Raw genomic sequence first — 72,089 nt, forward strand, 5'->3', positions numbered from 1 at the left:
AAAATAAACAGAAAATCCCCACTTCCATATTAAATGGAAAAGAGCATATCCAGCACAGCCTAGAATAAGGAGAAACATCTGAGACAAAGGCCTGAGTGGCATAGAAGCCTTAAAAAGAATTTAGGTTAAAATTATGCTTTTTGAATCAAGTCTGCAGCAATTTAGAGAAGTGTTGTTCAACTGTTTGAAACTTATAAAGATGGATTAGCTGGTGGGAGTTTGATGGATAGAAATATTTAATATAATGCATATATCAAAGCTCATCCAGTTCTGCTGAGTTCTCTAATTGGTTTCCAGGGGACTTGGATTAAGCCCCAGTTTGGTAATAAAAAGACTATGCAAAAGAATAACCAAAATAAGAAGTCTCCAAATCTGCTAGGGATATTTCATAAAGGATAAATACACTTCATCAGCAAGGCAAGCCAAATATTATCCTTTTTACCATGGGCTATTTGTACTCCTAGAATTTTTTCCCCCTTAACTCACCTTCAGAGCTGCCACTCTCCCCTTCCAAGATCATTAATGGCAGCCTAGAGCTTCACTGCTTTGCCCTCTCCTTTTCCAGCTGAAGTCAGTGTCTGCCTTGCAGCTGACTGCAACAGCACCAACTATTAACCTTTCTGACTTTCTTTGGAAGATGAAAGAATGAAAAGAACTACACACAGCAGATGCTAATCACATTCTTTAATCCCCACATCCTGTCAACTAAGTACTCCTTCTAACATGTATGTATGTTTTCACAAGCATAGTCCCTTCCCTCACCTTGATGATTCTCTCATCTCCTCTCACAATCATAATGCTCAGGCAAGACTATTCTAATTTAACAGTCTTTCACAGACTGAATCTAAAGTACAGAGTCTAAAGATTTCCCCAGGTCTTCATAAGTCTGTGGCAGCAAGAGGTCACTGATTCTGCATTTGCCAGCTACTTCCCAAGCTGCTGTGCTGCTCATCCTTCCCCACATTTATTTTCAACAGAATACATACAAACACGAGCAAGGCAGAAGATATTTGTGCCAGCTAAGTAGGAAGGCTGAAGAAGAAAGCAGAAACAGGCTAAAGACAAAAGTAAGTGGAGATCTAAAGGCCTGAATACAGTTTCTGCTTATAAAGAGCACATGAAGCAGGGATGCCTTTCTTTTCAAAGTATAAATATATTACCTTATATAATAAGGTCATTTTTTTTTTCCAAAAGTTATTTGACCATAGCTGTAATTTTGATGGCAGTAGATTTCACATCCAGATGTGCTGAGGAGATGTTTCTTCCTTGAGTGGTTTAATTATCCTCCAGGCAAGTGTTGACAGTAACCGTGCATGGCTGAGCTGAATCCAGCCAGTGGCACAGTATGGTTGACATAGCACTGCTGCAGGGAAGCAGTGTCACCAGCAGTGACAGTCACTACGGCTCCAGAAGGGAGGAATCTGTGGGAGAAACAAGGACAAGGAGACAGAAATAAATGCAAAGGGAACTAGAAAATGCACAGCAGTAGCATTAGTCAGAAGAACTATGTATCTCCTGAAAAATAAAAGTTTAAAGAAAGTCTCTGATGTAACTGGAAAATATTTGCACGAGTGGAAAATCTGGAAGAATGGCATATAAGAAAGGGAGAAAGTTACTGTGTGGGCTTGTCAAGGTACCTACAGACACAGCAGATATTTTAGCATCACTGAACTGGAAAAGTGCAGGGATCAGGGCAGAGTAAGGGGTGAGGTGTGTCCTTCCTTCCCATGAAAGAGATCCCCTACCCACTGTGCCCTACAGAAATGAGTCACACACTGTCCCTGCTTCAAACCTGCACCATGACATGGCCAGAACCATCCTCATCACTCCAAACACCATCAGCAGTTTACCACGGGGGTGCTGTCAATCAACCTGAGCCAAAGAATCCCCTCCCGGTGACACATCAGGATGAATCACACCACACTAATTAATTCCCAGAAACCAATGAACCCTGGAATCATAAATCAAGAACAGTAACTTCAAAGTCTCTCAACTAATTCTGGCATTTTCTGGGACTCATGACGTTTACCAGCACAATTTCATTATTGCTTTTGCATTTCTTGGCAGTTAATTTTCTTTATTTTGCTTCTAAAAATCTATATAACTTAACATATAAAAGAGATGCCCACTGAGAAAACTGTCATATGTATCAAAAGATTAAGCAACCAAGCTACACTTTCACAAAAAGGAGAAAAATATGGTTAATAATCCAGGTACCTACTGCTTTTGCAACAGCTTCATTTCAGGCCAACACTGTCTCCACCAGGCAGCACCTCTGTCATGGAGAAGAACCTGGTATGAAATCTGGAGGGGACCCCGGCTTTCTGTGGATCCTAAAAGCCACAGTGACAAAGTGCAGAGGAATGGGTAAAAGAGGATGTGTGGGTGCCTATCTGGTTCTAAAACCAACATTAAAATTAAGAGAGCTTGCAGTGAGTGTCTGCCACCACAGGGCTATGATCAACAGCAACATAGAATACATAGAACAGCTTTTCTTCACAGATTTCCTTGAATTACCTGTCTGCTCTTCATAGATGTTGTCACCTTTCTTCTAGGAAGAGACACACGAAAGGAACGGATGTAATTTGTAATTGAAAGTAATTGATGTAATTTCTGTCTCTTGTCCCAGTAGCACAACTTACATCTTATTAAAAACACCTCAGCTAAGGATTTTCTAGGAATATTTCTGATCTAACTGCAGGTATTAACACATTTTAAAAGATTGCTATTTGCCTGCTAATTATAGATACAATTTCCCACATGAGCTGTACCATAACTCATCAGGAACAGCAGTTTTTACACTTAACAGTAGCAATCACTGTGGTTCAGCAGCTGTAATTATGCACAGTTGGTTGAAAGAGCTTTATAACTAAACAGTTACAATACCTGAAGGACTTAATTGAGGGTTACTGCTCATTATTAACAGTCATCTACAAAATTAGTGATGATTTAACTACCATTTGTCACAGCCACTAAGAGCAATCCCCAGGACAAATGACAAAATCTTAGTTCTCAGGAATGAATAAATACCTGCCCTTTTCCCAGCTATTTCCATTACTTCACTAGGACTCCATAAAGAGATTATGAGTATCTGTGTGTCACTTTACCCAGCTGCCATCTCTCTTTCTTCCCCAAGCAGACCTGAATTCCTACTCTGTTTCCACACACACTTGCTTATTTCTGCATTTCCTGTCTTTTCAGTTGTCTTCCCTCTATCCTCAACACCTGCATAAACCACCATATTTTTGTACATCAGTCCTATCTACTGTCTTAGGTTCTGAAAGGAGCATGCAATTATTCCTGATCCTGAAGGCTTGGACTCACAGGACAGACCCTTTGGATGAAGAAACACCTTTTACCATCTGATGCACACAGAAGTAATGGTGGTGGTTAAAGCAATGCAGTATCAGAGCAGCTAAAGGCCCACAGAACTCCCAAGCACAGCCAGCCAATGCCAGGTTCTCACAAATCCAACAGGAACTAACAAACTACAGGCACCCTTGTGGCTTTCAGACATTCAAGTGGAAGTCCTCTTCCATAAATCTTGCTGGTTGCAGCTGCCTATACACAAATATCACCTGTTTAATATTATTTCTAGTCCTAACCATTGGTCTCTTGCATCAATCGCATCACCTTCAAATGTTTTTAATGGAGCCTTGCCTTGGAGTTGTGCAGCAGCTGAAGGATGTGAGACACTCCCAAGGCAGCTGCCAGAACTGCACACTTCAGAGCAGCTCTGGGAGCTGCATTTCAGTGCCTGCTGGAAAGGCTGAATGCAGACTGGAACAATCTGCATTGCTGCAAAAGACATGTCCTCACTCACTGCAGATTCCTGTGCTGGCACTGTACAGGAGTAGCTCATGACACGCTTTTGGGAATGATTATAGCCTTTACTGACATACTGCTTTTTGGGTGTTTGTTTTTTAAGCCAGATAGACAAATGATATGAAAGTGAAAATTCTACTAATTAATGAAAAAGCCTATGTGGACTCTACTCTGTCCCTCTTATGAAAATACAGTCCCTTCATCTCCTTCCTTAGGTACATCAAAATAAATGTAACTATGAGAGGGAAACTTATGTCGAGATATTGCAAAAAACCCATTTTCAATAGAAAAAATAAGCTACTCAATACCTCTTTCCTCAAAAGAAACCGCTGCTCTCTAGTGGAAGATGATGGTATGACCTAATTCCATTAGAAGGAATGTTACACAATTTTCATTTTAACAGTCAAAAGAAATCTGGATTCATTTTCACAAGCACTGAAACACAAAAGTAGCAAGACTTGTTTGTTTTCCATGCCTCTTTTGGATTGGTCTGTGAGATTTTTTTACTCATTCTTCAAGATAAACTTGCTATGCATTTACATCAGAACCATAACCACATCCAAATAACCTGCCAAGTACTGGTGCATTAAAATATTAACATATCTTTTAATTTGGTGCCTTTCAGTTTTTCTGTTCTTAGACAATATAATAATGAGCCAATTGCTTCTGTTTTTTTGAACATATTGAATTACCAACAGACTTTCCTAGGTCTGAATTCAAAGCTTAGCCAACCACTTTGAAAGCGGCACAGAATAATTTAGGCAAATATGCAAAAACTATAAAAAACTGTATCCTGTTTGCTATGGGTTTCTGAAGACATTGCTGTCTACAGGCACAGTGATACAAAACTGAGGCATTCCTATTGCAGTAATTCCTTCAACATCTACTGAAACAGTGAGAAATGCTCAGACATCAAGGAGTCTTTGTCCTGAAACAACCCATTTTTTTCTACTTGTAGTTATTTATAAAACACAGCATTCATATGCTTTCCTTTGCTTTTGTTCTTTAAGCAAGATAAGCAAAAAAGGTAACGGCCCTCTATACTGAATTTCTTCAAGTTATGGACCAAGGCAGCACAGCTCTGGATTTACTTCCAACTTGCCATAGTCATAACAGAAAACCTATTTAGCACACACAGCTGTTTTCTTCTCTCTCTGCAGATAAGAGATGTGTGTTAAGTAGTTTCCTGATAAACACACCAACAAAGTGCTTCATTTATTAAAAAGTCTAAATTTGTTTTAAAACAAATGGAAAAAAAGAAAGCAGGATATGGATATTCAAAACCAAAATTATTTCTTGAAAATTTACACTTAACTAATTTCAATTAGCACATTAATGGAAAAGAGAAGAAAACGTAAAAATAGTATTTATTTTTTAAAAATTAAACCCAAACTAAGGTTAAAAATTTTATTCAAAATGCAAATTTTATTATTCCAAAGTTCCATTTCTTGACTGATAAAACTGATGCTTAAAAAAGCTGCTTATGAGTAAAATCCAACAGCTAATTTGTTTACTGACTGTGCAGAGAGCTCAAACAATAATTACTAATTCAGAGTGCTCTTGTAAACAATCTATTTTTGGTTGGAACACTCATGAGGCTCAGAGCATGCTCTAAGGACAAGACATAGTGGCTTCATGCAAGATAGGTTTTATATTACTTATTCATTTATGTTATAAACACCTGAGATTTAAGCTTAATAATTCTCTACTGTCTAACTAACTACACAAAGAAATGGAGGTTAGCTCATCCATAAATTAAGCAAATAGAATATACCCATAAATAAACACAAGGGTCACACCTTCTTTACCTCTGCCTCTTTTTATTGTCATATTTAAGACAATGATAAAAGATGTAATTTCAGTCTTAATTTTAAAATATACAAGAGAGTAAACCCAGCATTTAAGTAGCTCATTTTTCTATATTTACAAAAAACCAAACCAAAAATCCCCCCAAACCAACCAAACCCAAAAATCAAAACCAACCAAATAAAAAACCCAACCAATTAAAAATTGGAAAAAGGAAAGATGTGGTTATTTGTTCCAGTACAAACTCCACCCATTTAGACCTTGAAAAGAAACTTTATTCACAAAAATGTCAAGCACTATCAGTAGAATTTCCCCTGAGAAATCCCCTGATACTTAACCACAGGAAAGGTTTATGGGCTTTCTCTCCATGAAGCCTTTACCCATGTTAAATTTACATCTTGACAAAGAAATAGACAAATGAGTAAGTGGCAATCTCACTGAGATCACAAAGAAAACTTGAATTTATTCTGAAATTTCTATTCCTAAAACAGAGATAGCAAAATATATGTAACTTTTAGAGCAGATAATAAATGCACTGCATTCTCCATTTTCACCCTGCCAAAATCAAGACAAACGTAGATCTTAGCATCACACCAAAACCACAAAATAATTTGAGAATAGCTGTGTTGGATTTCATATGAGATCTTGTCTGCATGGAGGATGAATTAAAAAACAGACACAGTGGCACCTGAAGACTTAAACCAATAGATTTACAGTCTCTGAATGTAGCCTTACACTTTTGGTGGACATAAAGACAAACTGCAGCAAAACTTGTTCATTTTCAAATGCTAGATACTCAGCAGCCTGCTTTTTCTTCATGAGGGGACAACTTCAACTTTTTTCTTTACTTATTTCTCTTCAACTTTGACCCATGTCATGAGCACACTGAGTATCCAAACACTGCTGAGAGAACACTACTATACTTTCCCTCCATAGGACCACAATAAATTTAAACATACTACACTGAAATTATTTGAGATCTTATTCATTCTGATGACTGCTTCAGTGGACTACAACTAAAAATACTTCCAAATTATTTCATGGCAATGCATAAAAAGAGCATCTGCTCAGTTTCAACTCTATATAATAAAACTAAAGTAGGTTGCTCAATGATCCTGCTCAATTAGGAAACCTTCCCAAAACTAGGACTGCTCTAAATTACTGATTCCAGCAGTTAAGACAGTTGCTGTCATATGAAAAACTATCTATAACTTGCAATATTCTTACAACAGTCTTCTCAGAATTTACTAGCATCCATAAAGTACAGCTTCTTGTAGATATGGTCCCAAAACAGAATCCTGGGGAGGACAATAATTTACTGGATAATAACTTGGGATAAAGAAAAACTCATTAAAGCTACCAAAAGCAAAGAAAAGGATTTCAAACACTTTGAACAGTGCTCCTGAACTCACGATGAATTAATCACAGGCTAAGTTCCAGCTTTCTGAAGTTTCTGTTCTTAAAAGCTGTAGACTGACCTCTGCAGCTCCTGCTGAAAATTTCCAAAAGCATTCTGGGCAAGCTCACAGAACTCTCCTGCAAATCTCATTTTGTTTTTTAACAAAATCTGAATATACATTAAATAAATATTGAGTTAATAACAGCTTGTAGCCACTGTGGGTAACCACAAACGCTAACACTGTCACATGAAAATGTCATCAGGTGAAAACCACTTTAAATTTGTTTCCACTCTCTGGTGCACTCTCTCTTTCAGGGTCAGTACTAACCACAGGTGGTGAACATTTGGGCAATTCTTTTGATATAATTTCACTTACCAATTCCCTATGAGACACACAGAACCAATAATACACTTAATTTAAATAATGTTTGCTGACTATTTCTTGGTTTGCTATCTTGCTTTCTGTCCAAGTGCTATGTAATAATGGGAATATGAAATTCATTATGATCAAATATCAGAGGCCGCCTGGGAGGGGTTGACTCTTTGTCCGCTTTGTGTAACAGTTTAAAGAGACCTGTTCCAATATTCATTGGAATTCCCATGATGATGCACTCAGAAACACCTAGGAAAAAAACAAAACAAACACAGTGAACATTTGAACAGTAAGGATTTACAAAACTACTTTCATTTGCCCATTCTGTTTTGTGTTACCTACAAAACAGAATGGGCAAATGGTTGAACTTCACAGGTAAGGACCAAGGCCTCTTCACTGGACAAAGTAAAATGTCATGGTCATCAGACCAGTACATTACTTAAGATATATGTTACTTAACAGTGTTAAATTCTACAGGAAAAACTCAACCTAACCTGAACAGCTTCCCCAGTAATGAAAGCCCTTCAGAAGGTTTTTAGAGAAGACAGGTCCCATGCAGTACTCCTAGCAGAAGATGCAAGGCAAACTTACTTCACGTTCATTCTCTGACTCAGTGCTAAGGCTTCAGTCAAACTTGGCAGGGTTCCCTTGAAACCTCCCCAAGTTCCAGTGAGAAAGGCACAGAACCACTTGAGCTGTAACACTCCTGGCATTTTCACCACTCAAGAAGTGCTTGTTTTGAAGTGAAAGATTGAGTCTGCCCCAACGATTTTTGATGGTTATAACCTTTCCACTGCAACGTGCTGACACATTTATATTCCAGATCTACCAATGTGCATGACTTTTCTAAAGAACATTCCACACTCAAAGCAAGCTCTCAGATATCAGTGTTTCTCTCTCAGCATGCTATTATGATCTAAATGACATTTTTGTGTGTTCTCAGGAGTATAACTCAATTGTCCTTCACAAAAATGTTTAAGAAGGTAACAATAAATAGCTGTACATTTGAATACAGAGAGGATGAAATAAACTGGCTTAAAATTCTGACTTGATTCACAATTTGAATGTATACAAATGAGGATTCAGAAAATACTGTGCACAGAGCACTGTTTGAAACTGGCTACACTAAGATCACCAAGATATACACACAGGTATATCTACTTAACTTTTGCATAACACATGCATGTTTCTTTATTTTGTTAGTATCAGAAACTCCCAATTCAGCTCCAGGACAGTAAGTATTGCATAAACAGATTTTGCAAAGAGTGAAACCTGCTTTACTTCTTTTCTCCATTTAACCTATTAGACTTTTTAAAAATTCAGTCCCAACATACATGTAGCTTAAAGGAGAACAATATCTGAAAAGAATGGGGGCAAAGGCATTACAAAAACCCAAAATTATTTCAGTTCCAAATATCTGAGCACATGGCAAAAATACAAAAGAAAGAGACAAACAGAATACCAGAACTCATTGACTGGGTTTTCTGTTTGCTGTATGTATGTGGGCATGCATGCACTTGAGCATATGTAGCCATATATTTTCAAAATTTAGCAGATTCTTTCATGAACTCACTAAGATGATTCAGTGGCTGCTAATGTACTTAAATTTAAAACTCAGGAACAGATACATTTAAAAAGAAATTTCTGACAACAAGTATCTTGTCTGCTGTTAATGAAGTGAATACTGATAAACAAGACTTCTGATTAAAAAACCAAAGACCGACAATATTAATCTATTTTGATTAGAACTAAATGAAGATGTGAAAAACTTGGCCCTTCTACTTATTTCTAGGGACAAGTGCTAAATGACCTAAGCAATCAGGTAAGAGTATAATCTTCAGCTAGGCTGAGATGTACCTGTCCCCCTACTTAGCAGGAATGAAAATGAAATCTAAATACTGAGTGAGGTACTAGATGCATTCAACAGCTCTAGGTATTGAAGATAAACAAACTTTCACAATTGGAAAACCAGAAGTATTGATAGTGAGACAAATTTCCTGGTATTTCACTGAGATCTAGGGTGAGAAATAAAACCAAATTACTCAAAGTCTACTTCAAGAAACATCCAGCAAATATCCAACTGACTTGAAGATCTCAGTCTGAGATGAGAGGTACAGAAACACAAAAAACTTCCAGGACATGTAGAATGAATTAGCCTCAAGCCTGAACTTAGCCTGAAGTTTTTGACATACCAACTGAACAGGAAGCTTAACAAAGACAGAACTCCAATGCTTTGAAGAGGTTTTACAGATGCTGGGTAAGGACCACAAACTGTAACAGACTTTGCAATACCTACCACAAACAGAATCCTTCTGTCCAAAGTAGGCAGCATCAAAGAGATGGTCTGCAGTCTTTTCAAAAGAAGCCAGCATCAACACACTTTCCTTCATTTTTGCCAGTCCAAACCTGGTAATGCCCAGAACTTCACCCTTGATTGATGGAAAAACCCAAAGAGTAAGCCTGAGTAAATAAATAAATATACTATCTACAATACAGTATTGTCATAATACACTGATTCACAGTTGAACATCCTGAAGGTTAATAGTTTGGTAGTAATGAATATTTATATAAAACAAAAATCATACTTCATATACAATAGAAGCTGGTATAAATGGCTAATAGCTCTTGAATAGATCTTGAGTATTGAACACATTGAAAGAAACGTGGCCATGAAAAAAAACTCCACCATTATAAACTGGCTGCTGAGCTACAAACTTCAGTGGGGTCTGAGAGCACTATGCTGAATCTACTGCCTATTATCTACAGATAAATCTGACTTCAGCTGCCAGGAGACCACAGAAGATGCTAAATCTTCATTTTTTCACTCTCCAGAAAAAAAGGTAATTAGCTTTCTAAACTAACTTGACTTGTTTGTTTCTTACTTCTTAGAAACATCCTGATTATATCAGATTGCACATTGAAGCCTAAGTCAGAAGTTCAGGCAAAAGAATGCATGGTAGGAGCCTACCAAGTTTAAAACATGGCACTCTGATGCCCTTTTCTACTGCTGTGCTGCAGCTTCACAGGGTCACAGCCCTGGGGACTGCTGCTGCTCAGTACAAAAAGCTCTGCAGTTTGGGAACAAATCAGAACTCCATCCATTTCATCCAAATTAAACCCTTGCACTCTGGCAGGCAAATTGCAAAATCTTACTTCACTAAGTGTACTCAACTCTAAAAGCCATATTGGATGTGAAAGAAAAAAATCAATCAGTAAAGTGCAGATGATTTTGTACTAACACGTTGAATAAGACTGTTCATGTCAGCTGATTCTATGTGTAATGTCTGTATACTTTGCCTCACATATGGTGCAGCTGTTACAAACCACTCCTCGTGGGGCTTTCTGCACAGCAAGCCTTAAACTGCATGCATGGCTACCCAAACAGTTGTTTTTCACACCATCATGTTTAGGATTCTTATTTTCAATTATGAAATTATCATTCCCTACTCATTATATCAATTTGTTTCCAGTCAAAATACATCCACCCTCTCCCAAAGAACTAGAGTAATTAAGCATTTTGTGTAAAACACAAATAACAGTATTAGGTCAGCTCAAGTTTGAATTCTTTAAGCCCAGAATTAATTTTCATCTCCTGTGCTCACCCACCCTTCTCAAACATGATAAAATTAATTTGTTTAAACAGGGCAATGTAACATTTAGAAAAACCATAGTACAAACCTTGTAAGTCATTAGATCAGACAATAACATGACATGTCGCCTGTCAATGCTCATGCCATGGTTCACCATCGTGTACTGAATCTCATTGATAATGGTTGTCCGAGCAGCTTCAATTCCCAGAGTTTTCTCTACCTACACAAGAGATTGTTACATGATTGGTCCATGTTACACACATGAAGAACCACGTGTTTGGAGCAAGTACATTCCTGGAATAAATACCATCTGATAGCATACTGATATTCCATTTCTATGGCTACTCTTTTAAACTTCTCCATTTGAAAAATATTTATAGAAACAGCTTCTTTGTGGTGAACAGTGCTGCCACTGAATTATTCTCTTGTGTTAATGCATTCTGACATGTATTAGTAGAATCAGGCTTCATTCCATTACAAGTGCTGCATCTGAGCACAAGCAAACACTTGTAATAAAGATGCTACAGGGAAAACCCCACAGCACTCATTTAGACATTACCTCATAAGTGTTGTTAGAGGATGTTTTTGTTCCTTTCACTCCATGAGTAGCCATAACAGCTCGTAGATTATCACCTTCAACCAGAAGCTTGTATTTCTCCTTTCCACTTTGTTCATCAACGTGAATGACAGCTCGGGAAACCTCTGGTATGCCTTGCACTACAACCTTCAGAAAACAAAAAAGCCCTCGTAACTTTGATGTATGCAGTAACACAGTACATAAGGGTAACACTTAGCAGCATTCAAACCCATTGAGAAGGTCTCACTCAGAACACATATGAGTAAGATTTCTTGCTCTTAAATACACTAGTGCAAAACTGACACACTGTAGTACAAACCTTACTCACTAGCTACATTTTATATTGTATGTCAGACATGCCCACACTCTGGTTTGTGTGTCTGAATGGTGGCAGACCCATACAAACCAAAGGGCAAATTGCTAACAATAAAGGTTCCCTTATCTCTGTTTTTAAAATCCAGAGTAGCAAGTCTCTTCACAGTAAGCTGAAAAAATGACAGATAGTGTCATGTGGTTCAATTTGAGATACAGCTGAAAGCAGATGTAACTATTTCATACAACTGCTGCACTTGGAATGCTTCAATAAATGTTGTAAGGAAAATATCAAAGCTTCCATTTTACTTACAAATATTAGTAAAGGATGGCTGAGTTTCAACAGCAAGGCAGTACCATCACAACCTAAGAGTTACTGACCCAGCCTATCATCACTGTCAATACTGACAAGAACTATTTCATCTTGCCACCATGTAAAATTATTACTACTGATTACCTCCCACAAAAGCATGAGACAGCCTTGGCTTTTACCTTTGGTAGGTCTTCCTTGAGGGACTGCAAGACATAATACATGGAACTCTTGCTATTTTCACGAGGGGTCACACACACAACTGCTTCTCCATGCACAGCAACATCCCCAGGCTTCACTCTGAGCTTGGAGACGCAAATCGAGTAGCGCACAGTCTCGGCATTCACCTGTGCCAAAAGGCAGCCAGCAGACATCAGGGTTATCACAGCAAGTATCAACGTGCTCAAATAAATGGAGGCATCTTTCAACAGATCATAAAAAGGAAAAATGTAGGGAAAAAAATCCTCAAATAGTCGCTTCTAAATTAGTCTTATAAATCACATGAAATAGTATCCTATGCTGAGGGTACCAGCCTGTACATTAACCAATGGACAGAAATGGCACCCCTGTGTTTAGCAAAACACCAATGTATGTTCTCTCACTTCCAAATAAAGGGGAAATTATCGACTTTGCAAGGAAAAAATACCAGAGACCCTTCCAGATTAAATGTAGCCACACAACATCTATCATTCACTTCCTTTTTTTTAGCTTCCCCTGGTGTGATTACTGACTCAGGATTAGGACACCCTTTGTGAATCCAAGGGTATAATCTGTGTAAGAACTGAACAACTCACCTCTAATCTCAGCAGCCTAATGCGCTCTAAAGACAGCTTCACTAGGATGAAACAGTCATCTGGAAGAAACACTTCCTCAATATATTCAGAAATCTTTAAGAGACAAGGACAAAACAATTAGCATGAATAAATGGCTAAAAGTGCCATTGGCAATTGCATTGCAATTGGCTAAGGCATACATTTAAAGCATTAGCAATAATACAATTTTCTTACCTCTCCTAACAAAGTTTTCTCAATTCTTCCTTTAACCAGACGGGCAAAATCAGGATCATCATCTTTGTCCAACTGTGCTGTTATAATAGGGGTGCTACAAGAATAAACAAACACACATGAAAACCCAGGGAGGAAATTGCTCAGCTAGAATAGAGATGGCAACTTGAATTCCAGCCTGCCTTATGGAATTTCTCTCTTATCTAGAGTAGTATTTAGTAAGATAAAGAGATCTACAGCTTCCTCAGGTGTATTTAAGAAAAATTACTGTTCAGTTACTTCAGGCTGGTAAAAACAAGCAAACACACAAGTACTAGTGATTGCTTTCATGGTATATGTTATTCTAGTAATATTTAAGCATGGCTTCATGCACACCCAGGTATGCTTTAAGTAATGCTAAGCATCAGAGCACTTGACAATTGGTGAGAAGTCTAAGGAAATATTATACTTAAATAATCACTTTCCTTTATTTGATTTGCTCTGTGGGCTTAAGTATCACAGTTGGGCAGACATCAGATTTTTGTTGTTTGAATATTTGCATTGAATGGTGTCTAGTATATTCCTCAAGACAGGGAAATGTATTGCAAATTTACCCATCAGGTTTCACTTGGGCAAAGGAAAAAAAACTCAAGAGATCAAAACAACATTTGTACCTAATAGCCTTTGAAGCATTAATGATTTCTTTGATTCTTGGCACACCCAAAGTAATGTTCATTGAAGCAACACCAGCAAAATGGAAAGTCTTCAGAGTCATCTGTGTGCCAGGCTCACCAATGCTCTGGGCACAAAGAGCTCCTACTGCAGAACCAGGCTCCATTTGTGCCCTAATTAAAAAAGAAATAGAAGGAGATAAGGAACTGAATAAGACATAAGATCCTAAGGAAACAGCAACAGAAACTATTCTGGTAGATATATGAGAAGTTTGTTAACATATTTTAGTAAAAAAAAAACAAGAGAGAGGCTAAAAGGCCACCAATACTTTAAGACTGATCTCCTACAAAGCAAGAAGATGCCCTGTCATCTAAGCATTCCACAGATTCAGTATAACTTCCATTACAGATTACAAAATGCTTGTCTTCCTCCTCCTAAACATGAAGCACTAGATCCAGCAGTCTCCCTTCAGGGAAATACCATATGCTAACATTTACTTATTACAGTAAAAGTGATAATTCACATCTAAAAACACTTAAGACAAATGTAAACAAGTACTCCTAATAAGGGAAAGCAAAAAAGTGGTAATTGCTTTAAAATAGTTAAGAATTTAATATATACATGAATTTTCTAAGAGAATAAAACATTTGGAAACAATTCATGCGGTAGGCAACAAAAGGAGAGATCGCTCATGGCTGCATGTGAATGTCCAAATCAAAAAGTCTAAGGAAATGAAATAAATCTCAATGGATAAAGAGATTAGAGCATCCACACCAGCATTATCTTGGTAGAAGCCAAGAAAAACAAACAAAAGGATCCTATGAGGGCATAAGAGATCAAAGAACATTTTAAGAATAAAGTGTGATATAACTCCTCAGATTGTGTAGATTAAGAATAGCTATCAAGATTGATTTGAATTTGAAACTCATCTACTTAGACTTGGTTCTGCATGGACTCATTGAAGGTATTCAAAAACCTCCTGCAAGAGGGGGAGGAAGGAAACATGTCTGGCAGTGGGTGTAAGAATGTGAAGTGTTTAAACAATATCCTCCCTTACTCTGAATCGTATCACTTTTGGCTTTTACCAGAATCTGCTGTCAAAACACAGTCTGTGGGTACAAGAAATGAGTAGCTAAATGCTAAAACTGCTTGTTGGTATGATTACTATTACTTGAGAAGGAAGGTGCTTAAACACAAGCAGCTAGCTTTGCATGCCCAAGGAACATAAAATGAAACATAAAACACTTTTTACAATGTAAAAGGATACCAAAGTTTGTTAATGAAAGGATCTGATTTTGACTCAAGACAAAGGTAAAAATCCCACCTAGATTAGATCTCTAGAACTTTTGTGCAAGACCGTCTTAACAAGCCCATCCATAGACAGTGATGCTTTTTCTTTGCATCCCACCTTTGTCTTGCAATGTTTATGTCATTGGAGCCAATTGTTTCTAATTCTTTCTACTGCATTCACAACAGAACCAACATTCATACAGTAAAAACAGCAAAAGACACTCAGATGTTACCAACAAAACAGCAGCACTGAGAACACAGCAGGGTAAACACTCACCTCATGTATTTGTCTCTACAAGTCTCTAGAAACTTCTCTAGTTGTGTTGGAGTAATCCTATCCAACTGATATAAAACTCTTGGCTGAAAAGAGAATGGAATAGTTGGAAAAACAACAACTTATGAAGATGGAAAAGAATGACATCATTACCCCACTGAAATTATTTACCTCTGTTGTGCCATTGTCATTAATTCCATACTTGTCCCTAGTTTTTTTTATCTTCTCAGAAACACCTTTGATGAATTTTTTAATTTCCTGAAATCACAGTAAAACCACAGTAAGCAAAGACGTGGTGTCCATATTGAAGTCTTGAACAATAAGTTATTTACTTTAAGCTCCAAATATTTAGAATAAATTAATAATGCACAGTATGAAGAGCGGAACATCAAAATTCAGACAAACACATACATTAGAGTTTAGCAATCCAGATCCACTTGGGTGTAGCAACAAATCAGTAGCAGCACATGAGGACTGGGGTCCATGCTGAATAAAAGCATCCTTCCTGAGCACACACTGACAGGTGAAGATAGCTGACTTGGGTTGACCCTTCCTACCCACCACTTACTCAAAGTGATTTAAAAACTCAAAAAACACCAACTCAGAATCCTTATTTTTTGGCAATACTGACACAAATACATTCTCACTCAACCCTCACTATTCAAAATAGTCAAAATGGAAAGACTATGGCAAGAGAACAAGTATATGAAGTATATCTGCTGGATACATATCAGAGATTTAAGGTGCACGTTCTTTGAGAGAAAAAAGCTCAAAACTATTATATACATGTATATAATATGATTACCTAATATGATTCAAATAACTCCTCTAAGCTGTGGAGAGGTCTTGAAGATAATTGCATTTAAGAGGTCATACTACATAGACCTTTCACTCTCTTACCATGCTTACCCAAAAGAAGTTGTAATAGTCTTTACTGGAGCATAAACTGAAACAATACTGTTAGAAAAATATCCAACATTTATTCTATAAAAGATTATTTGGTCATTACACATTGGACACACACATGTACACTAGAAGTCATGAAATGTGAGATCCATGATTAAACTCTTCGACAAACATGGACTTGGTGCAAGTCATGACCATCACACAAGGTTATCAAAACCAAAATATAAACAAAAAGCAAGAGGAAATCCTTCCCATCTATTTCAACCATGATTTAGGAAAGCCTCTATAGAGAAACAAACACTTGGATTTTTTTAGAGTCCTTTTAAACCTTTTCTACCCCATTAGTCTTACCTAACAAACAGAGTGATGGTTACACAGCATCACCTGTTCTGCACTTGGTACTGGACTCCTTGCAACCAGCACAGTCAGCTAAGCACTGGCAATTACTTGCAAAAATGAGTGCTTATCTGAGGGACTGCCATTTGTTTTTTCCACAGCTGAGTTCATAGAAACATTATGAAAACATTTCTATTACATTCTAACAGAATTCTCCCTCAAAAGTAACATTCTTATGGACATTCAAGGTATTTCCAGAAAGTACATTTTTTTCCTGTGAGTACCAGAACTGAGTTCAAAAGGAAGAACAGGCAACAGAAGTGGTGCTGGAATGGATGCTCGAAAGTCGCTTCCCCACATGGATGACAGGATGTATTCTTATGTTTTTGCCCCTTTTTTCTGCCATGCAATAAGTAGCATTATTCACAAATATACTTGGACATTTTAAAGGCTTTTGACCACAACATATCTGCAAAAAACTTATAATGTGATTTTTTTCCTAAAGTAAATGTTTAGGCAATAATATGGAATTAGAGTTTAATCTTTTCATTACACATGCATAAAAAAAGCCATGTTGCAGGACTTGCAGAAGACTTTTCCTCTTTGACAGTGCCCGAGTTCCAAAGTACTTAAAAAAATCCAAACAACTTCAACACAATACATCAGTTATTACATATAATTCTGACTAAGGTAATCAAATTATATGTTATTTCCATAGACCAGAGTCAAAAAAGGTAGAAGATAAACCTCTGGAAACTTATTTTTATTGTAAAATTTTTATTCATGCAGAAGACCTAAAAGAGGAAATTACTTATTCTTCTCAGCTTCCAAATCTATGTTGGCAGTTTATCCAAACTATGGAGTAATTTTTGCTACAAATGGAATGAAAATGTAGCTCAATCTTTGCTGAGCCTAGCTCTGTCTCTCTGGATTTATAATCTTTAGTGCAACACTGTACTCTATGAGCACAGCTATGTAACTTCCAGAGCGATTTTTTTTACAACTTCTGAATCCATGAAGCCTTAGTCTAGACCAGATTAACAAAGAGGCACCAAACAGGCTCAGGAAGATGTGGCTCAACACAGGCCTTGCCAGCTCCTCCTTGTTGTCCAGGCAAAAGGGCAGGTCAGGGTTTGCATCAGGTGTCCCAGCAGCCAGGTTAGTGGGGTCACTGACACACCAGAAGCATTGCTTGCATGGCAATCCTCGCAGTGAAGAAGCCACTGTAACGCACAGCGGCACAGACAATGCCATGAGATGCAGCACAATCTGCTCCACTCCAGGCACACCCAGTGGCCAACTCTGCACAGGGCAGCACTGACTGCCTATGTACTGAGCTTCTTCTGTGTTTGCAACACATTCACAGCATTTTTATTCCATCATCTCAAAAAAAAGCACAGAAAAATGACTCTTTTTTGGCTCTTTAGAGACACTGTGTTCTAGACTGGAGTGGATAAGCCCATTACAGGAACCTCTGGTTAAAATAAGAGAACTAAGAAGCATCTCTGCTCTGCAATAGAAAAGTGGAGGAAGGGAAAGGAAAACACCAGAAAAACATACTCATACCCCTAGAGACTAAATGAATGACTTTTAGGAAGAAGAATCAGGTACTGAAAGAAAGCTTCCTCAAAATCCTTGAATTTAGCAATGGTTATTAATTAACATGTCACAGTATTCACATTAAGTTAAATAATTGTGATGAACACCTATGTCATAATTTAGCAAGCAGTAATGTATATATGCTAATCAATTACTTTAGCACTATACACACATCTCTAGCTAAAAAGCACTAACATTAATGCTCACACAGTGCACACACATGCTACGGTTACCTCATTATATTTTTCATAACCTGTCTCAGTTAATGTCTTCAAGGATGAACAAAAAAAAAGGAAAGAAGAAAGTGTAACTATCTAAAATTTAAAAAAATCTTAAGCTAATTATCACTTAAGGTGATGTAGCCATATCTGTGCTTCTGAAATTACTAACCATTATTTAAATTTTCATTATATGATTTAAAATACATATACATCAAAACCAGCTTTATCCACAAACTCTATTATTAAATTATTTGATTTCTCTTCCTTCAGACTTGCACTTGAGATTTACAGCATATTTCAAATGCGGATATAATTTGACTCTAACAATGGAAGTGTAACTCAGGTTTACCTTGTGCTCTGAAACACTCTGATCTATTAAAAAGAAACTCTTCAAATACAGGTCATGAAATGAATTTTTTCTCATCACTGTCAGTAATCAGAAGGTTCATCAAGGTAACAGCTTTATATAGATGTAAGTTTAAGTCTACAGGCAGGTTAATTCTACAGCTTTGATCAGTGATTCTCAAGCAAGTCTTGAGAGTGGCTGCTCTCATAAATATTAAAATTGCCCAGTGCTCTTTCAAACAGATTGAATTTTACAATTCAAAGTAAAAGCGGCCATGTGAACTTTCACTCACCTTTAAAAGCCATGTAAGTAGTCTCCAGACAGGCTAAAGTCCTGTGCTTAAATCCTAAGGAAAAGTTAATCACAGTGTGATAAGGAAGTGAGATAATTACCTGCAGAAAACTGTCTTGGCAGCAAAGAAATTCATTCTTCTTCATGATAGACTCAGATGTTAACACCAATTCATTTTTGCTAAGGGCTGGTTCACTGCGGCACGGATAGACAGCCTTCACAGGAAAAAACAGGACTTAGCCACAGACAGCACATGCACAAAAACTCCATTGCAAAGATACAGAACACACATAGGTAGAACTGAATAACAGCATTCTTTATTTCTGGTTGTCTTTTTGTAGTTTGTTTAATGGGGTTTTTTTTGGTTGGTTTTGGTTTACTACACTATATATCAGACTACTGGGGAAAGAAGGGCCACATGCACTCCTCCTTATTTTGGCAAATCTGAAGGTATACACCCAGACATTTCTAGTTCTAGCCATTTTTTACACCTATATTACAGAAATCTAAACAGTTACTTCAGAAAAAGGCATTTTTCTGGGGGAAGGGGGTCACAACACAGCAACCAACCACAAAAACAAAACTGAACAACACAAGTCTTCAAACATGACAATATTATTCAACAACCACCTGCCAGTTGAACTCAAGGAACATCCATGTCTTGATTTAATAGAGAATTAATCTGTGCAATGTACCAAACTAGTGCCCAAATAAGCCTGTAGTAATTATCTACTGAGCTGGATAACAGGCCACAAAACTATGCTCAAGCACAGAAAGAAATTTTACTTGTCACAGATTATACACGGTTTGGTCTCTGCACACAAATTGCTGTTCCACAGGAAAAAAAATCTCTATTACCCTTAGACTGGCCAGGACCACTCAAAAAAGGCAGTTTGAAAGTAAATACTTCCAGTGAAAAAAATTTTCCCCATTATTTACTACTTTCTTCTCCATGATTAACAGTATTTTCACACTTTGAATAAGGATTTCAGCAATCCTTACCCTGATATTGTCTAGAACTCTCTTGAACTCCAGTGGTTCATCCTTCCCTTCCATAGCTGCAGGATCCAAGCCATCTCCTCCATAAATAAACTGAATAATGTCACCAGTAGAACTTCTGACCGTTAAATCATACTGTGAGCAAAGATCTTCAAGGGATTTTACCAGACGTCTCTGAAAGGAAAAAAAAAAAAGTACAAGGAAAGTAAAACAGATCTTTTTAAAAATAGCTGTTGATTTGCAATACAAGAAGTATAGAAACCAGACTTGGGAAATAAATCTGACACAGTGATGAGCAAGCATGAAAACCTACTTAAAATCATGTATTACCCCTCAGGCCTTACTGTACATTCCACAGAAAATTCAAGTCAATAAAATTTCATGCAACAACACAATACTCCACACTTACAATTCCATTATATAGAAAAGCTAATGTCTTAAGGCTAAGCTGCAAAAACCTATTGTAGTTTGAGGGATTTATTTGGGTGGGTTTTTTTGACATAACACTCTTCCAAGCAGATTTATTTCTCAAGGGATACAATACTTTTTGCATATGAAAGCAGAACCATTCAATGATTGTTTTCACTGAGAAAAAACAAAGAGGTCACCTGCCAAAGCCATTTTTCTATCTGCGTTATCTGCTTCTCCTAAATTAACTCCTTATATTGGGAAATCCCTTAACCATATTTCTTCGCATTCCCCAAAAGAAAGCATGCTATCAAACATTTTAGGTTAAAAACATTTCTACTTGAAAGATGCATTTTAATGTTCCATGAAAGCAAATTAGATCACCTAAACTAGACTATGAATTGGTATTTTTTTTCTCACTGGTGAGAAAAAAGGTAGGATAAAATAAATGCTAAGATTTTTTTTTATATTTCAAAGTCCAAGTGCTACAATTCATTGATATAGGAAGAAAGTTGAAGAGGAAAAATATTTTGCAGGTTGCTTATTATATTTATATAAATATATATATATGTAAATACCTGCACATATGCCAAGATTATTCCATTAGTTTTGGAGACAAATGGTCTAATTAGTCACCCACCCCAAAAGGTGTTTTTTTTCTGTCTTTGTACAGTTAATTGTGTATCTCGGAATGTGTTCCCAGCCCCAATTTATCTTGGCTTTTCTGCTCTCTGTTACACTGGGAAGAGGGCTATAATTCACATACTACTTAAATGTTGGAACAGAAATCTTAAGACTGCACATAAAAGCAAGAAGCTTTGTTGGAAGGACATTTATTTATAGCCAAAGACACTAGAATCTTACAGAACCAGTGTAAGCCTATATGGCCAAGGTCCCTCTTACCTAGAGAGCAGACAGTGAAAGGGAGCTTTAGCTGCATTTCTGTCATCACTCCCATCAGGTTCAGGAACACGCTACACAGAAAGCAGTCCTCAACAATTGCACAGAACAAGGACTTTTACCCATATTCAGGAGGAAACAGCTTAATACAAGCATGTTATTGTACCACTAGCTGAGGTCTCATTTACAAACTCCACACCTCCTGGAGAACAGACCAAGCCATGTATTTCACAGTATAAATTACTCTGTTTACATTGAAAACACACAAGGTTTGCACTTCTCCCTGATCCATCACCTCAACATGCACAAGAGAAATAGCCACATCTTTGAAGACTGATAAAACCGTCACTCTGCTGACAGTTACCTGCATATACCCAGTTTCAGCTGTTTTGACAGCTGTATCCACCAGACCTTCTCGACCAGCCATTGTATGGAAAAAGAATTCTGTGGGAGTCAACCCAGAATAGAAGCTGTTGGCAACAAAGCCTTTTGCGGCAGGGAGCTGCAGGGAAGAGTGGGAAAAATACAGTTAAAATGCAATGTATGTTCTGTATGTTACAGAAAGACAAGGTGCATGTATTTGAAATGCTTTCTGCAAGTTGGCCAATACCCCCACCAACACAGGACAATGACCTCAGCTCTGCTGAACTCTCAAGTTCCATATCCGTATTTTAGGCCTGAATAAGGTTTCAGAAATCCTTGCCTAGTTCTTCCAAACTGTTTACCAGAGTTGCTCCTTGCTCCTTGTCAGATTTCCAGCTATTCCTTCCCAACACTACACCAACACTTCCATTAAGCTTGCAAAAAATGCAACCGCAATTAAGAATGTTCATTTTGCTATAGTAGTGCAAAGATATTTGCTGAAGACTAAGGAAGCTAGGAAAAAGGCAACTGGAGATATAAATATAATAATTTTTTTGGAACGGTTTGCCCTCACCCCTGAGGAAAACTCCTGCCAATGAAATTTACACAGGCATCCCTTCAAGTCAAAAATCACTTTTTATTATTTAACAACAGGTCATGCTTTCTAAATCAGAAAAAAAGCTGGAGCTACATTTTATTTTCCCATCTAAACCATTAAGTATTGTTTCCTTTTCTACTTATTCAGTATGTTACAGAACTCAGAAGTTGAAATTTGGACATTTAGTCACATGTGTCATAGCTACCATCTGACACTTAGCTAGCACACAAACTAGACTATGGGTTCATACCTAGAACCTTCACTAGTGTTCATTAAATTTCAAACAGCACTTAAAAGAAATTCATCTCACTGGATTATATTAACAAATGCATGAGAGTCACTATTGCTTCATGTAGGACCAAAACATGAAACAGAGTAACTCGTGGTACCTATCCTGGTGGAAAAAGAGAAAAACCAGAATGATTGATCTGGCATGCTGTCACCTGTTTATAAAGACACCAACACATTCAGCAGTTTTCCTGGAAAGTATTTGTGCAGTCAGACATAATACCAGTGAGAAACTTTTAACTAATTATTTTTAGGACTCTCAAGAGAACCAAAATTGTATCATCACCTCACTTGAATTCTACTAAATTAGAAAGGTCAAAGCAAGGCTTAGTTGTAAGAAGTAAAGCTAACTAGACATCCTATGGCAATTCAGAGCACTGTTGTTAACTCCCAAATCACACAAAACATTTGACATTGACCATATATGATCCTTGTCCTTCAGCATATCATGGCAACATGTTTCATCATGCATTCTCCTCAAAATGGCTTAAGTAAACTTGTTTCACTTGGCTTCACAGTCTGTTGTAAACACCCAGAATTACCTTAGAATGCTTCTCGAAGTGAGGCAAAGACCTGTTCTCAAACCCATCAGGAACACGGGACCCACTGATAGCCTGCTGCCCTACACAAGCAATCATCTGGGATATGTTAATGAAGGAGCCTGAAAAGACAAAGGAAAAGAAAGCTCATCAGGAAAGCAGCATATTCCTCATTTGTGAGTGAAGGGCTATCTTCACTTCCATGAAGGTGAATTATTTAGCCTCATAACTGCTCAGCAAAACAGAACCGCAAGAGTTAGAGAAGCTTTTCTGTTACTTGTCCTGGTAATTTCAGGATTTATGCAAACTCTTAAGTGCATTTATGCACCTAAGTGTATGATACCAACAATTTTTCATTTTTTTTCCTTTGAGTCATAGACATTCAGGCCTTTATTTGGCTCCCATCCTTGTATTATCCTGGGTTGTATCACAGATTGTGTTGTACACAGCCCACGATCCTAACCTACACATTTTGCTTCACAATTTCTTCAATAAACATACTTCAACAATATTTTTCATAAAGGGCTGAGTCTACCAGGACTCCTAGAACAAATTAAGTCCCAGAGAATTAAGTCACTAACTCGGAACTTTTATTTGCCGAATATGCTTGCAAACAATGCCCCCCCACCACCCCCACAAAAATTATACACTTAATATATTCTTTGTCTTAGATTTCAGTATTTTTTTAGAACACAGTATGTCACTGTGAGGCTTTCATCAAAAAGCCCCACAGTGATATGTTGTTAAAAATAAAATTAAAAAATTTATTAGACAGCTAAAAAAGGCAAGAGTGACTTCTTCAAATTCTTAAAGGAAACAAATGAAAACTCACACAAGAATTTGAGACCTTATAGCACCTTCCAGTACCTAAAGAGGGGCTACAAGAAAGACAGAGAGGGACTTTACACAAGGGCATGTAGGGGTAGAACAGGGGGAGTGACTTCAAACTGTCAGAGGGCAGGTTTAGATTAGACTTCAGGAAGAAACTCTTTTTTACAAGGGTGGTGAGGCACTGGAACAGGTTGCTCAGAGAAGCTGTGGATGCCTCATCCTGGTCTGGTAGAAGGTGTCCTAACCCACAGCAGGGGGGTTGGAACTAGATGAGGTTAAAGTCCCTTCCAAATAATTCCATGATTCTACAAAATGTTAGATCCAATTCTGAATGTATCATTTACTGTTGATTTTTCTATGTGATATAAATACTTGAAGTAGCAACACAACTGAAAACTTTTAACTGATTAATTACTAAGTCTTAAGAAAAAGATTTTGCAACTTGTACTACAAATCAAGACACAAGAATATCAGAACATCTGCCTGATTTTAACTAACTATACCCAAGCTGTACTTACTGAACCACTCCAAACAGCTATGGCATGAACTTGCACAACTGACAGCATAAAACAAGCTATAAAGATGGAAGAAGAAAGTTTCACATAAGTGAAGGAGTGAGCAACCTACATGCCAAGTTCAGCTGTCCCTACCTTTAGAACCACAGAGAGCCATGATCAGGGGACTGTTGCTCTTGTCCAGTTCTCTGAGACAGGCACTGCCAGCATGATCTCTGATAACAGACAGTTCTTTAAGGATTAAAGCCTGAAATACAGTATTTCATAGGTTCAGAATTTGCTAAAAACACACAAACAGAACTCTATCACTCCCAGCAACACCTTCAATAGTAAAAGGGAATGCAAAACGCAGTGAAGACGAAGAAACCCAGTTGTTGCTTCAGGTGAAACAGTTTTAAATTTCAGCTTGCCTAACTTCCAGTTTGCTGAAGAAAATGTCTTTGTTTGGATAAGACAGGGGTATCCAAGAACATGACAATCTCTTATCAGCATCAGAAACATCAGCTAAATTGAGCATTGCACTAAGCTCTAAGTCACACAGTGCTGCAGAGAAGATAACCACAAAAATCTTGATCAATGTAAATAACTCATTACAATTACCTGTGTAATTTTATTCTCTAGTAACACCGCAATACACCCTGGAGGATTTCAGTTGATCTGTGTTAAGCTAGCTTTTTTAGATGCATACAAACATCTAAAGCCTGTACAGACTCAACTCAAGTTACATGCCTAGGGACTGTATTTGCTTGTATTTTAAGGTTTCAGAAGACAACCACAGACTTTCAATGTACAAGAATGTATTTGTGAAGCCTCTACTCCAAATGGAGAGTGAATTTAATTAAAAATTTTACCTCTAGTGTCTCTTCAGCAGTACAACCAGGCTGCTGCTGTAGCTTGCCAGTGTTCAGAGCTTCAATATACTCATCACATTTCTTATAGCCAGCATTCAGGAGCTCATACTTAGCTTTTAGCAGGCCCTGCCCAGGGGTTACATCACCAATTCCAATTGAAAAGCCACGATTAGCTATTATTAAAAAGAAAAAAAAAAAATTTATAGTTCAATCTCATATAGAGAAAACAAATTAAACCCAGGAATTATTATTGGGAACTTTCAATTTTGCCTCCCATCATGTGACCATCACAAGCACTTGATAAACACAAAAATAATTGTTTCACTGACTCCCACCTTCAAAACAAGCCTACTTTTTTAAAAGCACAGAATGTCACATTTGAAGCAAAAATCTTGCTTGCTCTCTATTTCTGTATTGAAGTACTATTTTACAAGGAAATGTACTTACAAAGATAGACTGGAGCAAGTCTGGCCAGACGTGACATGGCATCTGCAGCTTCCACCTGGCCCCAGTCTCTCAGCAAGATGTAGAAGATGTTGTTCTTGGATCCTGACCCCAGTGTTCCTTTGTCCATACTGCCACTCATTAACTCGCTGTTTTGAATTGTGACATCTAGAAATGAAAAGGCAAAAAGAATTCTCCAGTTCTCTAAAACACTCACCACCCATTAGTAATCACTTATGGAGGGAATTTTTAAATAAAAGCTCTGTCCATGCTCAATATTTTCGATGTGAATTTAGGTATCATCTTCTTGAAGCACAAGTCACTGCTCTATCACTTATTACATCAAATCCAAACATGATCCAGGTTTTCTTGAGACTTTTGAGAATTTGCAGAGAACTTTCAGAATTACTGTGTCTGCAGAAATGCATTTTTTTCAGAGAACTGAAAACAGCCAACAACAAAATCTGCAAGTTTTCAACATCATGTGCTCCTGTTAAACTCAGAAAAATGGACTCTTCCCGTATTTTCTGAAATTAATAAGACTGTGAAATAAAGACAATGTCTTATGTTCATAGGAGTGTGAGCAGGATTGCTTTGTGGCCTTTTGTCCTACAATATTTAGAGCCTTAAAAAAATTGCTCCACCATGTTTACAACCAACCTCATAGCACAAGAGTGTTCCTTTCATCTGCAGAAACCAGTCAGTCATCTGTAGAGAGGACTTGAGTGCTAAATGGGAAATTCTTCCTTGAGGCAACATTGCATGACAGAATTAGTGCAAATCAATGGTTCCTTAACTTACACTCGTGAGCAGCAAGGAACCAACCTATGCCTGCCTGCTCAAGTTCCTTTCCAACAGTCATCACATGAATGTTAAATTAATTCTAAGAAAAGTCTTGCTCTACAGCCTTTTCAACCATGGTGCTTTTTGCATTCCATCTGCCACTGACATCGCTAACTGGAAGGACATGGATGGTATGATATCCTAGGGATTTATCTTCCCTGCATATCCTAACTCTTTACAGTGTTTGACTTCTAATCCCTGCATTAGTACCCCTCATCAAGAGACTACATTTTTTCACTTGCCCTCTGAACAACCACTTCCTAAGCTTTGCTTTCCTCGCTCTCACCTTCAAACAGTAAGTTAGCATCAGGACAAACTGAGCATCATACAAAACTTTCCTTTCAGTTTAAGAAAATAGACTTCAACTGTTGAGAAAAACTGCAAGATGTCATTTTTCATTTCAAGAACACTTATGTCAAATATGGTTTCATTGCCTACAGGAACCTCAATAATTTCTAAGATTGCTTTGACGACTTGCAAAACATGGCTTTAGAAGTATCACTCACAAGAATCATTGTAGCACAGGTCCTCCCCTTTGCCACAATACTGTTTGCCCTTGGTTCGTAGGTTGGCTTTTACAGGACAATCATCACTGGGTTTGAGGATGAGGCTGAAAACCTGTTTTCCTGTCCAGAGTGTTACAGGCTGAGAGAAACAAAATGATAAGAATAAAGACTACAAGTTCATGCTACGACTATAGAAAAAGAGCAAGCAAGAATTTAATTGTAAAACTGCATGATATACAGAACATGTCTACAGAGAATCATACTGGTAGAAATGCATAGTAGCATTCCTTTGAAAAACACCCTCTTTCATAGATTTGAACCTCCTGGGTGCTGAATGGTTATCCTTTACAACAGGGTATGTGCATGCACTCAGAGAAACATGCACTACTGCTCCCTCTTACTGTCATGTTCCCCTTCCTAACCAGAAAAGGCAAAAATCCTCAAAGATGCTGCTGTCATTTCATTTCTGAAAGAGGTTGCAACATTCATAATTCTTCTTTATAAAGTACCTTTGATTTAAAACTTTAGGAGTTTAAAGATTCATGTAGCATCACTATGGGTCAAGAACACACAAAGAAAATCTTAGTAACATGAAAAAAATAGTTTGACACACCTTCAGAATTGCTGGGGGTGGAAGGCGAACTTTGACCTTTTCATCCTTGCCAACCAGAATAGATGCAATAATTTGACAGGCTTTGGCTCGATCAAAAAAGGTATCTTTTAATGTAAGAAGATAAGCACCTGGAATGCAAAAAGTATTATGACAGACTGAATTTAGATTCAATTTAAAAGCCATTGCATACTCAGTGTCAATTATTTCATTCTAATACGAGTCAGCTACTTACTATGCAAAACAACAATAGTTTAGACAGCTTTAGTTGTAAATCCTTTCCAGAATTTTGTTTAATTCCGCCACACTAAATGTCTAAAAACTAGGAACAGTCTATTTCTCTAACTTACTCTCTTGATCTCAGACTCTATTTCCTAAGTGAAACAAGGCCTCAGCATTTATTTTTGTACACTTTCTTCCTTATAGTCATTGAACATTTCCTAAAGCATTAAAGACATTGAAGGTACATACTGGAGGTTAAAGCTAATAGTTATTGAGTGAAATCAACTCCTCTACCATAATCATAAGCAGTTTACATTGTCTACTGAATGCAGACAAAGATCTCAAACACTCATTTGCAGAAAAACACACTTAAAGGTAGGAATAACAGCAGCTACAAAGGTAGACAACATCAGAAATTACTCTGAGAGCATCATTATCTTTCAGGAAAACAAGGGCCTTATTTAATTATGTCACTTTGACTTGTGAAAGGAGGAAGTTTTTAATTAATATAGAAAAATTCTGAAAAACAGAAGTGATTCTGAAGGAACAACTATTAGATCACACAGCTCTGAAATAAGCTCATACACACCTGTGAGGAAATCTTGAATAGCAGCAATAAGAGGCTCTCCATTTCTAGGTGTTACCAAGTTTGCTTTAGTCTGCATGACACAAAAAGATTATGCATTTGAAGACACTGATATTCCATTGGCTATTTAAAATGAAGCCTACCATATAAGACATTTATTTCATGGTGAAATGGTCAAAGCTTATTCTAAACTGAACTACAGCTTTCTTCAAAAAGATGGAAAAACGAAGTCAGAAGTTGCAGTTCACTTCCATCCATGCACATCTACTGACAGCTAAGGAATAGTCTGAGAAAAGTTACTGGAAATGGCATATTCTGTTTCCAAACAGAAGTGGCAAATAACTTATTTGTTTTGGTAGGACAAGGAAGGGAAGACCAGCTAGCTTTGAGAACAGGGGAAAGGACATGAGGCGTTACATTCACTATAGAGATCAACTGGAATACTGCAAGTGGTGTAATCCCTCCTGATGGGTAACAATCAAGTCACCTCAAGCTCCATGATCTTATGTTTTCCTCAAACTACTGTTCCAGTTCATCACCCCCACCCATGGAGCAGTTTTGCCTGAACCCATTCCCACATAGACCTGAACCACTTGGGGCTGTTCTTCTTAAGCTCACAAGTCAGTTCAGTGAGCTCCAACAGGCTGCAGCCAACAATTGGATGGGTACACCTGAACTGAGAGTAGCATTTGGTAACCCTAAAGGAGCAATGGATTGGTAAACCCTCAGCTTGCTGCAACTGACTCACACCACAGATCAAAGCTTGTAACCATCAGATCCTTAGTTATCTTCCCTCCCTTCTCCCTTTTTGACCCTGCTCTATGAGCCCACCCCCCCCGCCTTCTCTGGGAAGCTGCATTCTCCAGTACAAGCCCAGTATCACCACCTCATTTCCAGCTGGTCCATCTAACTGCAATTCCCAGGCTGTCAGACCAGAAGCAAATCATGGATCTGCTGGTAACAGAGCCACCCTGGTAGCAATCTCTAAGGACAGTTAGGCAGAAGCATACTGATGACATCTACTTACACTACATTTTCCCCAAATGTTAGACCTAAAGCTATTAGATTACCAGGGTCTAACAGTCCTAATCTATTAAGTGGTTTTTGCAGCATTCCCAGGCAGCTTCAAAGTTGTACATTATCCTCACTCACTGATCTTGACAGTATTTCAGACTTCACATCCAAGTTAAGAACTAAAGGACTCAGCCCATCTGTCCCCAACCAAATCCCAATATGAGAGCATTTTATCTACCCACCCCCATTAAAACAAGTGCTTCTGCTTTTGCTTCTTCTGTCTGAGGAAGGTGAAGGTTCATCTCATCTCCATCGAAGTCTGCATTGTATGGTGTACAGACACATTCATTGAACCTGAATGTCCTATGAGGTTTGACTCTAGCCTAGAAGAGGAAAAAAAATTATGCATACAGTCAAGCATGGCTAAAAAAAAGCCATGCTCAAGTGCTTCTTTTTTCATTACAAAAATGAATCAAAATTCCTGATCATAGGATTTAACTCAACAGGAACTGACAGAAATTGTATTCACACTGTATTACAGAAATGTAGCTAATAACTTTCATAATGAAATATTTATAAAAAGCACATAGGACAACATCCTTTGTAGAGATCACATCAACTCCAGGAAAATGAAATGCTCACACAAGAAGAGATAGCAAGGTCAATTATGGCTCTTGGAAGAAGTGAGCATACAGCAGCCTGCCTGGGTACACATCAATTCCCATGCACGGGCACAGCTGCACTGCATTCATCCTTGCTCCACACACTGTTTCAGCAGGAGCTGTTTATTTGTGCTTGCATAAGAAACACCATAAAGGCCAAGTGCCTGGTATTGCAGGCTGCACTGCCTGTGCCAGCCTGTGTGCACTCACAATGTGGGCCATGATGCTCAGCTTGTGCAGAGAGGGCTGCCTGTTGAACAGGACGATGTCACCATCGATCAGATGGCGCTCCACAATGTCACCAAACTTCAGCTCCTGGGCCATCTTCTCTCGGTTCCCATACTTCAAAAATCTTCATAGGAAGAGAGAACAAAGCAGTCAGAAGATACACAGACACTAAACAAAGACAACTAAAAATTAATTCTGTGTTTATAATGCCAACTTTTCCATTAAATCATGGAGTATTTGTATTGTAATAACTAAAAAATGAAACTGGTGTGGACTGAACATCAGTCACTGCTATTTTAAGCAATGACTGTATTTTGACATTAGTCAAAGCTACAGTGATTAAACATTAAGTAAGAAAAAAATCAATTTGTAAATGCACAGAATTTATTTCATTGTATCAGAGTATAGGAACTTTCACTCACGTATTACCCCTCCTTCCTACATATAAACTGACTTTAGATTAGCTTTCACATGAAAACCACCTGTTTTCACTTGTGTCTGTACTACATCCTCCACTTTAACTAAGATGGATTTATGTTCTTTTATGACTGAGTCTAACTGCAGTTCAACATCATTAGTATGTGCACTTTAGTTTAAATGCAAGAGAGTATTTTAAAACCTCATACTTTAAACCTGAGAACATGAAGACAACTCTACTGCCCTTTATGAAAGATTCTAAAAATAAATTTTAATCCCTGCAGATATAACTGCCTTCACACACCAACAAGAACAAGTTGATGGGGAGAAATAAAAAGTGAATCATTACAGATAAGCACAATACCTTTTCATTTGGGTGTGCCTTTGCTGTATGAAGTTTGCTCCAGGATGAACATCAGGACCATTGCAGACAAGTTTCCTCATAAAATTAATATTTGCTTTGTTCACCTGTTGCATAAAGACTTCAATCAGAAACAAGCAGAACATGTTTCAGGATCTTGTTTTTACAGGTGGCTTTTGTGTTCTCAAGTTTTAGGCTCAACTGACAATCCCCTTACACAGCCTCCAGCTGCTGAGGGGAACTTGCAGGAAAGAATAGAGCAGAAAAACATCAGCCTATCTTAGAGCAGAATTATCAGAGGGAAATAAAATTAAAAATCTGGGATGGAATCTTAGAAATAAAAGTACCCAACCACTCCTTTATACAAATCTATGAATGAATTGAAAAAATATGAAGCAAAACTGTTAGTTCTAGAGATGTCACTCCTTAAACCACATCTTGTCAGCACTTGCCTATATCCAGTACTACAGATCTTTATTTGTCAGCAGCAAGAGAACTAGCAAAGCATCAATAATGCCATTTCCAACATAATGCAGTACATTCACTCCCTTTTAGAGTGAGTAAAGAAACAACACTGAGATCTGACCTGGGAGAAAAAAAAAGCAATAGAGAAACCTCTTGAGTCCTACACGACTTACCTTTTCAGGAAAGGTCAATATTTTAGCAACATGAATAGGCACTGCTACTTCATCTATTCTCAAGTTTGGATCAGGTGAAATGACTGTTCTGCCAGAAAAATCCACTCTCTTTCCAGACAGATTGCCTCTAAACCGACCTAACAAAACAAAATAGTTGAAACTCTTCAAATAAAAATAGTTTTCAAAATGTTACGTGTTAAGAAAGTACATTAGAACATGATTTAAGGTACAGCACTGAGGTGCAACACAGCAGTAGCAGAAGGAGACTTGGCAATAACAAAGATTTGTGGTTCAATTATTAAAAAAATAATTAAAAGCAATTTTTTAAACAAACCTTGCTTTCCCTTAAGTCTCTGAACAAAACCTCTGGTCCATTTTTTAGGTGCCATGTTGAGGGGTATGCCAGAGAGCTCACTATTAATATACAGGGCACACTGCAGTTGAAGAAAATCCCAGTCTTCCATAATCATCTGTGTTTTGGCTCCTGATATCCTATGCTAAACAAAATAGTAATCCAATTCAGAAAATAAATATAACATGTATTAAACTACACAAGAAATTTTCTGTTATGAGTACAACTCTTCCTTTGCAAATGATATCGTGAAACTCGCATCAATTGCAATGAAAAAGGGAAAATAACTTTGTGAGATGATGCGTATTACTATAGCATAAGGCCCATCACAAGGCAACCCAGCAAAAAAGAAAAGTCTTTTGACTAATATGGGCTTTGAACAAATGCTCACAAAATTAGGTATTGCTTTTAATTACATTTCTCCCAATCCACTTAAGCTAATATAACTTAACTGACAGGAAAATCAGTAGTTAATAGTTTTTCAATCATAGAAGAGTTAGTACTCAACTCATTTTGTCTGCCTGACAAAGGAATAGTTTTGAAAAGTATGAAAAGTATTATTCTGGTAGAAGTGCTCTTCTAAGCAAATGATAAAATGTCAAATCATCTTTTAGTCTCAATTTGATGGCTATGCTAAATGAAACCTGATTTCTCAAGGTCCAACAGTGGAATAAAGAAAGCACAAGACGTAAGAAAAGAGGAAGGTCTACAAGAAAAAAACCCCACAAATCAATAGGTGTAATATTTTCATTGTATGTAACTAAGCAAAAAGTGTGACAGTCATGGGAGAGGGGAAAAAAAGAAACAATTAAAATAAGAGTTAACAGACCAGAGCTGAAATGAAAAAATATTTCTCATAAGAACCCAGCAGACCTCCAGCAGGTCCTACGCTGCAAGCAGCCACTCAGCCAGTCCCAGCTGAAATAAGCTGCTCCTCTCTTTCAGTAAAATGCCCAATGACACAGAAATACAGCACCAGACTGTAAGCAGCAAACCCACTTACCATATTCAGTCCCACTCAAGTCTTGCTGAAGGCAGCAGTCTCAGAGAGCAAAGATCAACTCACCTTTTTTATCACATCATTGAGGAAAATGATCTCGGTCAGTTTCATTGTCAAATCGTCCTCATTGGTGCCAGACTTCAAATCGCTCACCACAGAGGGTCTGATACACAGTGGAGGCACCAGGAGCCGTGTGAGGATCAAATCTGAAGGTTTACCTGCTTGTGGGTTCATTAGAAGTAGAGGAATGTCTTCCACTGGGATTCTTTTGAAGAGGTTCAATACTACCAAAGGATTCAAGTTTTCCTACAAAATCCATTGGAAAAATGGGGAGAAGAAGCCATCATGTCAAGTTCCAATGCTTCCCTCCTCCCCTTATTTTATTGATGTTCAGAAATAGCCATTTTCAAAGGCAAATAGAGAACTATTCATGCAAACCCAACTATGTTTTGGTTTATTTATTCTGAACCGATGTTTTTAGCATCTCAAATGTTAACTTGCTATATATTCTTTCCTTCCATTTTTTCCTTATACATGCATGTTTACTTCCTAGTGTGTTGCTCTCCTGTCTCAAGAGTTAATGGAGAGTATTTCACTGTCAATAAAGGAAGCAACTCAATGTCCTACAACAAACTCACAGTACATTGTATTCATTTCATTAGTAAAAAAACCCACATGATTACAGTACACTACCTAGATATTTCTCTTGTCTTAGTACAGCTACTGCTGCATTCACTACTTTTTCTTTCAAGTATGTACCTGGAGATCTTTCCAGCTTGGTAAGAGCAGAAGGAAACAAAAGTGTATACAATGAAAAGCTAACAAAACAAAAAGTTAGCAAATTAAGTCTGCTCTTTTTTTCTTAACATTAAGAATTTCTGCAGAAAAAAACCTGTGTATTGGAATTTATATTGAAGTTACAGGGAACCTACATATACAGAGAAACTTCATATGGACCTGTGTTTCTTCTTCCTGGTCTAGTTTACAGAAGCACAAGACACTAAGAACACCCCTTCCTTTACAGGCAGGTAATAGTGTACCAGAACATGCTAATGTACTAAATTTCTAATTTTAGCAAATTAACATTATTGTACTGGATACAAACATTCTTCACATTGTATATTTTGATATACAAAACTCTTGTATCATCACAAGACTTTAGCTGATACATTGCAAGCCTTTAAGGTGTTTATTTCATGCACAAAAAATAGCAAAAGACATAGGCTATAGTAAAATTCACCTGAGCTCTTCCCAGTAAGGGTTCTACTTCTTTGTTATATTCAATGGCAGTTTCAAAGGACTGGAGAAAAGTAGATACCACTGGATCTACAACTTTCTTATTTGTCTTGTACTTTTCATGTATTATCTTCAACAAACCACACTTCTTCACAGTTCCTGCAAGGAATTAAATATCAATTGCCTTGGGATTTTATTTCCAAAATAACAAAAACACAAAACACCACCAAAACTTAAGCAAGTTACAGTTCCAAAACAAGCTAAACCTTCAGTGAACACAAGAACAAATTAAAACTTGATCAGCTTTGTTAACCAACTTCCTAAACTCAAAGAACAAAAGGACAATCAAGTTATACCTTTTTATATGGATGGCTTGGTATACCTACATGATGGGGGAGCCTCTGAGGCTGAAAATAGGTGGTTTAGCCCACACCTTTAACTCAGCTTCACCTCATTCACAGCAGATATTTTTAAAGTAGAAGTTCCCACTGAAAACAAGACTAAGAAGTGCCATTTATGTATCTTACCAGTATCTTCTGAAGTAATTTTGGAAGTGAATTATCAGAAAAATATAAATATTTTCATGTCATGCAGGTAACATGATTCATGAAACTTCCACCGACAAGTCCAAATGCTCAATTTGTTTCACTGAAGTATTCTGACCCATCATGTAACTTGCCTAAATGCCCACTGTTTATGGCCCTTATGTGTAGACAGGGCACCTACGATAAAGAAGCTCTCCTTTTATTGAGTTGTTGAACATTTCAACAAAGAACCCACAATTTTCAGGTTTAGAAGTTATGGATTAACCATCTACTATAAACCTGTAATAGACCAAGTTCTTAAACAGCAGTAGCATGTGAATAGAGTAAGTGGAAAAAAACCAAGGCCTATTTTGAAAACCACATACAAACTCTTAAAAAAATACTCTGCCCTGAAGAAGGAATAATCTTAAGATAATTTAATTCAATGATGAAAAATGATGCTCACTCAAAACTACAAATGCTATCAAATGCTTCTATGTGAATATATTCATCATTGCCAATAGCTCCCAACATTTTTAAAAACACATTAAAAGGGGGGGTTTTTGTCATTATTCAAGTATCAAATATTGGTTACTACGTGAAACATGAAATACTACAAGCAACTAGGAAAATGTCTGTATCCACACAAATGAGGTTAACAAGCATGTGTCTGGCTCTAAAAATGCCATTGCCTGTTTCTTAATGAAGGCCAGAGAGAACACCCACTTAGCTGTGCAATGAACAAGCATATTCAAGATTTGGATCCTACCACAGCCATCAAGGTGAAAACCACCAGAGCAGATAACTTCACAAACTGCTCATGTTGATACTCACCATTAAAGGCCCCACAATAAGGACAAGTGTTTTTCTTTCGGCACTTCTCAGACACTTTTTTTTTCAGCCCTCTCTTCTGAAGATAAGTAAGGCCAGGTCGCTTTAGGTAATCTAAAAACTGCTTTTTTTCTTCCACTGACAGCATGATGCGGCAACAGGTTTTGCAGATCATCTTAAAGGTAAACGTGTATAAACACACTCGTTTCAGAGACACATTCAGAGATGTAACCTCTTGAACCACAGCTTAAGTTCTTCAACACAGTGCATTTCTTTGAATGAGATACCACGGTCTTGATTGGAAGACCAAATGACATACATATTAAAAAGCACATGAGGAAAACCCAGTCAATGAGGCAAATCTTCAGCTAAGCTCTGCAGGGTCTTAAAAATTCATATAAAGCAAACAGAGCTTTGATTTATTTGGATGTTCTGAAAGGCAAATTATCCTGCATATATTTAAATCAAACTGCAGAAAAATAATAGATTAAATTTTTGGTCTGAGATTGCACAAAACATCACTAAGACTAGTCTTTAAATACATGTATTTTACAAAAGGAAACATACACAAAGGTTCATTATGCAACCTTATTTTGGCCTTCTCAACCACTTTCAAGCATCATCTTTTCTCAAAAGTTCCTTTTTTTAGGCTAGAAGCTGACAGCAAATCATGATCATGTTTACCTGTAAGATGCCTATCACAGCTTTGAAGTACCCAACATGAAAACAGGGTAGCTCTAAGTCAATGTACCCATAATGCCCTAAACAGTCAGCCAGACTCTTGCCACAGGTTTCACAGGGACGGTCTTTTTCACTGGTTCCCTTTGGGAGAAAAAGAACACACATGCAGAGAAAAAAAAGTTAGCTGTAACTGATGGGATAGATACAAAATACAACAGTTTATAAGCTAGTCAGGAATCTTAGTAGCAGATCCACTCCTTTTCCCCAACACATGAAGCACATCAATAGCATTACAGTCACTCTGACCCTCAAGAAAAATGGTTTTTACACACAGCCCCTGCTGATGCCAATGACCTGGACTCAGGCAGGTCTTGCAAATGATGTATAGACCATTAATCTACCTTGTGGCATTTTGGTGACACACATCTCTGGGTATCCCAGCACTTTGGTAGAAAAGTAACTTCCTGCCTCAAGAGAATGCATTCCTACCCACCAAAAGTGGGGAAAAAAGTAGTTGTTACTGCAACTAATATTCTATGAAATTCAAGTAAAGACTCATTTGAACTTACTTTGGACAAATAGTACATTTCAGTGACCCCAATCTTTTTTTAACCACTTAATCAATTCCCCAGAAAGAGACTGGAAAACAAAAGAGAGGTTCTCACCATGCGATGGTCCAGTACTCCATACTGCAGCGGAGAGTGATGGTTGTCCTGACTATACAAATTCTTGCTGACCACTTGAATGTGAGCTTGCTGACGCATCTCTTCTGGAGATTTCATGCCAAAACAGATGTGGCTTCTAGGACAGGAAATTTCAAATATATGTATGGGGACATATAAATAAGTAGGTATATATAAATATAAAAATATATATACATGTGCTTACATACATATGCAAAACTGCTTATAATGACAATCACACCTACGTGCAAGTATCACAGAACCGATTGTGTTGAAAAAGACCTCGGAGATCACTGAACTCAACCTATGACCAAACACCACCTTGTCAACTAGGCCAGGGCATTGTGTGCCATCCGAGCTTTCCTTAAACACCTCCAGGGTCGGTGACTCCACTACTTCCCTGGGCAGACCATTCAATGCTTAACCATCCCTCCTGTGAAAAAGGTCTCCCTAATGCCCAAGCTAAACCTTGCCTAGTACAACTTAAGGCTGTGCCCTCTCATCCAGTCACTGGTTGCCTGGGAGAAGAAAGCAATTCCTAGCTGGCTACAGCCTCCTTTCAAATAGTTTTAGAAGAGTGATAAGGTCTCCCCTGAGCCTCTTTTTCTCCAGGCTCTCAGCTTGGACAAACAGCTCCCTCAAACGCTCCCCACTAGGGCTGGTGTTCCTTCAGCAGCTTCACTGCCCTTCTTAGGACCCCAAAGTACTCTAAAACAACGCAAAAGTAGCTAGGTTGATTCGCAACGTTTCTGAAACAGGTTCGTGTCAGATAACTATAAAAATAATAAAGCCGCTTTACGGTGACTTGGTGGTTTTTATCTGAGGGACTTATCGACCTTCCTGGGCATACTCCCAGCTGGACACAGGCACAACCACCCGTGTGACAGACCCCAGCCTGCACCAGCGCTCCTAGGAGCGGAGCAGCCGTGCCATGAGCTGTCCACCGGGGCCCTCCACACCAACACCGCCAGCTCCGGCTACAGCGGTTCTGCCCCCGCAACTCTGCTGCTGCCCGCCTCAGCCCACGAGCACCGCACGACCCCCACTCACATTTTCTTGGCCACATCGGTCTCCCTGAACTGCTCCTTCACCATCGCGGCGGCGGCGGGGCCCACGCGGCTGCACGCGGGGACTGGGCCGGGGCGGTCAGCACGGCCTCCGCCCGCAGCGCCCCCTGTCGGCACCGCCGCTTCGGGGACACCGCCCCAGAGGGTCCCTCCACAGGCCCAGGCACCCGCACCCTGCTCCCGTGTGCGCTCAGTGCACAGCGAAGAAACTGCTCCCCGTGTTCAGGGGGAACTTCCCGAGCATCGCCGGCACACCGCCCCTTGGCCTATTAGCCGGCACCACAGAGCGGAGCCCGGCTCTGCTCTCTGACACCCCTCCCTGTCTATGTACATGAATGAGGCTCCCTCTCAGTCGTCTCTTGCCGAGGCTGGAAAGGCCCAACTCCCGGAGCCCCAAGCAACTCCTCCGCCAGGCTACACCACCACGTTCAGTCCGTGGCTCTGAATGTCCCCACAGCACCCACAGGTCACCACGGGCAGAAACCCCAGGGCGCACAGCCCGCCGACAGGAACAGCACACAGCGGAGTTGAGCTCGGCCAGGGGCACCGCCGAGCACGCACAGAGCCCAGCCCAACACCACCAAAACACAGAACTGCCTCCGCGCCCGGGTTTATGGGGCCCACGATGGCCACGCCCGCCGCTATTTCCGCCCAGGACTGGCTCTGAAAAGGGCGGCCCCACGCACGACTCCACCCTTGCCGGAAGCACTCGCGCGCCGCCTTATGATTGGCCGTGGGGTAGCGCCGGTCCTTTTCTCTTCCGGTTGTAGGAGCCGCGGTCGCAGCCATGGTGAGTGCTTGGGCCGGGCCCCATCATCCACCCTGCCTCGCTGCCATCCTTGCCCCGCCGTGCTCTTGTACCGTTACGCTACGTTGGCCTAACCTGCCCGCACCTGCCCGTGGGGCTATGGCGGACACCGAGTCTGGGCTCCTGCGACCGGGCCCCTGTACGTTCGTGCCCGCCGGCAGCAGCGAGCTGCGGGGTGAGGGCCGCGCCGTGTCTCTGCTCGGTCAGGGTAGCCCTGTGTTCTGCGGCACCTGTGCGCTGCTCCTCTGCGGGGGCCGCCGTGGGTCACACCCGCGATTAGTGCGGCTGCTCCTCTCTGTAAACCTTGTGGTGTGCTGGGTTTTCAGAGAAACTTCCTCACTGCGTTAGGGGGAGCGTGGCCAACAGCTTGAGGGAGCTGGTCTCTTTTCTCAGCCCTGGTAGGGCTGTACCTGCAGCGTAGTGTCCAGGTTTGGGCTTCTCAGTCCAGGACAGACATGGAGCTCCTGGAGCGGTTCCAGTGGAGGGTGGTGAGGATGAGTGGGGGATTGGAGCATTTCTCTTAGGTGGAAAGGCTGAGAGAGCTGAATGTCTTCACCTCAAGAAGAGGTGACAGAAAGGCTGACTTACCCATGTTTATCAGTATTTGAAGGGGGGCATTAGAGGATGCAGCCAGGCTCTGCTTGGTAGTGCTAGGCAATAGCACTGGAGCCCAGGAAGTTTCACCTGAACATCAGGAAGAGCTTCTTTACTTTTCCAATGCTTGGTCAGTTACTCTGTTCTATATCTTCACTTCCTTTTCACCCTGCCTTTTACTCCTCTACCCACTGCCGTGTCCTTATTCTGAGGTTAGGTACTAACACACAAAGTACTGTGCTACGTGTGTAATTTACTGAAAAAAACTGCTAAGCTCTTCTGTACCCACTGACTTGTTTTTCCTTTCAAGGAATCTTGGGCACTCTATTGTGCTTAGGGCTGGGATGCCGTAGAGGCAGTAATATTTAGGCTTGGAAGGAAACTTGTGTTGTATTGTTGGCGTACTTGGGATTGCGAGCTATGTCTTTTACGAAAAGCTGTGTCAGCTTTTCATGGTAGTGAAGGTGTGTATGTTACTATGATGTTTGGAAACAGGATGAGTTTGTCAGTTTCTCACTGTATTTTTTAAAGGTGCTTTCTGTAGCCCAAGACCAGCCCACTTAGGTTGTGAGCACACTGTCAGTATCTGAGGCTCCTGACCATTGTGGTACTGTGCATTATTTATGCTTATATTCAGTTTCTGTTGCATTTGTAGCTATTGTTTTGTTTTATTTAATGCTTTCTCTTGCAGAATGACACAGTGACCATCAGAACCAGGAAGTTCATGACCAACAGACTTCTGCAGCGCAAGCAGATGGTAAAAGACTACAGAAAATGGCATTTATTTGTTTGGTGGTTCTGAGCTGGAAGAAGGTTTAGCTGCTATAAATATGGGCCCCTTAAAATCTCCAGAGTTCTTAAAAAAGGAAGTGCAAGAACATACGGGTTTAAATGTGTTTAAAAGTCTTGATGATGAAGTTGTATCAGCTTGAGACTGGATGTTGAGGAAAATTTCTGCATCAAAAGAATTATTAAGCATTGGAGTAGTCTGCTCTGGGAAGTGCTTAGGACGTCCTTCCTGGAGGTATTTAAAAGACATGTAGGTGTAAGAACATGACTTAGTGTCATTGAGACAGGTTTGGATCTACTATTGGTTTTAATGATTTTAAAGGTGTTTTTCAGTTTAAATAACTCAGTGAAGCAAGAAACTTCTGAATGCTTTTGTGTCAAATGAATAAGTTTATGTTTCTAAGGTGGGTTAGTTTAAATGTTGAGCTCATGATGGGACTGTTGCACCTGCTGGGGCTGTGTACTGGATATTGACCTTTTATCAAGTCGTTTAAATTCTTTCTTAGGTCATTGATGTTCTTCATCCTGGGAAGGCTACAGTCCCCAAAACAGAAATCAGGGAAAAGCTGGCAAAAATGTACAAGACAACCCCTGATGTAATTTTCGTCTTTGGCTTCAGAACTCACTTTGGTGGTGGCAAGACAACAGGTTTTGGCATGATCTATGATTCCCTGGACTATGCAAAGAAAAACGAACCAAAGCACAGGCTTGCCAGGGTATGTTTTTTCTGGTATCTTGAAAGCAGGATTTGCATGTGTAAAAACTTAGGTTTTGTGAAAGTACAGTTGTGTGAGAGCTCCTAAAATAGCACATGTTAACTTCTGCATTTGCAAAATAGGCTGTGTTGTTATTCTGTATTACTAGGGAATTGGGAAGGCAAAACTGATAATACCAGAGGTGTTTAGCAGTAACTTTTAACAAAACATTGCTAGAAGTCTAAAATAGGCATAAGAAATGGGGCTGATCCATGTGCCTTTTCAATGTTTACATTCTATGTTGAATCATTCATTAGTTAATGATCTTACTACTTAGTTAATATTTCAAACATAAACTTTATTTGAACATTTCAGAAACTATAGAACTTTTCAAGAGTTGTTAGTAGAGAAACAATGTTAAAAGCAACCTTCAATTGTTTTTAATAGCACGGCTTGTATGAAAAGAAGAAGACTTCCAGGAAGCAGCGAAAAGAGCGTAAGAACAGAATGAAGAAAGTCAGGGGCACAGCCAAGGCAAATGTTGGTGCTGGCAAGAAGGTAGGATGAGAATATCTTTGAAGGTAGAATGAGCATATGCCTTTGAAATGTTGATTATGAATTCTTCAACAGAATAACATTGTTTTTCTTCCATTTTTTCACCTATTCTACTGGATAACAGAAGGTAAACTGTGTGTTGTATAGCTTGTCATCAGCTCAGTAGCTTAGTTTTGCTCCTCACTGCTGCCAGCCTAGCTGATATGACATGAAACAATGCTTCCTAAATTACTGTTTCCTATGTGTCACTGTTAAACTTCATAAATCTAACAGTGTTGCTCTAATCACGTAACTCAGTCTCGCAATACGCACTTGAGATTATCTAAACACTTGTTACTCAGGCTGCCTAAACCCCTAATGCTTACTCCACCAAGTTACTGTTGGTATGGTGTTCCTTACCCAGGTAAGTGTGTTAAGGATGTGTGGTGTAGGCAGTGAGGACAGTGTGTAAATAAAGATAAGGTAGAATGCCTTGGGGTTTGAGGGACTGATAGCCAAGGTAGTGGAGTCTTCCTCTGGTGAGGCTAGACTGATAGACTTGGCTGTGGTTACAACCTGATACAGGCAGGTTAGAGGGAGGCAGATTTCTTCTATCATGAAACAGAACCAAAGCTGAGGAATAGGTTGGGTGGGAAGCTAGTCACTTTCCTTCACAGTGTTCTGTCTTCTGATAAAAATTGAATAAGCTGTGCAGGCAAGTGAGGTTTTTTTCAGGTGTTTTAGCAAGGGGAGAGAGGGTAATGGGTTTTGATGCTTAGTTCTGTAGCTGTGGAAAATACCTTGTTATCTTGAACTTTAGTAATCTTCACTTTTGCTTTTTTCCTACTTTCTTGGAACTCTCCATCAGAAATGAAGTATCTGCAGGTACTGGAAATGAGCATGGATTTGGTGCCTGAATTACACATCACTGCAATGTGTCTATTCTTTTATTTGAAGCACTGTACTGCCTTGTATGCATGTTTGAAACTTTTATTTGTCATATGAGGGTTCACTTAATGACATAATGAATTTTATTCGTGTGACTTAGAAGTAAAATTTGGCCAGACCTTTTGAAACTAGTGAGTCAACTTGAAAATAATTCCCAGTGAAAAGAAATACAAGAATCCCAATGTTGTTGACCTGAGACATTGGTTCAGTCACCACAGGATCTGATTCAAAGTAGTACAGTGCACTTGCATGTGTAACTTGACCGTTGTGTGAAAGTAGTGGTGTACATGAAAGCTAAGTCACATCACACTTGATGCACTTGAGATGGTGCTTGGAAATGGCACAGTTGTCAGCATTAAACTGTATTTAACTATTGCCCAGCAGTATTCCAAGTTAACATGCAAATTACAGTGGAATTGGAAATCTCAGTGAAATTACATTTTGTAGTTAAATGTGGAGGTGAAGCTCTTCTTAGCCCTGGATGGAAAGGAGCCAGTGTTACTGACAGTTAGTAGATCAGGGAACTACTCTACTGGAAAACATTAGGAGCCTTCTTCTTTTGTACTTTAATGCTGTTTTAATCATGAAGTCCTACAGTGGTTTATGGCCAAAATTAGCCTTTGATATAGTAGTAACACCTAATGTTACTACTAGTAGTAAAACCTAATGTTACACACTTCTGTCAGTGCCAAAGGAGTCATTTCATGTTGCATCAATCCCAGTAGTATGGAGGAACTTCTTCCTTTTAAGACTTTTGCACCCAAAGGTAGCTAGTTTTGAGTGTTAATGAAAAGTGATCAGATGACTCACTTGAATTATTAATGGTGTCCAGTTCATAGAAGCTCTTAAAACATATCAACAGTTGAGAAATTAAAGACAAGGATCATGCCTTCTAGTAGTTATGTAGGAGATGTGACTTCTGTATCAAGTGCTTGTCAAACTAATGTGTAGTCTTAGGAGTAGGTAAACTGTGCTTTTGATTAGAGATATTTTGATGTCTTTTAAAATGATCTTTCAGTTGATAAGTATGCATGGGTTAGATGTGACTCATTTACCAGATTTGTTCATCTTTGTGTTGTCACTTAAGATAAATTATTTTGTGCACTTCCTGAACAACTTACTTGAGAAGAATTCTGTGCTGCATTATAGAAAAACATTTGTGAAATACACTAAGCTTTGTCTTCAGAAATGCATGTTCAGAGATCATGGTGTGGTATGGTTCATCATCCTTATCACAGCTGTGTGGAAGAATTTTTAATAGGAGCCCTGGAATACATTTCTGAGTCCACCTACAGAATCTGTGAGAATTATTTTACCTTGTAAATGTGTCAGTATTTGATTCTGAGAAATGTTTAGGCAGGTGTATATTCTAAAAGTTATGTATGTAGTCATGAAAAAATCAGAGATAACTATGCTGATGTCTTGTTTTCTTTGATGCTTCTTTTCACTTCTCATTCCTTTAGCATTCCCATTCTATTTTTCCTGCAGTTTCAAGAGAAGTATTTTCAAATATTTTGTTATTTAATATATTCTGTGGCTCTAGAGCTTGCTGAGCTTGCTAAAATTTGGAACAAGAATATGTGGATGTGCCTCACCTGATTTTTGCATTCAAAATAGTGATACTGAAATGGAAAAAAGTCCCCTCCCTCCCTTGAATGTGACAGCTGTAGCTGTGACAGCCAGTGTCAGGTGGGGCCGTCAAACAGAAGTGTGGTTGGATAAGCACTTGGAAGCCATTGTAGCCTCTCGGTGTAATTGAACAGGCAGTTGCATTCTGAGCATTAGTTAAGCTCTAAATAGCTGTTGAGTTTAAGGGAGTAAGTGAAATCTAAGTCTTCTGTCTCTGCAGTAGTCAAAACTTGGAGGGTTTCCTATCACATTTCAATGTGGTTAATTGAAAAAAGTACGAGTGTCAGTAAAAACCCTCAAAGCTCAATTTTCTACAGTTGTAGAATTTAGATAAAATTCTTACTAATTGATTCTTTCTCTTTTTCAGTAAATGAACATCCTTCAGGTGGAAAACAGATAACAGGTATGCCTTCAGAATGCTTTGTAAGGGCAGCCATTCAGCAGTGCATTCATTATGATAACAACTCTGAGGTTCACTTAGGCAAAGACTGTGCTACCTCTGCAGACACAGAACCCAGTGCAGGAGTTTAAGGTTAAGAATATTTACAAATCACTTTTGCACTTAAAACTGAGTTGGTAGCTTATGTGACTTTGACTTGCATGAAATACCTGATCAGTATAAAGACTGAAATAATACATTATTTACTTCAGATTTACTCTTACCAAGGTGCTGATGGTTTAGTCTTACTGTTTTTCATTTGAAGGTATGCTAAAGAGGATAGATGTTTAAATTTTATTGTCTAAAATAGATTGAAGGAGCATGATACCTATTTTTGGAATAGATGTATGTTGTTTTCTTACAGGTACTCATTTCAAGTGAAATACTTAGAGACAGGATGCTCTTACAGACAAGTCAGACTACATTTTTATATCTTTGCTGCAGGAACATAAGTGCTGTGGTCAATAACTGCTCCAGAAAAAACAGGTTTTATTACAAATGGCCTGAGTGACTCAGTTGGAAGGAGCTTAAACAGTCTGTCTGGGAGCTGATATAGTGAGTGTAATGTCTTAAACAGAAAGCTGTCAAAGCAGTTCTAGCTTGTTGATCTCTTCTGCAGAATTGCTATAATTTAGGCTCATTTATTGCCATGGCAGTGCTGGGAAATTTTGAGCTTTATGCTCTTACAAGAAGAGCAGTGTGGTTCATCTTACTTGTTTGGGAAACAGTCTTTCAGGCTTTATAAAAGTACAAGTGTAAAAATTGTTTTAATTGTGTGTCAGTGATGTGTTTTTTCCCTTCCAGGCAGCATCATTCTGTGAAGAAGTATAGAATGAATTACTCTGGAAAGCGGAAGCTGCTCATGACTTTAACATCAAATAAAGTCTGTCAATAAAATACTGGTTTGCCTTTTAATTTTGATTCACAAGCTACCATTTTGTGAAGTTTGAGAAATTCAGTATAGGTGAACTATTTGCACTGGATTAAAATCTGTTGATAATTAAGCAAGTCTTGTTTTGACTATCAATTTAAAGTGAACCACAGCTTCCTACAGGTAGTAGTAGGAGCTAATTCCAAGCAGGCAGTGTTGGAGGCGGGCATGCTCTTGTTCAAATGGTGTTTGGAAGGTCCTTTTTGTATGGCTGCTAAGTATAGATGAAGCACTTAATGCCTCTTGTAGTGCCTTCAGTTTGAGTTTTGAGCTGACGGGGTTGCTGCTGTCTGTGTTCAGCAGCATCACACTGTTAGCTGTACAGCTCATACAGCTGGGGTGCTGCAGTAAACCCTTCCCATACATAATGTTCAGCATGAAAGGGGAGAGCAGTGACACTGTTCAGTGTAATTGAACAATCACTAGGGGGTGGTGTGAACACAGCAATACAAATACAAGGAAGACACACAGCAATTTTTCATATAATAGGCTGAAAGGAGGCCAAATTGTCCCCTGCCAAAGAGGTGAATTTCTTTGAAGACACACATTAAAAATAGTTCTGTGAAGGAGCTGAGAAGTGAAGTGATATGCTTGTTTCACTCTTGGTTTGAATTCAATGGAAACCATCTGTTTCAGTGAAGACCATAGAGTTAGTGTTTTCCAAATGTTGACTACTTGAAAGCTCTAGACTGCTGGCACAAATTCTAGTTGCTCTTTTCAGAAGCCTCCTTACCTTAATTCTATGCAATCAAGAAAGGATCTGTAAATAAGTGCTTGCATGAAGGTACGTGGCACAGTGCCTTGTGTAGGATTGATGTTTTGAGTTTATGTAGTAAGTGGTACTGCTCTGGGGGGGTCTGCCTCCACAAGAAATTATTTCTGGAATTTGAGTACTGAGGGTTTCCTTCTTCAGCTTTGTAATGTCTTACATTTTATTTAATACAGATTTGTTTTTGTGGGTAGTACAGTAGCTGTGAAGCAGATGGATTGAAATGATTTTACTTGGTGCCATATTATTGCAATCTTCATGCTTCAGCAGTTGGGAGTTGTACACAGAAGTCTTCATGTGAGTTTTGCTCTGCCAGTGTTTGCCTCTGCACTCCAGTCTAAGCAAGGTGTAGCAGGTTTTCTGTAGTTCAGAGGTTTAATGCACATGTGATGCTGGGAACACTCCAGGTTAATCCCCTTTCCTGTTGGAGGTAAAACAATTAGGTGGAACGGGAATCTACACTTTTTTTCCCCACTGTGTGCTGAAGGAACCCTTTTATTTCCTGCTGAACTTGGCACATTGCATCATTTAGAGATAGTAGCTTTGTCACTGTTGCCTGCTTGGTCTGGTCCTCATATTTCAGGATCAAGAATCTTATCTATTTAACAACAGTCTGGAATCTGGATTAGAAGATGAAGGAATTTTGGAGAAAAACGTCTAAATTAATCTGGTGGCAAGCAATCTCAAATTGATATATGTGGAAAGACTTGTAATAATCACTGTTTACAATGACCAGGGCTTGTTGGAGTTGCACACACAAAAAATGTTTTCCTGTGAAAATATGGAAAATGAGTCATTGAGGAAGGACCCAAAGTGGTATAGAATTGTATAGCAGCAGAGATGACTGTCCTGGCTGCACAGAAAAAGAGCTTTGATAGGCAAGAGATAGCAAAATTTGGCACCACCTGGGTGCAATGAGGTGGTTTTGTCTAGGGACCAGCAAGTAACAATATTTGAGAACAAATATTGAAGGGAAGAAATGAAGCTGACCAACAGTGGCTTGAAATAAATTAGGCATAGTATGCTTAGAGAAGACTGCAGTTCCAACAGTCAGCTGAATGGGCAATGTGAGTTCTTTCTATTGATAGAAAATGTGTCATTTAAGGACTGAAGTATGTAGGTCACTATCAAATCTGTTTGAAACAATCAGAAGAAATGAACTTGTTCATATTGTTTTGGTCCGTTCCTATATAAGAAGAGTTTTAATGTCATTGTTTTCTTACAGAAAGGAAATAGAGTGTCCAGTAACAGCTGTTGATGATACTAGATTCATGTAATAAGTTTGAAATACCTGTTGTGAATGCTTCCTGCTCATGTGCTTCTATTTGAGCAAAACAAGATCTAGTGAACCTTTTTTGGGATGGGGTTTTTGGTACTGCTAAGAGATGACATAGAAGTAGTTAATTATTTTTTCTATGAATGCTGGCAAAATTTCTTCTGAGCAGGTATATTTTCCAATAAGTAAACTTTTACAAATCAGTGTTAGGAGTAGGCACATCCAAGTAGATTCATGTCTTTGGGCACCTTCATTAAAAAGGATTAAATGGAAACTTGAGTTTGTAGCTAACATTTTTGAATTCTAGTTATGTCTCAAAAATATTCCCTGGGAAATTATGTCCGCATCTCGAATTCTGTAAATTTCCTCTTAATTTATTCCTCTCTGTAAGGGCCATGGCTAATGAAGCAGCTGCAGAAGTGACTAAAAGACATCCTGAGTGGTAACTGTGATTCCTACAGCTGGCCATTGGCAGCCAGTGCTTCTGACAAAGCTCCATCTTCTTTCTGTGGCTGCTGTTCATACATGGAGATGTTAGGTAAAGTCCAGCAATGTGCTGGGGCAGAGGATTCAGAGCACCTGGCCTTCTCCTAACATAGGAGATGTTGCACAACCACTAAAAACGATGAGTGCAGTGCTTCACTAGGGTGGATGATAACAGTTTGTACTTGGGTTCACTGGGTTAAAATACAGCTGTTATTTAATGAAGTTGGCCAGGCTGCACACTGACCCCCATTAGGCGAAACATGCTTCGCTGCCTTTCATGATGATCTGATTTGATTGTACTGGAGCTGCTACCCTGCTATCATTTTCTGTCAATTTTTGCTAGCCTGTTTGTTAAGCCAGGCATCATTTGTGTTGATTTGATAACAGGTTTCAATCACTGATAATAAAACTTTTCTGTGACAGATGACCTCAGATCCATATCTCCTTCACAGTGTTGGCTGTAAGTAGAAAATTGGGACTGACATTTTGCTTTTACAATGTTTTCTGTCTGGTTTTACAGCCAATGTAAAAATAACAATCAAAACGGCTTAATATTTTTAAATTAAAAGAGTGGAAACAGTTGAATTCTTAAAATGTTGGTCAATAGTTCTTGCATAGCTTGTTTCCCTGATCTTTTCATACTGTGATGGATCCTGCCACAGATGAGGTGAAATTAAGTTTTTGTTTTGTTTTTTTAGGCAAGTAGAAGGGTATCAGAAAATATGAGAACTGAGAGATTTTATGTTTTAAGTATTTATTTTAATTGATCAATTCCGGTTATTGTAGAGAGGTTGATTTAGGCCCTACTTCAGGGCATTACAAAAGGAAAAAATGATGTAAGGACCTAGGACTGGGAGAAGCTGCTTCCTATTCACACACTAATACTAAACTTGTATGTTTTTGAGGAGTTAATTAAACTGAGGATATATTATTCCTAGCATTGAACTGCATGGTGCAGGTAAAAACAAGCACTGAAGGACTGTACTCATGCATAAACCACAGAAAACAGTGAAATTGAATTGTCCAGGGTCCAAGAAATGCTGAAAAATAAACGTCTGTCTTTAAACACTGAGTGCAATATGCATAATTTTTTTTTCATTTTTATTAAACATGAAAATCTTCATTTGTGTTAATGCCTGTTAATTGCCTTTTGCCACTCTGATTTGTGCTTTTGAAAAAAAATAAATCTTCCCTCAGCATGGTGAATACTTTATTTCGGTTTGACCGTGTTTTGGCTCCTGGCAATATTTTGTTGGTATGAAATGTCTGATGACCTGGGTGAAAGCCTCAGTGTAGGAGTAAAAAATACTTTTACAGGAGCTTTAACGTGGTGTGCTGCACAGACAGAGCTGGGGGAGCATCCTTAGAAAATCCTGTCCTGCTGAAGGCAAGTGAGGTGCTCCTACAGACCTGGCAGGATGTCACTGGATGACCTTACAATTCCCTGGACAATGTCCTTCATATCTACTTTAAGGTCAGCCCTGACTCAGTCAGATCATTGGACAAAATGATAATTGTAGTTCCCTTCCAACTGAAATAGTCTATTCTATGTATTTGTACAGAAGTATATTGCACTTGTGCCTTTAAAACAGTGAGGTACTTAAAATATCCTCCTACTTCATTCTTCTGTCCTGTGTGTGAAGTGGGAACACTGGAACAATGCAGACTTACTGTGTGGGGATTAACTCTTGTCAGTGATGATAGATAAACATAATTTTGTACCCTTTTAGTCTCACAACTCAGCTGTTCCTGTATTTGGCTGCCTAAGTAGGGGCATTCTTCTCTAAGGTTTATAACTTGAATCCCCCTATTCAGTAGCAAAGTTCATTGGCCCATAGAATAAACACCTTGTCCTTTAAATACTTTGTATGATTACTACTGATTTTAATGTTTTGGAAGTGGGGAAGCTAGTTAGTTCTTCAATCTTGGATCTTTTACTGTCCCCTTATAGACTCCTGAGGTTTCTTTAACCCACAAGCCTGCTTAGCCAAGAAAATACCTTGTCTCTGTTCAAGTTGCCTGTTGCATATGGACCCAGTGGCTTTTTGTTTCTTTTATTTGTTCTGCTTGCAGGTGCTTTTTCTATCTTTATATTCCCATAGACCGTGTAAGAATTATAATAATCACAAAGTTCATACAAAGCAATTTATTTATCACTCTCTTTCCTAGTGGTTCATCAGTGCTCCACTGGAACCCCTGTGGGTACAAGTGCCAAAAAACCCGGCAGAAACCTGAGAGTGCTGTCTGCATGGTCAAGGGAAGTTTGCAAAGCATTTTATATTGCTGTTATGTGGATCAAAGGGGATAGATTTCCCAGGTGTGTCAAGATTTTACACTTCTTCACTCCTACATTAACTGTATTATTTAGCAAAGATACAAAATAATTTCTTTTGTAGTGAATCTTCTCTTGCTTAATTCATCTTAGTTCTCCCAGACTTTTTTTTTCTTTTCTTTTTTTTTTCAATTGTTTTACCACTTAAGTAGCTATCTTGAGATATGAAGTGCAGGAGCATGTGCAAAATTTTTTTCATGGACCTTGCTGAGTAATGAAAATGTTTTTATCCAGCCATTTTTAATCTACACAAACTTCAAGAGCAATTATCTTGCTTTTCAGTAAAGGCACATACAAGAAGACAGCCTAGATTCTGAAAGGGACTGTGCAAAGTAATCCTTTAGCCAGCAGAGGACTGTAGAACCACGTATCACACAGTTATGCAAAAATGTTCCATCACAAAGAGTAGGAGAAAAACCCATGTACCAAACTATGAAGTCGAGATAGTCTTGTAAATATGGTAAAATACTGAAAAGGGAAGGCTCTTTTCATTGTTTTTCTTATTAAGGAATTTAATTTGCCTCAGGTTCCCCTTGTCAATGAAAATCTATGGGAATTTTGTTTACATTTGGAAGCACATTGCCAAGAATAGTACTTCATATGGTAAGTATACTGAACCTTTTGGGGGAATGACAACACTACAGAAATGGTGGTGCATTCCCTAAAGGAAAACATACTTCATTTGTAATGAACATTATGTCTGCAGAAACTAATGGCACAACCTCCTATTCAGCTTATGTAAAATAAAACAGGCCCATATGTTGCTGCTTTTAGGGTTTGGGTGTTTAAATTAAATGTTGTTTAATGAATATTCAAGTCCATTTGCTCAGAAGTTGTGCACAGCGTAGCGTATTTTTCCTCTGTTTTTGGTCTTACCTAGAGTATTAAGCCATTACAAGAGGATGTTAAAGCTGAGGCATCTGTTTCTAACTAAAACTTGGGTATTTAAAGCACCAGAGCAGATGAGAGGGTGAAGAAAGACATACAGTAAGAGGATCATATTATTTTTTTGTTTTGTAATTAAGACTGAGGATGGTTTGATATACATGGCATCCTCTAGGAAACGGGAACTTGACTGTGCTATTACAGCAGCTGCAGTTTGGCTATATTATTGTAGTATACTCACTCCCTCCCACTTCCTACAGGGCTTCATTCAACTTCTTCTGTATGTGTGGGCAGGTGCCTGAGCCATGCTGGGATGCTCAGCAAAGTGTTTTTGGGCAGGGACATTGGTGTCTGTGTGTGGGGGGCTTTGGGGCTCCAGGTCTCCATGCCTGGGGTGGGCAGTTCAGCTGGAGGCATTCCATGAACCTGGAGTTCCCATACTGGCAGTAACAAGGTCTCCCCTTGGACCATCTAGCCCCTGCTCAAAGTCAAGGAGAAACATTAGTAGTCTGGAAGAGTTCCTCTGGAAGCCAGACCTGTCCTTTTGACTGCCCCAAAATACATTGGGCATTTATCATCAAAGGTGAGCAATTCCTGTGAGTTGGGAAGGGACAATGGCTATAAAGGGGTGGCTGAGTTCACTTTCATTGTGCAGTTACTTGCTTCTATTTAATCGATTTTTTAATTCATGAAGGCTCTCCTGGATATGTTTAAATTAATATCTTTTCAGGAAAATTTCTCAAGAAGACAAAATGTGAAATAGATACTTAAATGTTTTCATGAACTTTATCTCTGAGTCCAGAAATTGACAGCGCTATCCTCTCTTTTTAATGGCATGGAAAAAAATCTCATTACAAGACAGCTGGAATGTAAACACAAATCACAATAATTGGCTTTTATGTATTTTCATGAGGGTTCTTCAGATGCTTGTTTTTACTGCACAAGTGCAATATTGTAGATATACAGTGAAGCCCTCTTCAGAGAATAATTGATACATGGATAAAATACTTAAAAACATTCCCTAATGCTGTAAATCTAAATGAAGGCTGAGAAAAACAAATACACAAACTCTCAAATTCTTTAAAGTTATGTTATTTCCTACATCTTCCCTGGCCTAAGGAATTCCAAAGTCTCCTCTGAGCTGGGCTGTTAAGCATTAGTGCAAAAGAAAACAGAAATTACCTATTCAAGGAGGTGTCACCTGAAGATATATAACCTGTTCTGGGCATGTCTGTACACAAAAATTCACCATATACATGTCTCTTTTAGTGTGTTTGTTAGGAATCTCCAATTAGAAAAAGAAATCTCTACATAGATTACAAAAAACTGGAGTTAACAATACCATCACTTGTCTGCAGTGTGAGTTCCTGAGACGAGCCATACTTTATTTAATTTCTAATTTCAACAGGAAATTACTCTGTTCTGGCTATTGCACAATAAGCAGTGAGACACAGTTCTACCTTGAAATACTGATTTTATTTAGCATCTCGATTCTGAACTCCTGAAGTACATAGAAGAATATCTTTTCATTTAGAAACTTGATATGGTAGGGAAAGCCTTAGTAGGCTAAGTATTTACTTTTAAAATGTATCTATATGTTAAATATTTTTATACAGTCTGTCTATGTATATGCAGTGAATATATTGAGTTGCTGTGAAAAGAGTTCTTTTTGATTTTAGCAGTTGTTGTCTTTGGTGCCAGCCCAGGACCACAAAGGGAAATGAACTGTCCCAGGTTGTTATCAGTGGGACTGTTCAGTGGTTCCCATCAGCTGCTATCTTCTAAACCCTCTATGTGCACAGGGCTAACCAAAAATCCCCAGAATGCTGGGATATTTTTTGACCCAAACTGCACTGCAGGTGAGTATATGTGTGCATGCTGAAATTTCAGGTGATCTGCTCCTTTTAGCTGTAAGATAAATACAGGCTAGGTATATGTAGGATAAATGCAGTCTGGGCCATTTTATATTAGATTGATAGGATCATGAAGTACACATGGCCTGAAATCACCAGCAAACAGCTTGCCAAGTTGTCAGTGTCTGTTCGACTTCAAGTTTCTAGACCCCTCTACCCTACACGATCCTGGTGAATGCAGATTCAGGATTTAACTGACAATTTCCATTTTGTTTTCTCGTGTTCCTTCTTTTGAAGGACTCCCACCCTTGACCAGCTACAATCTGTTAAAATTGCAGAGCAAAATACTCTCCAAACACCAGGAAAATATGAAAGACTTGCCTTTTTTTTTCTTCTTCTCCTATCCTGCTTTAAAACAGACTGTCTCTTTCTTCCTCACCTTTCTTCTTGTCAGCTATAGTAAACACAAACTGTCCCTAAGGAGAAAACAAACACTTGCTGTGGTATGCAAACACTCCATGACTTCATGACATCAGTGCTAACATGGCTTGTTTCAGCACCAATTTAAAACTCTTTCTACTGCACCTTATGTCATCTCTTCCTGGCTATCTATCCAGCTTCTTGCAGGTTTGTCACATTAATCTGGCACCCACCCCTTAGAATGCTAAAATGCATTATCCCCCCTTTCTACAGTAGTCTGTATGTTAAAACATTGAAATTTTTCTGCATCCTCCTTTGCTCCGTAGGAAAGATGAAAGAGGCCGTGGAGAACAATTGTACATCATGGATCTAGCCCTCAGGATAGGGATGGTACTGATGACAACCTGTCAAAATGCTGAACTTGTGGTGTTGTTTGGATGAAAGAGAGAATGCAAATGAGGGATAAGGAGAAAATAAAAGCTTCAGGATAGGCAAGGGGGATTTTCCAGCAACAGAATAGCAAACACTGTCAGAGCACTTGTGATTACAAGTCATATAGCCTCCACAGTTGGGAGCCTGAAATGTCTCCTCCTCATTTACACTTCTTCCCAAAGACTTTGTAATACCTGAAAGAAAATAAATCTAGACACATTCCACAAGCTACAGAAGAAAGATTTGTTTTTAAAAGTCTTAGAAAAGACTCTTGGACCCTGTTGTGTACTACCTGCCAGGAACTCTCTGGTGTAGACTATGAAAGTTTATGAATTTCCAAGATGGCTGGGTTTATATATATGGCAAATTCACATTATTAAAAAATAAATAAATTGGTAAAGAGGTGTAACACCTTCATGTTGGTGCTCTCACTTGCTTTCCCATCAACTTCTAACAAGTTATCTTAGCTAGATTAGATACCTAAATCAATGCTGTTTTCTGTAATAACTGTGACCTTTAGGACTGTAACTGACAGTAGTAGTAAGGCTACAGCTGACTGCTTTTGAAGACTAAAAGATGTAATAATGCCGAAATTTGTTACATGTGTTTCCATGCTTCACTGTAGATGAGAACAAATATGCTGTAAAATCTGTACTTTTTTCTGAAATACTGTCAGCATTATGCTATGTATGAAGAAACTCATTGCCTCAGATCACATGGGTGTTCTGAGGGAGGGAAGAATTCTGTTTCCCACCCATTTTTTAGGCATCACAGAGCAAATACAATCAAAAAAGGGTAAGCAGCACTCGGTAGAATCACTACAAAAAGAAGAGCTGATTCTCTCCAGTCCTATGTTTTTCTGTGCTATTTCTTCCCATTGCCCTGCAGGTATGACATTAAAAGAAGCTGTATACAAGGAACTGAGAATAATCAGAGCACAGCAGTCTTTCTTGATTTATTATTTCATTCATTAATCCATATATTAAAAGCAATCTAGGGCAAGGTTCAGAAATCCTCACTCCTGACAGGTTCTCACATATCTGATAACTGATTTTGCTGTAAGATACTTGTAGGGCATCTCAGCAGTAAGTTCTGCTGAGATCTATTTCGCAAAACATTTTTACAGCTTCATATCAAATTATAAGATATAAATGGGTGATTGAATTTCTATCACTTGGATACAGGTGGAGTAGTATATATAAATAGCCAGCATCATAAGAAACCCTCAGCTTCAGGACAGTCCTGAAATGACAGTTTGGAAATGATCCTTGGAATAGTTTCCTGTTTCCTGTTTCCTTTCAGCCCAAAGCTGTTAATTGCCATTGAGAGGTTTGAAGGCATTGATGTGAATACTGTTTTCTCTAACTGTTCAAAAGGAAGGAGCACTGTGATATATGCATTTCATTTGAGTTTTTCCAGGTGGAATGTGGATTCTTAATATTAATTTGAGACAGCTGAACTGAGCTTTTGTGGCAGTCACACAATCTTATTGGAACAAGTTGCTTAGAGAAGCTGTGGATGCCCCATCACTGGAAGCGTTCAAGGCCAGGTTGGGTGGCGATTTAAGCAACTTGGTCTAGTGGAAGGTGTCCCTCCCCATGGCAGGGGTGTTGGAACAAGATGATGTTCAAAGTTCCTTCCAACCCAAATTATTCTGTGGTGATTCTAAAATCTGAACTTTAAAAAGAAGAGTTACATTGATCTTCTAAGCATATAAGACCCAGAAGCTCAATTTTCTCTCTTTATTTTGATTTTGTTGAGGCAGTAGAAGTTAGAATCAGTCATTGGAGTTGTCTAATTTTTCTCTTATCCTTGCCAACCTTTTAGTTCAAACATCCTTTGTCTATTTCTCTCTATATTTATTTAATATAAAATATCTTCCTGAAGATGAGACGTAAATTCAGGGATGCTGGTTTCTAATACAAGCTTAGCTGCAACATCTCCACCTCTGCAGTGAACATGGTGTGCTGTAGATCTCAATCATGTGTTTAAATTCTCTCTGAATATACAGATTATTGCTGCTGTGCAAAGGAAATCTTTTTACTCCCCTTGAGTAATACCCCCCAGCCTTATGCAGCCAGGCAGTATTTATCAGAAAGTCATTACAGCTGTTTTGTTTGCACATAGCTTTCATTCCTCATATTTTAATGTCTGGACAGTATTAGCTCAATTAGTTTAATGAACAAGTAGGTCTTCTGATATTTACTATCTAATTAGTTTATTGGCCTAGATGTAACATACTAGGTCTGTCTGTGCAATGTGCCTAGCCAAGTCTCTTCTGATGAACTTTTCTATTTTGGCTCAGCACTTTTTGGAAAATAAAGAATGGGCTACATTCTGCATCTTTTTTCCTAAAGGATGTCAAAGCAATAAATTCCCCTACAAAAGATGATACTCTTACCCTTGTAAACTGCCAACCAGACAACTCTGAATCCCTTCTGTGTAGGGCAATCTGAGAGAGAAACTAAAATAAAGAGCCTTCTTTTGATTTCCACATAGCATGCAGCAACAGAAGTGGAGGACAACACCATTGAATATATACGAAGGATCATAAAATGCTTTACTACATGCTCCTCTTTCTCCAAATGGAATAAAAGAATTAATGTTTGATAGATGCTAGTTGTATTGCTTATTATTTACTTGAAAGTGCTGAAATCTCACCAAGAGGAGCTCATGCACTGTGGATGGAAACAATTATAAAAAGAGTGATATGAAACTAGAGTACCTCTACTGTGTCTTAACAAGTAGAACAACAAATTCAACCACACCTTTTTTTCCCTCCCTATTTGTTCTATGAAAAAAAGATAGGTATTTTATCAACACAAGCCTCTTCCTCCCAGCAGGCTGAAGAGCCTCACAGGTTGGCCAGTGTCAGCCCAGAGGAGAAGGGTGGTAACTCCAGGCAGCTGCAGGTGCTGGTGCTGTGCCAGGCCCAGCTGATGCCCATTCCCTGTGCCCCAGGGTTGGCTGGGTGCTGATGCAGCACAGCTGCTGCTCATCAGGGCCAGGTGAGCCAGGGAGCTTTTCTTGCTGCCTGGGGCGGGGCCTGGCCTTCCTATCCCCATGGCTGCTCAGGCTCTGCAAGCCCAGAGCAAGGAGGAGCAGGAGTGGGAGGCTGAACATCCACTGGTTCCCTTCTGGATATGAAGGTGGAAGAGTGACTGCTTAACTAAGATATTTCTGAGTGCTCTAGGGATTCATCACTTATCCTGAAATTTAAGGAGAGCAGCCCTAAGAAGTCCTGAGTGCAGATAAAGGTAGGAAAACTCTGGGACTTCTGTTTAAGACTGCAGAAGCTTAATTGCTTTTATTCAGATGTTGGAAATGCTTAAAACAAAGAGCAGAAAGTTACATGTGTGAGTACAGTAGTGTATCTCCTTTTAAGCTACAGGAGGCACTTTGCCTCTAAACTTGAAGTTGTCCTTTACAATATCAAAAGTGAGTAAATCAGCAGGTAGTGAAGCAAAAAAGAACATGATGTTAAGTGGGTGAAGTGAATACATTAGGAAAAAACTATTTATAAGAAAGGCTGCTTTTTGTCATTATTTCTAGTTATTCATCCATTTGTTTTTGACCCAAAAGGTGGCTTTATATGAAGGTCTTCTTTGGTTCAATCAGTATTTAAAACTAAAATTTGAGCTGGTACAATCTCTTTAATAAGAAAAAGTATAACATATCTCACAATTTGGAGGCTGTGTAGCTTTGCTTCTTTCAAGCTGTTTTACTTGGTGATGCTCTGTACAGTTGTAGGGTGTAAACTGAAGGAATGTAAGAATTGCTAGCTTAGTGTATATGTGACTATAAAGTTACTGGTTCCTTCCTTTTTATTAACTTTTTTTCCTCAGTGTTACAAGGGGTGCTGTGAATTCTGGGCAAATGTCAGGGTTTGCTCTATGATACCAGCGCTTATGGTTTAAGGAGTTTGCCTTGAAGAAAACTTTTATTGCCTTCTGGTCCTGGTTTACTCAAACAATAAATGCTATTAAGGCTTTTGAAGACAGGCATAGGATATTCTTGTTAGAGAGGTATTGTGGTCATAGGAGGGCTAAACCTATGGGTAGGCCCTATAATAAGTACAAGAATCTGCTCACAGAGCTTGGAAGTGTAGTCTGAAAGGTGCTCTGAGCATGGGATGCACTGCATATTTTCCTGTTAAAATATTTGCTGGAGCAGTTCAGTGATGCACCCATAAGAGGAAATGGGCACAATGGGCTATTCTAGCCTTGGGGCCTTTTTCTGCTCTACAGCAGCATCCCTGCTAGTGATGCTGAATGGGCCATCCCAAATAACTAGCTACTGGAAGTCAAAGCAATTTGTGAAGCTTCTCAGAAATGTTTGTGGAAACCTTGGGTAGATGTGCAAATTGATATGAGAGAAAAAGCAGCCTCTTATTATTTCATATATTATTTACATTCCTTGTATATCAAATGGATTAGTATGGTGTCATAATTACTTGTTTGTGCCACGTTCATTAAATGAAAAAATGCCTAACTGAAATGCAAAGATGGGAGGTAGTCCTTGGGGAACAGGGTTTCTTCCTGGCTTTTGGGAAGCTGTTTATATTTGGGCAGGAGACCAGAGAGAGACCTGGCCTTTCCTATGACCAAGTCTGGGAAGTCTTGACATTAATTATAAGTTAGGTCTCCGATTCACTGAACTGTTAGCTGCTGTTGTATCTCACAAAAATGGATAATATGTAGTGAATGCCTCTGCTGTTATGGGTAGGGATATGTTACTGGTGTTCAAATAATCATTGCTGTGTTTCAGGATTAACATCATAGTAAGTGGTTAAAAAAATAACAAACCACTGTTTAAAGTTTTCTTGTAATATTTCAGGGAACTAATTCTGTCATGATACACAGTTGGAAACTTCAACCAGTGAACTGAACCTTTGTAAACAGATAGATAGGAGGGAAAGTTTTATCCTGATGATAAAACTTTGTGAAGTTGTATGATGTCCTAAAGTGGACAGTCTATATTGTTAGGTATTTCTGATGTACTTGAACATCTGGTGCTGGGTTTCATTCTTGTACAAGCACTCATTTTTATGGTGTGCCAGCATGTCAATGTGTTGGAAAGCTGTTCTGATTGCTGCACTGGTAGTATTGACTGACTGGGATCAATAATGGTACAATCAAATATAGTACAAGCACTGCTTACCCTTCAGCTTTGCATCTGGCTTTGGCAAAGTGGGAGCATTTCCCTTTCTGAAATTTTCACTTTCAGTGCCTTTCATTCTCAGCTAATGCTGCTTCTGCTTTCCTCTTGGACTTCTGTTTCAGCTATGATGATACACGTCTAAACCAAGTTTGAATCCTGCTTTGTAAACATTTATAAAGGTTTATGAATTTGCCCCAACATTTCCTGTTGTCTCTGCGTGTTAATAGAATAATTTCTGATTCCTTCTACTTCATCAATATGCACTCACATAAATTCATGTTGCAGTTTAGAACCAATTAAAATTTATAAGCCACAAATAGTGAGTGAAATTCTGAGGATTAATTTACTCAGTGAAGTATTAATCTGTGTAATGTAGTAGGTTATCCTTCAGTAAACCTGGTTATATGGAGATGGGGAGATAGGTTTCCTTGCATGTTTTACTGTAAATGCAGTAATTGGTCCCACTGGGCTGTTGAGCTTGAATGGTTACAGCCAGCAGTACCACTGCAGCCTTGGTATGAACCCTGGGAACAGGAACCAACTTGTGTTTATCTAGCAGCATCCATCTTGCTTTCCATTCCCTGCCCAGACTTGGAGATCAGCAAAGAAAAAAAAAATCAAATGAATAAAATTAATTAAACTTTAAAGAAAGGAAGTCTTTGATGTGAATATCAGGAAGTACAACCTATTATCTTTACCTGCCCCAAATCTCTACTTTTAAAAAAGCAGTGGAGAAGGGATTGGAAAAGGGCAGTAGTGATCAAAAATTGCATAATACATTTGGCAGAAGCGAGTTCCTCCATAAGGCTTGTGAATTAGGATCCTCTTACACTTGGAAAGCCTAATTGATCAAGCCTAGCAAATCTGACTTTTGTTAATGGGTTTTTAACTATCATTTATTCAGCTAATGATCTTGCTGATAGGGAGCAGGGGCAGAAAGACACTGTGGCTTATGAAGGCCCACAGGAAAAGCTAGTGCCTGATCCAATGCTTTAATTTAGGTCCTGTCCTTTCTGCTTCAAGATGTGTTTCCTTTCATCAACTTCTGCCTTCTTCCTGAGTTATTAACTGTGAGCTTGCAGTGGTAAACCCACTGGAACTCATGTGTTTAAAAGAAAATGTAAGCTGGAGAAAAAGATGGGACAAGGGAGACTGGAAAGATTTTTTTCTGTAAAGACCCAACCAGGGAAAGCCAATAAATAAATGTGCTGTAGGAACTTGTATTTTGGAAGCACTGAGGTTTCAGGATTGCCTTGCAGTAGAGGTTCCCCTCATAAAAGAGGATGAGCCTGGTGTCCAGCCCTGTTTTCATTGCTGTTTCTGTCTGTGATTTGGAAAGCCAGCATCCCTGTTGTCTCACTTCATTGGGTTTACCTGCCATTTTCCCTCTGAGAGGGATGATGCTGAAAGACCAAAACCTGCTGAATTGCCTTTATCTGGATGAAATGTCAATTATCCCTGTCCAATCCCATAGTTCTAGTTCTGGTGTGTGTCAGTTCATATGGAGCAGAAATACAGGTGTAAAAAAAGGTAAAATGGCTTTCTGCAGGTAACTCCATCTCAGCTGGGACACAAGCTCTTGGTGAGCCCTGCCCTGTTTTCTAAGATGTACCTCCTTCCAAACTCTCCTTCCCAGGCCCCAAATGTCAGATCCTTGGGGAACTCCAACAACTTGTATCTCAAAGGAGACAAAAATCACAGTCTGGGCTTACCAGTCCCTCACTCTGATGGAAAATCCTTGTTAATGATGCATATCAAGAAGGTGGGCAAGAGCTTATTGGTTTGACATCTTTTCAGGATGCACACTGAAACAGTGCCCAGAATAATGGTGTGGGATTTAAAGGGGTTTCTTTGACTGAAAATGATGACACTGTACACTCCCTGGAAGACCCTTGATAATGCTGTCCAACTCTAGAAAGTTTTAAGAATGATGAAAATAGGATCATATATAACAGAGGTGCTTTTGGGGGAAAAACCAGCAGCTTGGAAAGGTGTCCCACAGAATCTGCTGTTAGGAATGGAAATTACCTCTTGGGTTTCATATATTTATGGTAGAATTGGTAACTTCTGTGCTGCTGTTTTTTTTTTTTTATGCTGTAGTGGATTGACCTTGGCTGAATGCCAAGTGCCCTCCAAAGCTGCTCTCTCTCCCCCTGTCAGCTGGACAGGAGAGAAAATATAACAAAAGTTCATGGGTTGAGATAATCATTCACTGATTACTGTCGTGGAAAAAACAGATCCAGCTTGGGGAAAACTGATTTATTGCCAGTCAAATCAGAGTAGGTTAATGAGAAAATAAAACCTAACTATTCAAATGCCTTCCCTCACCTGTGGCATCTTCCTGGGCCAGCATTACTCCTGATTTTCTCTGCCTCTAAAGTGAATTGTTTTTCTCAGACACTTACTCCTATTTCCAGTTGCACTGTTCATTTCCCCTCTCCCCATTTTTGGATGTGCTAACTCAGAGGTGCTACCCGGTGCTTCTTGGAGCTTCTTGGCCTTGGCTCTGTCAGACACAGGCAGCCTCTCACAGAAACCACCTCTGGAGTCCCTGTGTGACCAAAGCCTTGCCACACAAACACAATATTGTGGAACATTTTCAAGTAATTTGGGGGAGAAAGCTACCTTGTTTCATACCATGCTATTTCCAAATTGTTAATAGTAATTCTTTCTCCCACCTTCTTTGTCTCCAGTTACTGAAGCTTGCACATATCATATTTTTGTGTGCACTGCTTTCTAATTATCTGTTATGAGGTATTACTATTATATTCCTACAGAGGATAATAGAAGTTGGTAGAGATTAATAAAATGCATTTAAAAACCCTCTAATGAATGTGGGGAGAACAGTGAATTTCTTCTTTTTGCTTTTAGATGTCTACCTCCATTGAAATAGTAGCATTCAGGAGGAGGGGATTTGATTAGTGTAGTTCTGTTCCATGGCATTACTTTCATGGGAGAGAGTCTGGTAAGAGTTGTCTTCTCCAAAGATCCCCCTCATAAACACTAATGCTGCTTGTTCTCACGTTTCTTGGTAATTTCTTGGTAATTTCGTCGTAATTGTTGTTTTCTTTTTTTGTTACTCAAATTAAGTCACTTATATAGATTTTTATCTTGAGTATCAAAAAAGGATCCTCACTTGCTGGAAATAAAAATGGAAGGAAATTTCAAGTATGCAAATGCAGTTGTGAATACAATTATAATTTACCCTTGCAATTATTTACTACAGTCACTTTGTATTTGAATGAATAATATTTTTTTCTTGATGACCTGAACTGAAATATTCTCTTACCAAGGGCTTTCCAAGACTTTTACTATGAAGTAAACTAGGAAATGAAGCTTCTTGCACTTCTAACATTGAGCCTGAGTGGTTGCTTGGATTCTTCATTGGTGAATAACTTATTTTTTATTTGGTTTAGATTTTCACTCAGATGTAGCAGTGTAAGGGACCATGACTCTGCTGGCCTTAAAGGTATTTGCTGTGGCTTAAGATGCAGGATGAGCTGGCTGATATCGCTCTTGGCAAACACTGCTCTAGATGCCAGGATGGGGAACACATGGAATAATGAGCTTTAATCCTTGTTAATAACACGAATGAAAGATGCAGGTCAGCCAGCCTTGCTTGTTAGAAGAGCCTGATTAATCAAGCCGTACCTTTTTGGAAAAAAGTGTTGAAGTTTGATTACTGCTTTTTGGCCACTGAAGTTTGTTTCCCGTTTATTTTGTCTTGACCTTTGTTCCCGATGAGCTTTGTTAGATGTTAGCAGACCTCCATGTGGTCTTTTCCATGTCAGAGGACTGGGTTGTCGAGCAGTATTTCCTCCTTTTTTTTTTTTAGCTTGTAATTCCTGTTTGTGCCCCAGCACCAAGCTTGTGCTTTGATTTGTGTAAGGAGGCATTTGTTGCAGGTGTTGGTCTGTGTGTGTTGGAGAAGTTGGCACAGCTGGTGCCTGTAGTGTGAGGCTCTGAGGCAGTGGGGTTTACCTGTAGCCATTGGTCAGTGGAAGCTGATATCCCAGGCTTCCTTCCACGGCCCTCGGTGGGTTACGGAACAGAGGTCCTCACTTGGAAATTTCATATATGCTTTCTTGTTGATGATGGAGATGGTGTAGATGATGTGGGGCCCCTTCACCTTGCCCCAGGCCCCATTCCAGCTGGTTTCTGCCTCTCAGCTGCAGGCTGCTGTTCAAGTAGTGGGAGCAGAACACACCAATGCCTGAAGCTCTGGCAGTCAATCATCATCATGGTGTTTTTACTGCTGTGTCCTTTGCTCTCCTGGGACAGAGAAGGTGGTGCATTAACCAGCTGTTTGGGGCTCCTCTGCTGTTCCTGGGCTCTGCCTTGCTCAGCTGCTGCTCGCAGGTTTGCTGTGAGGCAGGAGAGAAACCCCTCAGAGCACTGTCAGAATCTGTGTGGTTCTGTGTTCCTGCAGTTTGTCTTCTCTGCCATCTGCTGTAGGACACAGGTGGAGATCATACAGTACTCTGTACTGTGATAACAAATGTCTTCTGGTATTTAACATCTACCAAGGAAATTTAAGTGTATGCACATGGGAAAATGTATTTTATTGGAGCTTTCCAGGCAGTATCTGCAGAATTATCTTAATAAAAATGTCTTTTTAAAGGCTTTTAAATGAGATTTCTGTAGTATTTTCAAGGTATTCAAGCACAGTGGTCTTCATCTTTTGCAAACAGAGTTCATACCACAATATACTCTGGTACCAGACTTGTAGTGAAGAGGAGGGGAAGGCCAGCTTTGCTTTTAGAACTTGTTTTTCAAGCTAGAGCTTCTTCTCTTTATAGCCACCACAGAGTTTAAAGGGCTTATTTTACAGGCTGGGTCACGAGCTGCTGCTATTGGTAATATTTCCCAGGTCCTAATTTCTTGTATCATAGAGATCTAGCCACCTTTACATGTTTTATAATTGTTTAGGTGACTTCTGGGAAGAAGAAAATCCAATAACAACAAAAAAACTCCAAACCAAAACCCAAAAAGACCTAACAAAACAAGCCCCAACCTAAAGCTGCTTTGGGAAAAAGAAACAATAAACTCCTAAAGCTTTTGTTCTTGATGAATGATAATTGAATTGCATATTTAATGTGAACAAATTACTTGGATTTGCTTCTTTAAGTCTGCATGCAGGGATGAAATGAATATATTGCGGTGGGATTACTTCAAAAGTTTTGCTTTAACAAAACTCAACCTGTATGTACCAATGAGGGTATGATGACTTCTACCACAAGGCCATATAAAGCCTTTCAAAACCATTGCTAACTTGAGTTAGATGCTGGCTTTTTAGTTCAATTCCTGCCCTGCATGTAAAATGGAAGAACAAATATGACCACTGTAGAATGGTAGGCCACTTTGTCTTCTGTAGGGACTTGTGTATTTAGCTACTGTCAGCTTATATCAGCTTATATCAAAAAGTAATTCAGTAGAGGTCTGGCACCTGGATAAGTGCAGAATTCACTACATTTGAGCCTCAGACTCAAAAGTCTTGCAATTGTAACAGGTTATAGATTTATTTATTTTGGTACGGGCATATGTAAGGGTAAAAGAGAACTAATTTACTTTTGATGTTTTAAATAAGATGCTGAAGAGGCCCAATGCCAAAATAGCGAAAGCCTTTTTCCATGGAAAGCAAGGCATGGGTGTAGGCCTTTCCAGGCTCCTTGTAAAGGACAAACCCTGATGGCCACCAGGGAGCTCTAATTGGTCAGTGGGATGCTGGCACACCTGTGCTGTATGTTGCATGCTCCACCAAGTCTTAGCTCTGTGATCCAGATGGCTCTGGAGAAATCATGTCTTGAGTAAGAAAAATGTGTGTGGGAGTTCTGGAGAGACCACAACATAGTCAAGTCTTAGGAGCAGTTTAAGCTGGTGGTTTTTAGTGGGATTGAAGCATTATCAGCAAGTAGCTTCTATATATGAGTAACTATTTATGTGTATAAATTGACATCATTGCACTTGATCAGGTATTATGAATATCCATGAGTGATAGTGGTTGGGGAAGGCATGAAGGATGCAGAGCTTCACAGCTCAGGCTCAAGCTCTTGACACATCCTTCACAAACCGAAATGCGTTTGGTAAGGTGTGAAACTGTCTTGTTCATTGATTGCTCCATGGTACCTTCAAGAGGTCAGTCACACATGCAACACAGGAGAACCGTACCACTCTGAGTCCTTGCAAATGAGCTCTGTGCTGAACAAAGGTCCCGGAGGTACTCTGGCATCCAGCTTTCAGTGACTCTTTAAACACTGCAAGTTGAAGCTCTACCCACCAAAACTGGAGTTCACTAGAGTGAATTGCATTTCTGGTGAATCTTGGGTGCAATTTGAGCTTGAGAAGTGAGATGTGTCCTTTCCTGTGCTGCCTGCTGCGTGTCCCGGTGCTAGCCATGATTTCTTAGCTAAATCCTCTGTGGAGAGAATCACTACCCCATCTGTTCTTCAAGCTCTTTGTTTAATTTTGGATTCATGCTGCACTTGGGCCTCTTCCCCTGCAGCAGGAACACACTTTGCCTCTGTGACAGAGACATAAAACATGAGAATGACACTACTGGTTCACACCAGGCAATGGTGGCGTTGCTCTTTCCCCTGGCTGTGGTCTCTATATTCTGGTGGCCTGAAACACGACTTTGCTCAGACAAAATAAATGTATGCTCACATGTAGGTCATGGTAAATAATTTGTTTTGTTGTTATTCAGGGAAACCCAGATGGACGCCAGTCAGAAAGGTTTAGGTTTTTAACTTTTCTAAACCTTCTGTTGTGAGAAGACAGCAGTGGACAACTTTCAAACTACTAGAAAAATTAATTAATAGGTTTTCATTTTTGATATAGTGGCAAATTACAGGGCCGTATTTGTCTTGTTGATTCATTTTTTAAAAAAAAGTCAGTAATATGGTATGCTGCTCTGATGCTCAACTTTTACAGCATGTTACATAAGAAAATAAATATAAATGTGTTTTAATCATAAGGATTCAGCATGTTTAGGTGTCAAATAATTGTCCAGTATTTATCTCTCTGGGTATATGTTAAGAAATATAGAGAATTCCCATAGTCCTACTTTTTGGATTCATTATTGTTTTGGTGTTATTATGGAGGGGCTAATTCATTATTTGGAACAACCCTAAGGAGACTGTGAGGTAACTGTTAATTTTTTTAAACTCCCCACTACATGATTTGGTAACATTAATATTTAATGGAGTCAAAAGTTTAATGCCAGTGTTTATTTTGAAAAAGGCAGAGATGCTGCAGGACAGCCTGTAACTTTGCTACTCCAGAAAATATTTATGCTTACAAATATTCCTTTCCTTTGCCTTGCCTCTCTTGAAACCTTTCTATTCTCTCATTCCTTATTCCTAAAAATAAGCCATAGGGCTCTAATAGAGACACTGATTAAATATGCTGTTCTGTAATTTATGCAAAAGTGAGTCCCAACAGGAATCAGAGACTCTGAAAATCTGTTGTGAAATAATTATCCTGAATGACATTGTAGAAATGGTCCATGAAGATGTTGTCAATAATACATTACATAAAATTTGTTTGAAATAAACCTTGAAAATTACATGATATTCATAGGAACCTGAAAGAATTATCAGTAAACAAATTTAATCAGCCTGATGTTATGCATACCACTCAACCTCTTATTATCTGATCATCTAGGTTTTAGAATACTATGGGGAATTGAATGACAATTAATATGGAGAGCTGTAGGAGCTCATGTAGTCGTTGCAGAACTACCTTATTTTCTCAATTTTTGCACATCTCTGTTTATCTGCATTGATTTCTTGCTGCCACAGTCTTCAGTGATGCCCACTGATAGTGTCCTGGCTGCTGTTGCACCTGTTCCCCTAACAAGAAGGCACTTGTAAACAAAGAATGAACCCACTTGACAATGAAATTCTAATTTTTCCCACTTATGCAGGAGAGTCTATACCAATGTCCAGACACTTCTGGTTGTGATATCCAAACTGCATTGGGAACATGGAACTCAAACTCTGAAGTCAAGTGCAGAATGCACTAGATTATGTAGAGATTTATTGAAGCTTCTTTCAGGAAAATGCAAGACCTTGATCAGCTACATTGCATGTCAGTTCAGAAGAAGTGATGCTCATTTCTGCTTGCTGAAGACAAGTAGGAATTTTGCCACTGGCTTCACAAGGAGAGATAGGAGTAGAATTGGATTCGTCTGAACTCTGGTGTATCAAGCTACTGCTTGCATCTAGCAAGTTCTCTAGAAGGCAAAAAAATATGCCAGGGGACTTGATGGGAGCTTCAAATATTCCTTTGAGTAAATGGGAAAACAGTGCAGAATTCTTTAGCCTGTCTTTGTTATTTAAGGTCATCTGCCAGCCTCTAGGACAGATCTGTGAGTATTCACTTTCAGTGTTACATGTGCATTGCTTAAAGGGATCTTCCATTCTGTGAATGTGTTTGGATGAAATAATTAGAACTGTGCAATGAGGTACCTGTTCAAGGTAGTGTTTCACTTAGTTCATGAGTTTGGAATATGCTGGTGAGAATGCTGCTAAGGAAAGCAGCATCCTTTCACAGAGAAGCCATAAGATTTTAATGAGAAATTATTCCTTCAGCCTCCTTTATGTCAAGATGTCAGAAGTGCAGCCAGGTGCACTTGTAAAAGAGCTTAAAGATCAGTAGTAGGCAAACCAGCGATTACACAATATTTTCTAGCCTTAGCCAAAGACTCTGTCTAATATTTAGGTAAGTCAGCAAATTAGTGCTGGATTGTTTTGATTCTAAGCTATGGGTGATCCACGTACTTGAAGTTCAAAGACATTTGTAGCTTTTAGCTTTTGCCAGAAATATCAGTTCATGTTTGCGGGTATCCTTGCAGTAAGAAGCTGCATGGAAGCTTTCTTCTAAGGAAATCTCTAATAACTCCTTTTATTCGAGTGCTTTACTGAAACAATTGGTCAAAGCCCCTCCTATGATGACTGGGGTTGATAGGTCAGTACTTTGCAGGTGATAAGGACCACATCATTTGTACACTTAGTACATTTCTACACTTAAAATATTTCCCATTCTTTTTTTTCCCAGTGAAGTGCTGTCTATGGAAATAATGTAATATGAATGGCAACAAGATAGGAGCACCTCATTTTTTTGTGGTGTGCTGTTAAAATCAGTTCCCTTGCTGGAAAAATAACTATGCTAAACTGCTTAATTAACTATGCTCTCTGTGTTTATGTATGTGTACTGTATGTACTTATATGTACTAAAACTTGAAAAAAAATTCTTGGCTGTGAGTATAGATCGATGAGGTTCCTTTTTTTTTTCCCACATGAGTAGGAGAAACTGTGATTTTAATCCCAAATAAGATTTGGGACAGGTCATTTGGCTAAGTTGTTCCATGTAAAGTGCTCAAAATTGAAACTCCACCCATTAGGGGCCATATAGAAATATGTTGTCTGGTGATTAACCTTTGAATTGTCCAGTATTGTTCGCAAACAGAAGTCTTAGAATGGGGTACCAGACTCCTCTCACCCTGAAAGTACTTGGCTTGTCAGAGACAATTTTTATTATCTTGTTAGCTTCATGAAGTTAATAAGATTTGGCAGCTCTGGCACAATGGTGAATGAGAAGAACCTACTATGAAGGTCATGGTTCACTATTGCATGAAACCTGAACATGACATCCTATTGCAGTGTGTATTAAACACAGCTGAAATGTTTGGTTTTGGTATGGGAGGGATGTGGAAAAGCTGTCTTGAGCAGAACAGTGTCATCTTCCAGTTCTAACAATTAAACTTTGATTTCTTGATTTTTTTTCCCTTTTTCTCCCCTGTGTTAACAATGCCATCTTCTTCATCAACTTTTATGCATGCTTCCTATATACACATTTTGCCAGGCATCAAAAGGGAGCAGAAGAGTTTCAGATACTGACAGGCATTCAGGTATTCTGTTCTTCAGTTGTTCTGGACTTGACTAAATCTTTGTGTCTCCCAGTTTTGATGCCATTGTCAGTAGGCCTTCCTGCTTCATTACCTTCTATTTGATATCCTGAAGCTTCCTCCCTCCTTCACACTGTCATTAGTCTTTCCTGTAATTTCTCACTGACCTTCCCTTAGGGAAATAACTGAATCCAGCAATAGGTCTTGTGAGTGAATATGTCAATTTTTCAAGGCATAATCCCTCATTGCCTTCAGTAACATTCAAGTACAAGGCCTTTGGTCATCTTGGATTTTTGTTTCTCTCTTCTGTAGTTGTTCTAATTGCCATTGAGGATTGGCCTCTGTTGGAGCCAGGTTTTGTGTGTCATAGCCTCAGAAGGGCTGTTAGCTCGGTGTGCTCTGCCCCTCAGTCACTGCCTGTGCAGCTCCCCAGGAACGCACTCTGCTCCCTTTGAATTGGAGAGCTCAGCCACGTGCCAGCTTTGGCCCTGACATGGGGGCTTTGGAGGGCAAGCTGCTGCTATGGCTGAGTCAAATTACAAGCCCAGGGGATGAGGGATGAGTGAATCTGCCTTTTCAAAAGTCCATGTTTCAGGCTGTGAGGTAGTGCCATCACTTGGGGGTGTGATGGGAACTTGTCTGCTTAGGCAGATTTACTTGTTGCTTATCTAGTTCTGTGTTTGTTCTTGTTTTACTCTTATAAAATATGTGAAATTAGGACTGGTTTTATACTTTACACCTTGATCAGACCTACTTGTACACGTCTTTCAGTGATCAACTGAAACCTGATGACATAGGCAGGGAAGGCATTGTCCTTTTCATGCAATATACTTGGGACCGCGAAGTAAATACTCTTCAGGCAATCATAGTTGATGCACTCCAGGAAAGCTGTGATGATCAAACTTATCGGTGTAGGCCTAAGCTATTCAGCCAGTTCTTGTTATTAGCAGACCTCTGAACAGAAAAACAAGCCAAAATATATGTGATTTCATAGAAAAGCTGTCCATGATTGGTCAGCCTCTTGTACTCAGCCTGTAATATTTCTCCAGCACTTGTGTTATCATTTATTCTGTTCTCTGACCCAAATAGCTTAAGTCATTGTATTCTCTGTCTGCCTTAAAATAACTACTGCAGTCAGCTGTGAGGTGACTACTTCTGAGCAGTGGGTAGAAAAAGTGTTTTATGTATACCTACTGAACATGAGCATTTAATTTGTGTGTTTGAATGACAGACTACATACACTCATATTTAGGTAATAAATATAAACATACATAAAACTGGACACACTGATGTGAAACCTAGTCCTATAAGCACTTAATAATGCTTCAGTTTATCTGTGACATTAATGTGAGTAAAGAACTCACAGTAGTAAAAGACGAAGTTTTTTTTAATCAAGGCCTCAGTATGTCTGTGGGTTTTGAGGAAATGCTCTATGCTCTTGGGGGATGACTGTGCTGAACAAGAGAAGTTAATGCAGCCAATGATAATAAGTGCCACTATTGGCTATTGCCTCCATTATCACTGAAACAAGGCCTTGTACCTTTCACATATGTGTATATCCAATTAAAAGTAGCCATAGATAGATAAGAACGAATATCCCATTTCTTCCACTTCAGTTTGTCATGGTTGCTGTTTGATAACTCAGAAGTAGATTCCATGTCACCTAAACTTGTGGACAGCAAGCAGAAATACTGTAGCAAAGCTAACATGTTTTACTCCGGGCTCACATTCAGTTCTTTTGTAAAAACATTGCTTATGTGTCAGTTGTATCATTCTGCATTTTAATAAGAGATGGCTAAAACATCTAAGTGCTTCAACAAAATAGACAAGTCTTGGGGATTTTTCTACTGGCACTGGCAGTAACTCTATGAGGGAACTTTGGAGATGAGAGTTATGCTCTTGGCCAAAATGGAGCTACTGTACATGGACTTAAAGTCCTGTGTAAGAATTGAATCTTTTTCTTTGGAAGAATAGAAACTTGCTAGTGGGCTCAAGTGTCACTTCAGGAAAACATGATGGTATTGCATGTGGCAATATCATGGAAGCCTCAATGAAGAGACTGTGTTGTTCTAATGCCAACTGTCAGCAGTTTTCTCTTTATGCCTCGTATTGTGTACCTCTGGAAAACTGATGGAATAGTGGAGGTAAAGCACAGCTGTGCTCCTGGTTTTGAAACATTCTGTCACTTGTGGAGTTTGCAATACAAACGTTTGTGTTTGCAAAAGCTCACGAGGTGCGATGCTTCCTGGTCCTTGTGATATTTTGTGAGAAAAAGCAATACCTACTTCTTGACATCTTTTTAACCTGAAAATGCTTGTGAAACCTGATATGTGTATAAAAATGTGTCCGTAATCCCTATGAACTATTTGTCTTGGTAAATCGTGGCTTGTAAATTACAGAATAATCTAGTTTGGAGAAGGTCTTTAGTATCAACCCCAACTGTTAACTCAGCACAAACCCGTGTTCCTAAGTGCCTCAGCTATGCCTTTTCTCCTCCAGGGATGGTGATTCTTCCATTTCTCTTCCATTGCTTAATGAATCTGGTGAAGAAATGTTCCGTAATATTCCATCTAAACCTCCCCTGATGCAGCTTTTCCTCCAGAACAAGAGGCCATTTCCTCTTGTTCTGTCACTTGTTGAATGAATGACATAAAGCAATCCTACCAGTATGATGATTTTATAAGTGATTGTGGAAGTTTTTGCAAGGATTGGCCAGTTATCAGTTTAGGTAATTGTATTAGGTTTATTTATGGTCAATTTATTTATGGCTATTGTTTTTAGTACCTGAGAAATTTGCAACCAACTGAACTTCTGGTAAAATGCTTTTCCACTTAGGGGAAACTTGAATACTTGGTTTTCCTACCAGATGTAGGATGCTCAAGCTACATAAAAATG

At 38.9% G+C, this 72,089-nt stretch overlaps 2 protein-coding genes across 3 annotated transcripts; one reads left to right on the forward strand and one right to left on the reverse strand.

The window, feature by feature from the left end:
* Nucleotides 1-5,884: 5,884 nt before the first annotated feature.
* Nucleotides 5,885-38,442, reverse strand: POLR3A (RNA polymerase III subunit A). Its single transcript, XM_066554748.1, has 31 exons — nt 38,291-38,442; nt 37,223-37,358; nt 36,561-36,698; nt 35,880-36,051; nt 34,526-34,680; nt 33,352-33,591; nt 32,268-32,430; nt 31,934-32,070; nt 31,299-31,402; nt 30,500-30,641; nt 29,870-30,010; nt 28,617-28,686; nt 27,809-27,936; nt 27,196-27,334; nt 25,850-26,014; nt 25,403-25,575; nt 24,687-24,798; nt 23,209-23,327; nt 21,782-21,919; nt 20,113-20,283; nt 19,212-19,325; nt 15,583-15,669; nt 15,415-15,497; nt 13,850-14,020; nt 13,200-13,293; nt 12,987-13,079; nt 12,375-12,539; nt 11,553-11,717; nt 11,082-11,213; nt 9,700-9,832; nt 5,885-7,652 (listed from the first exon to the last, which is right to left on the reverse strand). The coding sequence occupies exons 1-31, from the start codon at nt 38,332-38,334 to the stop codon at nt 7,504-7,506; spliced, it is 4,173 nt and encodes a 1,390-aa protein (XP_066410845.1). The 5' UTR covers nt 38,335-38,442; the 3' UTR covers nt 5,885-7,503.
* A 589-nt stretch (nt 38,443-39,031) lies between these two features.
* RPS24 (ribosomal protein S24) lies at nt 39,032-45,642 on the forward strand. Of its 2 annotated transcripts, XM_066554863.1 has the most exons (7): nt 39,032-39,097; nt 40,401-40,466; nt 41,005-41,214; nt 41,641-41,751; nt 42,596-42,612; nt 44,672-44,707; nt 45,548-45,642. In XM_066554863.1, exons 1-5 carry the CDS (start codon nt 39,095-39,097, stop codon nt 42,599-42,601), a joined length of 396 nt encoding a protein of 131 aa, XP_066410960.1. In that variant the 5' UTR covers nt 39,032-39,094; the 3' UTR covers nt 42,602-42,612; nt 44,672-44,707; nt 45,548-45,642. The 2 variants fall into 2 exon arrangements, with proteins under 2 accessions (XP_066410960.1, XP_066410961.1); XM_066554864.1 differs by lacking the exon at nt 42,596-42,612.
* Nucleotides 45,643-72,089: the final 26,447 nt, after the last annotated feature.

Source organism: Molothrus aeneus, chromosome 8, assembly GCF_037042795.1.
Source record: "Molothrus aeneus isolate 106 chromosome 8, BPBGC_Maene_1.0, whole genome shotgun sequence".
NCBI lineage: Eukaryota > Metazoa > Chordata > Aves > Passeriformes > Icteridae > Molothrus > Molothrus aeneus.

Coding starts and splice junctions, on each gene's coding strand:
- POLR3A (XM_066554748.1), bottom strand. CDS start 38,334: ATGGTGAAGGAGCAGTTCAGGGAGACCGATGTGGCCAAGAAAAT. Junction 36,699..37,222: donor GAGTACTGGACCATCGCATG/GTGAGAACCTCT, acceptor TTTCTCCCAAAG/GGAACCAGTGAAAAAGACCG. Junction 13,294..13,849: donor AATGCTTCAAAGGCTATTAG/GTACAAATGTTG, acceptor TTATTCTTGTAG/CACCCCTATTATAACAGCAC.
- RPS24 (XM_066554863.1), top strand. Junction 40,467..41,004: donor TTCTGCAGCGCAAGCAGATG/GTAAAAGACTAC, acceptor ATTCTTTCTTAG/GTCATTGATGTTCTTCATCC. Junction 41,215..41,640: donor CAAAGCACAGGCTTGCCAGG/GTATGTTTTTTC, acceptor TGTTTTTAATAG/CACGGCTTGTATGAAAAGAA.